A 72,089-nucleotide genomic window follows, 5' to 3' on the forward strand; every position below is an offset into this window, starting at 1 on the left:
AAAAAAGTACTACTTCTGAGTATTGTAAGTTTTTTGTAACAAGAAGTATTAATGAGAAATGCTCTTGTTCCATGTATTGTCTTTTTATTTTCGTCTGGGTTTACCCATACTAATGTTGAAAAAGTACAGTAGTAAATTTAACGTGTGAATAACTTGAGGCCAATGGCCAGATAAAAACTAAGTTTGATACTTAGTATATGAAATCAAAAGTCCATAGTGACAAGAGGCTAACAGCCGGATCCTAAAACTAAGCACAAAACCGTTTAGTAGCTATCAGCCGGTCTAACAGCTAGACCTGAGGCCAAGGGCCAGATGGTTGTCCATTTTCTTAAAATTCGTCTATTCCAACATGGCTATAGGCGTCCGGCGACACCCCTCCGGGTGCAATCGTCGCAGAGAACAGCCACCATGCTTGTTCTATAAGCCCATGCGGGTGGCAACAATTGAGTGGTTAAAACAGTCAACTCATAGCCATCTGTCCATATTGCTTCTCTTAAGTAATTTCTGGTTAAGAATTTTTCGGCTGTCTACAAGTATCAGCCGGAATAACATCGAAAGTCTTTTACTTAGAAAAATTTTCCTCAAGTTACGTACTTTTGGGACAAACCCCTTTTTTTTGCGTAATGGCTATAAAGCATACTCAGACGGTTTGATACCGACTGGGGCAGAGGTTGCATGCCCGTTATTTGGCCGGCTGTGTACTTGGTTTGGGGCAATCACCATTGTGATTGATTGCCTTACAAACATCCCATACTCTTTTAGGTATGAGAAGTTTCCAAGGCAATCAATCCTCTCTTTGTTTGGATTAAACCAACCACACAGCCGTCCAGGGGCAAGGACAGCCGGATATGTGCCTGCCGCATGCTTTTTATAAGATAGGCAAATTCACAATCACAAGTATATATTGAGTATATATGCAAAAGTGAAAAATTGAGAAAACCGAAAAATTGCAAGTATAAGAAAAACCGACTGAGTCGGTATATTTCATAAATAGAATTGGCTCAAAAGGCCAAAATAATTGTTACCCGGAAATACATCCGGAAGAGAAACCATTGTTACCCGACCCCGTGGTCGGTAAAGGATACATCAGTTACTCGGCACGCAGGCCGGAAATTCAAAAGAAAATTAAAGTTTGATTGGTTGGCATACTGCCGCTGAATCCAAGAGTTTGATTACTCTTGGGGAGTTTGCTGTTCTGGTTGCTGCGCTGGCTGCTGGGGTTCCGGCTGGTCCTGCGCCGGGGGAAGGTCTGCTTCAGCATTCACAGCCTCTTCAGGCTGGTTCTCTTCGATCTGACCTTCTGCCTGCTCCCCCGCTTGCTCCTCTTCCTCGTCGGAGACATCATATCCTTGCTCATCAGCCCAAACCTTGAAGCGAGGCGGTGCTTCCTCTCCCAGAATTTGAGCATCATACACAGCCGTGGCATAATCGTACCTCAGCTTGTAATATTCGAAGTCCACTTCTGGGTTGAGGAGTTTCCAGGCCAGCCGCAGGCGGGCTTCTGTGTCTTTCACATTCTCCTGGACCAGACGGGCCTGCTCCTTGGCAATCTCCTTGGCAAGCTCATCCTGGTGCTCAGTCTTCTGGTTAGCCAGCGCCACCACCAACCGGGAGTTATCAGCCCGGAGTCGAGTATTTTCAGTATCAACACCTTCCAACGCCTTGAGGCTAGATTCAGCAGTCTTCAATTTCTGCTCAAGGTCGTTGACCCGGTTGTTCGCAGCCTCGTTAGCAGTCGTCAGGGTCTGAATCAGCTCCTCCTGTTTCAACTCCACTGCTTTAATTGAAAGTTCAGACATATAATATGCATGTTCAGCAGAGTTGAGATTTTCGATTGCCCTTCTTTTGGCGTCATTTACCTCTTCTTGCTTCCGCCTGAAGGGCACTCGGAGCCCGTCTACTCTCAGCATTACCTGAGTAAGCCAGCCGGGAAAGTTAGCACTTAACACAATGAAACGAAAATATAAGCCTAAGAGTTAAGACAGTTTACCTCCGCCAGCTGGCCCATTATCCGGTCAAAGTCCACTACCTGTAAATCAGGTACTGAGGCTTTCTCTGTCCGGGTGAGGGTCCTCACCATCCGTTTGGCAAAGCCCGGAAAGTCAGGTGCCCTGGAGGTAGCATCTGCACCAAAAGAAGTACTTGGTGAGAGGGAAGCGGCATAGGCAGCATTCATCCGTCCCCAGCTGCTCACTGAGCCACCGGATGGGTCTACCTTAGTCTTGACCCTCATAAAGTCAAGTGGGTAAGGGATTTCAATGGTAGCCTTACCTTGAGTTCTGGGCTGTGGAGTGGAACCCTCCCCAGCCGCTGCAGTGCCGGCTGCAGCATTGAGTGGCACGCCACTCTTCGATGCCTCCTCTGAGGCATCCGGCATTTTCTCCTCCGTCTTCTTTGAGCTTTCGCTCAACGCTTGTACTTTGGAGGGAGACTTGCCACCAGTCGTAGGACGATCTGGTTTGGCAGTGGAGGTTGTCTGGGAAGGGGTCCGCCTGACCTTGGCAGCCGGGGTCTTGAGCTCCTCACCAGTCCTCTTTACGTGCTTGGTGAAGGAGCGTGGAATAACTTTGTTGATGCCCTGCAGCAAGGAAAACAAAATGTTAGTAGCCGGCAAAATACTTGAGCAAATTCATTAAAATGAACATTGGGGCAGGCGGTCTTACCCCGCCTTTCTTTGCATCCTTAGCCTCCAAGGACGCTTTCTTAGCCATCAGCTGCTCCTTGCGCAGCTGGGCAGCAGGCTTAGCCGGAGTCTTTGCCGGATCCACCATCCTTTTAGCTTCGGCTGCAAAGTCAGACGGAATATCAGGCACAGAAAAACATAAGAGGAAAATTATTATTGAAAGCAAGGAAAAGTTTTTCAAGTATAGGGATCTACCCTGGGGAAACATCGTGCTAAGCCCACAGGCAGATAGGAACCTCTCATCCTTGAAAAAATCCGGATGGGGGATCCAATTCTTAGGGACGATTATCTCCGTCCCGTCGTCCATGTGCGCCGTGGTGGTTTCAAAGAAACCAGGATCAATGATCTGCCGGCGGGCTCGTGCAGAAAGCTCCAGGAGAGCGCATTTCCTGCCTAGTAGTGCCGGCTCCTGATTGTACCGGCGCAGTGTCCGGTTGTGTTCAGGGGATGGAGAGGAAATCAAATAAAACCTTTCCCTCCATCCAGCCCATTTGGACACCTTGTCCAAAGTTATTTGATATTGGGGCAAGGTTGTGAGAGTATACCAAGCCCCATGACCGCCTGGGGCCCTGCTCAAATAGTGCATATGAGCAAAGGCCGAAAAGCTAGGCTCTATATTTTGAAATTCACAGGCGGCAATATACCCGAGTATATTCCCCCACGAATTCGGAGTTAACTGCCAGACCCCTAGATCATACCCCTTGAGGATCTTCCTGATCCCAGTATGGAGGGGGAATCGGAGGCCGGCTTCAATAACCGCCTCGTAGCAGACGAAGTAGTTGTCTGCATTTGGGATATCATCCTTCCAGGCCATAACGGCGTCCGCAGGCGGAACCGTCACATACCACCCGTTCCCAAATGGATGCTTTTCTTTAAAGACCTTGAAGCTGCTCTTTAGTAGGGCCCTGTCAGCCGGCAGCATTCTTATTTTTCTGGGGTCAGGCTTATCTGCAGTCCTCGCCGGCACTTGATAGTCAGCCGCGAAGTTCTCTTGTGCAGAGCCGGAAGCTTCCGACCCTGATCTCTCAGCAACCTCTTCGCCGCCTGACCCATTTCTTTCCTCTGGTTCAGAGGATGAGGCGGCCTCTTCGCCGCCTGACTCACTCACTTCTTGTGAGGAGGCGCCATTTTCATAAATCTCCGGCTCATCCGGACTCTCATAGCCCTCCTCCCTAGAAACCTCGTCAGCGCGCACTCTTCTAGCGCGCCGGTGTCTCGGCTTGATAGCCGTTTGTTTAACTCTGGCCATTGTGTACTGCACAGACACAGAGAGGGAGGGATTTGGTGATGAGCAAAGGAGATCTGATTGTCTGGAAAGGGCACCCCCGGTTCTAGACTCAGCCGTACCAGGAGACCGGCTGAGAGTCCTAGGCCGTGCCGTGTGTGTGGATGAAGAGTCCATCTATTTTGTTTTGAAAAAAGAATGTATACAAGTAAAAGAAAACTGAAGGAAGGAAACGGATAGTTACCTTACTTTGAAAAAAGCTCTGAAAAATCTAAAAGCAGCTACAGCCGGTGACCGGGTGTTCTTGAGTGAGCACGCGGGAATCTTGAAATGGCAAGTACACAGTCGGAGTTAGAGCACCTCTCTCTAAAAACTTCTCCTTCTCTCTCTAGAAAATGAAAATGATGAATGAAGTGAGAGAAGAGAAAAAGGGGGGGGGGGTAAACTCCTATTTATAGGCAGGGTAAACGGAAAAATGACCGTTAACCCTAGCCGTTTTTACTGTTCACCTCTCATAGGGTGACACGTGTCACAGGCACCACGTGGCCTGCCACGTGGCACCTGTGAGGGGCAAATGATTAGGGGATTTTTTACCATAGCTGCGTGGACCAATGAGGGGCTGCCACGTGTAAAGGGCTGGCAGGTCACCTCTGACCTATCCCTAGTTGACACGTGGCCTTCCCAGATACATTCTCAGAATGACGGCTTTCAGAGGCCCAATTTCCCAAACGCATTGATTGCGGCGCAGCCCATCTGTCCTAGGTCAGATGACCTAGGGGAGGGCACCTTTCCCAAGGACCCTATAAATAGGGAGATATTCCCCCAAAATGGGGGACAATTGAGAAATTCACCAAACATTTATTACATCCTATTTTCTCTCTCATCAGGGAACTCCTGAGCTTGGAACCCAAGCAGATCCCCACCTTAAATTCCGCACTTTTTACTCTCCTTCAAGTTACTAACTTGAGCGTTGGAGGCGGAGCACCACCCAAACGGTGTCTTCGTTGATTTTGCAGGTACAGAAGCCCTCCGGACCATTCTTCGAGTTGTAACTCTCCCAAGGGACAAAAACACCCAAAACAGCTGCAATAAAAATGTTAGCTTATGGTTAGCTCTGAATGTCATGGATGAATACATACACGTGAGTCAAACTTCCTATAGGAAGTCATTACAATATTTTACTCAAGGGATGATCAAACAATTTGAAGTTGAGTACTTAAGAAGTCTAACAGATGATGATTTAAAAAAAATCTTTCACCAAAATATAATGTGTGGATTTCTATGTATGATCAGTAGCATTACCTACATGCACAAGGAGTGGAAGAATTGTCTTATGGCTTAGAAAGTGCAATTTGTAGGTCGTAGAAGAACGCAACCCTAATTTAGGAAACCATTGCAGGTCAAGTTTTATGGATTTGACATGCATTCTTTGGAATTTCGTACCCTTGTAATGATCTTAACGTCCTTTACCTTTTTCAGATATTCGGTGATGTCCTGCAAGGTCGAGCATCTCTAATTAATTTTATGGTAAACGATCATGAGTACAACATAGGTGGATAATGAAAAATGGTCGTCGAGGTTTTTATAAGCTATTACGAATTACAATTTTACCCCAATATATAGCATAAAACGACAAATACAACCCCTTAATGCACAAATTTCGTCAATCAAATACGGAGTAGATCAACTTGTATTTTCTCCTAGATTCTTTCATATTTCATCATTTATTATCATTTCAAAATTAATTTTTTGTTTTATAAGATTCCCAAGAATTCGGACATCCCTATTTTAATAAACCATCCTCACATCGCTTCCCCTCCGACGTTTCCGTCCACCATTTTCCAGTTTCTGAACATCTTTGGAGCAAAAACAAAGAACCCAACTTCCCCAAAAAAAAAAAGAAAAAAAAAAAAATTCCTTAAAAATTTCACAAGAAATTCTAGGCATTTTCCCAATAATTTCTTGGTAATGGCGATTCATCTGCGTCTGAAGGGGACGTTGCTCCTCTTTGTTGTTGGGTTAGCCATCGCTTTTGCTGCCGATGATGCCGTTTCTTCCAAATGCAGCAACAAACCTCGAAAGGTCAGCTCATTTTTTTGTCAATGGTATCTCAATTGTTTGTTTTTGATCTCAATTTTGGTTTAAAATTTCAATTTGATCAGTTTATTGTTCAATTGGGTTTGGTAAATTTTTGATTTCATTGCATTTTTTTCCAATAATGGAAATGAAATTGTTATTGTTTGCCATTGAATTTGTGTTTAATCTAGTATGTTTGTAATGGGTTATTGTTAAATACGGGTCTGGGCCGCACCCGTCACGGGAGAGTGCAAGTCCACCATTTTACAAGACCAAGGAGGTTCCACCTCAAAACCATATGACAATGAGGGGAGTAGCCCCTTAGCCTTATATTGCGGTGGTAACTCTTGAATTCTTTCAATGTGGGATTCCATTACCACTGCACTCCCCCTTTAGTTTTTTAGTGTGGGACGAGAGAATGCTCACATGTGGGTTGTTCATGGGCTCAACAGTTATATATTATATTGTTGAGAATTATTGATTATTAATTTATTAGATTCTAATTCATATGCCAAAGGTGAAAAGGGTTATTTTTAAGCAGAGTTGTCTGTTTTTTTCGTGGCTTAAATAAATTTTCGATGTCAGGTTATAATTGTAGAGGTGTGCTCAGCTCAGTGGTTGAAATTCAGTTTTACGGCGGTCTTTACCTTTGTAGATATTAGCATACAGTATCCAGGCAGTATTATTTGAATCACTAGTTTGAGATTTGGGTTCACAATTGGGTACCTAATTTGTTAAATTGGACCAATAATTACCATGTCACTAGTATGAATTTTATGATTAGCTTTGATTTTCTGATTCGTGGTTCGTTTGAGGTTGGGGCGAATCAGGTAACACTCATCCAGGGTCTTCAAAATTTCTAGTGGTTTGTTTAGCATTCCTACATAGTTCTGTTTTTTGGTGCAATTTTGATTGACCTAGTGAATGTGCTTTAATTTTTATGCAATGAGGAGCTACACTTTTCAGCGAATTGAAGTCAATTTAATTAGGACCATATCCTTTTTGATAGCTTAAGATTTAGCTTAGAAAATATGGATTTGATTCCTTGTAAATTTTAAAATCTAGCTCATGAGTACTTAAAAGCTCATCTTGACACAAAAATCATTGTCAACTTAGCTTAGTTTGGCTCATGCTCCACTTTAAAAAGCTATGACACTAGAAGACATAGTAGTATTACTAATTTACTAGTATATGCATTTATTTTTGTTTGAGTACAACTTTAGGTATTAAGGGGGCATTAGGTATGGGCAATCAAATCAGGGAAAAAGATGAAAAAATAACAAAAGACAAAAAAAGAAAAGAAAAACTTTTTTTTTCCCCATAATTTTAAATTTATCTAAATTTATAAGGAGACACGAGGAAGACTTTTAGGATATTCTAATAAATATATTTTGCATTAATTCATTAGTTGTTAAAATTTGTTAGAAAATATTTCAAATAGTTTTCTTGCTATGTTATCAATCAATGTCAAAATTCTAGTGGAAGAAATATTTAAAAGAAAGATTTTGTTTGTCTTACCAATTCCAAATTTAATAAAATATTAGTATTTTTTTTAACTATCCTATTCTATTACTTGATAAATAGCCATGGATTACATTATTTTCATTATGGCTAAAATTATGGTAAGTAAGAGAAATCTAATTAACAATGTGTAAAAAAAAAAAAAACAAACAGTAATACTTACATTTAAGTGGTTATTTTATTTTATTTTATTTTATTTTTTTTAACTCATTAAAACTTTCTTTAACCGCGATTGCATCCCTCCCCCCCCTTTTTTTTTAATTTTTTTTTTTGAAGTGTTGCACTTACCAAATGTAGCCGTTTTTTTATACTCCGTATCTCTTTTTTCTCCATGGTCCCCATTAAAACCCACTACTACTTTTGTATCATTTTTTTCCCTCTCACATCTCTTAATTTTCAATAATATATAAACCCCACAATCTTTTCTTATAATTTTTTAATACCCCAACTACCCACTTACATCTTTTTATATTAAAATCAATTATTTTATCTAAAACTATTTGCCGGTCAAAGTGTAACACTTAAAGAAAACGGAGGGAGTATGCTTTAAGATACTTTTACTAGTAGGGTGTTTGCTAAAATTGTACTTTCTCCATCCTTGAATAGTCATAGGTCATGACTTATCATAACACATAATATTAGGAGATAAATTGTTCTTTTATTATCAATTGTTATTTTATTAAAAAGTAGTTGTGGTTTGAGATTATGAGTTGGTGGGGTGCTTTTTTCATTGTAGGAGCGAGCATATGTGTGCGAGTGTTTGACCCTAAATTGTTAGTAGTGGGAAGAGATAGGGATTCAAATATTGGTGGGGTTGTTCCCAAAGTAGATTTGAGGAGTTGGGATGAATTGAAAAGGAAAGGGTAAAGGTTATGAGGGAGTCCATAACATGTAATGTTATTGAATCCAGTATGGATTTTGTTTGGTCTAATTTTGCGTATCTACTATTGTAGTTTAACATCTCCTTGTCTGAATCATATGCATTGCCTCCAATATATATAAGCCTCTAAACTTTTATCAGTGCTTATACAATTTCCGTGCTGCTACTTTTTTAATGTGAGTCTTTATTAATCTATGTGTTTGGTGCATTTATCTCTCCAGGTTAAGGTGAAATACTGGATCAATAGTGTTGAAAAAGGTCTTTTGAAGGCATTAACTGCAGATTTTGGCCCTTACCCTCCTCGTGAGGAAAAAAGTCCTAGATTACCAGCTGTATTAACAAATCCCGTGAATGGTTGCTCTAATTTAACATCGAAGGTCAGTGCTGCATTAAGTTGAACATAACCTAAGCATATCTTCTTCTGAATATCTTTTTTTTTTCTTCCCGCATGAGGGGATGGGTAGAAATGAAGACAAGATTGGTTTTTGTAGAGTTTTCTTTTTTGTATTTTAGTAATGAAGTCCTTTGTACCATCAATTTTGATGTGTATGATCCTGTGGGGGGTTTTTTTTTTTGTTTCCTTTTTCCTGTTTATCATTTCCCTTTTACAAGTCTACTTTCAAGTTCTCTAGACTCATCAATGTTTGATTAAAGATAATTGATGTAATTTTTTTTGATTGGTTCTCTGAATATGATTACACTGGTGGTTGTGTACTTGTGTCAGCCCAATTATTAATGGGACTGTGAATTGGTCTAGAAGAAAATCAAAAGATCAGATTGATGAGAAGTCAAAATCTAGGGTAAAAGTAGCTTGAGTTACACTTTGGCTTGTGCAACCAGGAACTCACTGGCTGGTTGAAGTGTTTAGGTGCTTGAATTAACGAGTTCAATTCAAGATGATGTGCATGATGTATGTTGATGATATTGTGTTGATTGACGACTATGGCAAGAAAAAAGAAGGTGTAGAAAGTAAGTTGGAGTTGTGAAGACAAAAATTTGGAATTTCTAGGTTTTAGGTTGAGCATAATTATGATGAGATATATGGAATTTAAGTTTAGTGGAGTTAGATAAAAGGAAGCAGGGATGGGAGAATTGTCTAAGGTTCATTTTTTCCCAATATCTGGGATCTATTTAAACACATGTTAATATAAGTGGAAGAGTGCTATGGGGTTTTAATGTGCTATAAATTGAAGGGAAAAATATACCACACGACAATTAAGCTTGTATTATTATATGGTACAAAGCGTCAACAGTGAATAATTGTCACTTTTATACAATGAATGTAGCGGGTGTTGGATGTCTAACTATACAAGAAAAAATTGGTAGGAATTAAGCTACTTTAGAAGTAGGGGTTAAATCTATTGAGAACAAGATGGGAAGAATCTCCTAAGGTGATTTTGCCATGTAAGACTAAAATTGAGCGAGGCTCCAAAAAGTCAGATTTTGAAGTAGTAAAGTGCTAATATTGTGAGGGGTGGCGGAAGACCTAAGAGAACTTAGAGGAGGGTGATTTAGAATGATATGGGGCTATTGGGGATTGAGGAAATTTACCAATAGGTAGACTCACCTTTTGTAAATTACATTGACGTGACCTTATTATACAACCTTTGTTGAAATTGTTCTATCTTGCCATCAAAAAGTAAATCACTAAATGCCTCTATTGTTTGAAAATAAAAACCCAATTAAGAATTCTTTACTTCACTTTTTAATCATGATAAATCATATTAACCTAATACTACATCCGTTTTTTTTTACTCCCTTTCTACAAAGCCCTTTTATCTTTTTGTTCTACATTCCTTAGGGCCTGTAGTTCTCTTCAGCTCATTTTCAGTTTAGCTCACCTCCAATAAGTTAATTTCAGTTCAATTCTTATCTTAATTTTCTTCTCTCATAAAATATTTAGCTCAACTCAGCTCCAATAAGTTAAGTTCAACTCAATTCAATCTATCAATCAGAAGCCCTATACATTATTTCAGTTTTGGCAAGTCCCCTTTACTTATGGCTCTACTACTAGCATTATGCACATTTGTGTAGTTTAAAAGTTTATTTGTTGCTCAAGTAATATATTAAATATATATTAATCATTAATGCAAAGATGAAAAATAGGTCTAATGTTTACAATAGATGCATTAAATAAAGCCATTTAAGCTGTATATGCTCACTATAAATTATGAAAGTATGGACAATTTATAAACATGGTTAGTGAATGTGAATAAGTTATACTCCCTCCGTTCTTAAAAGCTCGACTAACAGACGGAAGACTCTTGTTTCTAGAATTGCTTAGGAAAAGTGAGTGTTTAAAAAACAAGTAAATAAAGTGAACAAGATCCCATATATGATTATGTTTTGAGGTATAGAAAAATTGTTAAATTATTCGATTCCATTTGCATCTAAATTTCTCCACATCCCAAATGAGACTAATTAAATAAAAAGAGTAAATAATGACACTCCCCTACCCTACCCCTATATACTTACCTCATTGCCATTTGCACATACTTATGCACAAGTGAAAAAGTAAAGGGAAATAAATAGCTTGGTGAGTATGGATTCAACTTAAGAGAAAATAATAGTGAGAGAGAGGGAACTTGGTAGGAAGAAAAAAAATGGAATATATGATCCCAATCAACCGATATTTTATCATTTTAAAACCCTATAACTTTATACCCAAAATAAGGGAAGCAAATACATGGTATATATAGCTCTTTAGAGGGTTTTTTTGGATCCCCCTTTCATGTCTATGAGTTAAATTTTTATCAATTAAAACATATTAGTACTTCACTTTTTCTAATTGCCAAAAAAAGTGATTATGAATAAGGTTGTGTAGTAGGACAACTGTACGTAAGTATCAAAAGGTGAGCTACCTCATTGTAATTTTTTTTAGTAAAACCTCATGCCATTAAAGGCCACAGATCATTGAAATGTGTTTTCCATTATGGGATTGGAGAGATTGGGGAACAATTGCTTTTGAATTGCATATGGTGTTTACTTTGGTAGGCATGAGAGTGGTGGACTGTTTGGTGGTTGGTTTGTGCAATAATTATGGTGGTTTAATGTTACGATAACTCTTCATTTCGCTTCCTGTACTCTTGTTGGAATTCGGACATTGATATAGCTATTAGACACTTCATTTTTGACCAAAGTCAGACAAAAATTTCAAAAAATGGCTATGTCCACAGCTGGTCATGTACCTATATTTGACACTATTAGCCGAGTCTGAGTTAGTTACATGAGGATCTAATCTGAAAGACATCAAGATGACTAAGAAAATGTGAGAACATTTATTGATGAATAAATACGAAGAATTGAACTTGATGGGGAATATGTGAAGCAGTTTCCCGGTGCTTTATTGTTTTTTCCCTCTTGTTTGTCTTTCTTAAAAATATTTTTGTATGTATAGTTTATTTGACTGAGACAAAATTTTATCTTCCAGGTGAGTCAATCAGTTGCACTCTCTAATCGGGGGGAATGTGAATACACAATCAAGGCAAAAGTTGCTCAATCCAGTGGTGCTGCAGCTTTGGTGCTCATAAATAACCAAGATGGTTGGATTTCCTTTTCACTTTCTTTCTTTTTTTATTTGCTTGCAGGGTGTCAATCAGTTATTGTCTGTCCATTTTTAATCTTTTGTTCATACTCTTTCTAGTCAGTGTTTGTTCTAGTTGAGCTATGCATAGACAGGAAAAAAAATATACAATCATTATGAAGATGAGCAAGTAAAATACACAATGAACGCAAAAGACTCTCTTTTTGTTTGCAATAGTGGCTGGAAGAAATCTATCTATGCTACATGTTTCCTTCTTTTTCTACGGCTTATTTTTACCTAGTTATTGGCTAAACTGTTTCTTCCAAAAGGGTAGCAGCATAAGATGTACTTGTAGTGATGTTGGTGAGGACAATTAATGTTTTGTTGATTTTTCCTTGAGTCCAATATGTTCAAGGTCATGTTGTTTTATTATTGCTGATGGGTATGGATTGTATTGGGAAGAGGAAGAAAGAGATGATGAGTTGTCAGGCTTCCTTTATTGAAACAAAGGAGGAAACTCTGGTGTGTAAAAATGTCATGTTTTAATAAGAAACCCATTACTAAGGTTTACACTATGCAAAAAATGTAATTTAACCTTAGGTCTAAAAGCAAAGCAATCTATAATTAAGGAATTGCCATGTATGTTGGTACGATTGTTGCGTGTCTGCTAAAATTACCTATCTTCCACATCCTAATCATGTATAGGGAAACCTAAGGTCGATTGCTTAGAGAATTGGATTGGATTCATCTGAACCCTATGATTTAAAAACATTAAGGACTAGCAATCCGAATCAATAAGAAGGAAATAATGTAGTAAATTAAGAATCTAAGTAACAAATAGTCAATAATAATATCTGTTCCAGAAACTTCAACTTATTCACTGACTGCAGACTGGCCAGACTCTTTTTTCTAGGAAAGGTGAAAGGTGGATAAAGTAAAAAAGAGTGAGTGGAAAGGTAGTAAAAGATATTTGCGAAAATGGAATAAAGTAAGAGTGAATCAAACTTCTGAAACACTGAAAATAAAGAAAGTGAGTTGAGCTTTGGGAACAGAGGGAGTAACTATTGTTACACCTTTTCATTTTCACAATTCGATAATTTATTGCTTCATATATCTACATACCATACTAAGAATCAAGAATTGAAAAAACAAAATTCTAATTCAAAGAATTCTCTAATTTAATAACATGTGAATATCGATGTAATGAAAACAAGTACTCTGTAAATATTATTCAATAACCAATTGGATTATCAATTGCATGAATAGTTTATAATACAATTGAAAGAAAATAGCAAAATACAATTCCATGAATGGTATAAAATACATTTAAAAGACAAATACCCTAAACTATTAGATTGTATCACCTTCCCTCAAAAAAAAAAAAAATTAGATTGTATCACCTAAGGAAAATACAAAGAAAAAGGAAGGTGGATTCTAAGACTAATGGAAAAAAAATCAAAGAGCAGTCACACTTAAAACCAAGTTGCGTCGACTTTTTGTTGGACTCCTGATTCTTATTATCAAATGATGACGACAATTGCATCCTTTAATTAAAAACTATTATATTCAGCCAACAAGAAAATTATTGAAAGTTGATCAAAGACAATTACAAGTTTAAAATAAAATTATCTTGTCAACTAGAATCTAACCATGCCACAAAAGATTGAAGGAAGGAACAACCGGTGACAGATTGCCAGCTTCCGAGACATTCATTTCTTGGGTATGGGTGTATACTTGCTGCTTAAGCTTTTCTCTCTCCTCATCTCAAGCTCGAGTTTTATAATTTTTAACCCCAACAAGACCCACATACATAAAATTTTAGCAAATTCAACCCGTTCCTAAAAGTCTAAAACTCCACCCGGGTCAACGTGCAATTCAGAAAAACGGAGGCAGTGTGTTGGAAGGTTTATACATTATGAGTCTGAGAAAAGCTGTTAGACTTCTTGATCGCGCTATTTCATATTAGGCTTTCAAAAACATCCAATTAGTTTTCTTTTATTTATATCTTCTTGATTCCATGCTATTATAAAAATCTGTACAAAAATATTGAAAACTGGTCTTTGGGTCTCTTTTTTGGTCTTCCAGTGAAAAACTCTTTGACATAGTATTTCAAATTGCTCCCATTCTATTTCATTTGGAGCATGGCTCAAAAATAGTGCATAGTTCGTATTTTTGTGGACTAATAATGAAAAATATAGCAACTCATATTTTGGGGTGGAGTATGTACTTATTAGCAATAGTGCATAGTTCGTATTTTTGTGGACTAATAATGAAAAATATAGCAACTCATAGTTCGTATTTTTGGTCTTCCAATATAACTCTTGGGCTTTTTGCTGTCATTATACCCATATTATACAATAAAATTTTCAATATAAATTTTTTTATTTAAAAAAACATTGTACTAAAAATTATATTCCCTCCGTCACATAATACCTTATCCGTTCATTTGTTTTATTTTGTCCCAAATACTACTATTTCCCTACACTTTCTCAGCAGTCAATTAATTGTATTTCTTTGTCCTTGTTGGGTGAAATTACCCAATACCCTTAATACTTCTCTTTTTTTCTAACTCCCATGTGAGTTACCCACCATCAATGATAATTTTGTAAATTATGGTATTATTGCACTTACCCTCCCTCCTTTTCCTTAAGTTTTAGTGCTCCCTACTTTTATTAAAGTTTCATACTTTACAAATACCCTATAAATGTTCTTCAATACATGTGTGCTGAAGATAACTGAGTAACCTATTTTGGGACAGAGGGAGTAAGTCTGTGACCTTATCATTTAAGCATTGAACAATTTGGTAAAACTCCATGGTAAGAAGATAGTGCTTTGGATATAGACTTATGGGAAAAGGAATTCTAGAATGAAATAAGTGCAACAATTTGAAGTTTACACTATTTAGATACTAACTTCGATGTTGGGGGAAAGAAGACATACATGTATAGTTTGTATCAAAACAGTTTAACGATAATACTTATCATCAACTTTAACTCCCCCACCCCCCACCCCCCTTTTCCCTGCCGGAAATTAAAAGAGTAAAAGAATAGTATACTTACAAGTCTGCTCCTTTCTCTCATTCTTTCTCCCCTTCTAAGTCTTACTGCCCCAACATACAAACAATTAAAAAATAAAGATAAAAAATTTGGGTGGATTATACATGCGAAGAACCTATATTGAAGCCTTTCTATCATTTTCCCTTTTCTTTTCCTCTCCCATGCATATTCAAGGTTGAAAATTTGCAGATTATTTGTCATCGCTATTTTCTTCCTCCATTTTATATTTAAGTGAATCTAAATGAGCAGTCAGTGAAATTTTATACACTTATATTTCTATATTACAAAATAGAAGAAATTTGAATGGTAAAATAACTAATAGCTTAAATTTGTATAGTGACATTATGAAACATAATATAAAGCTGTATGTCTTTTGTATGTTAATATGTAGTATTTTTCTTGCCTTGCAGAACTAGATGAAATGGCTTGTTCCAAGAATATAACTGATTTGAACATTACTATTCCTGTCGTCATGATTTTTAAATCCGGAGGAGAAATTCTTAGCAAAGCTATTGAAGCAAGGAATCGAGGTACTTGTAACCTTTTCATAAATGAAGTTTTGGAAATTTAATAGCAAAATAAGGGTAAATAGGTGTTAGGAGGGACAAAGAGTTAGCCTTTGCCAAATTTCAGTAGCAGTAAGGATAACTATGGTTAAAAGTTGGGTGATAGTCTTCTGCTGCTTAAGCACTTTAACCTATACTAATGTCCTTTTCCCTTATTTCTTTTTGGGGATTTATTTCCAGTGGAGCTGCAAATAGACTTGCTAAAACGTCCAGTTATTGATCTGCCTAGGACCTTATTATGGGTTATAGCTGTTGCAACACTTACAATTGCTTGCATCTGGCCGGATCTATGTGTACAGGAGCAGACTGATGAAAGCTATGATGAACTGTCACGAAAGGTTTACTACTTAAATCTCATTTAAATTTGAACTACTGTGCTTGTCTTGTCTGGAAGTATATTTTTTCGTGTGTAGTTTTACCTTTTACTCAAATGAAATGTTCTATGATGACAAAGTAGTCTATCTAATGTTTGGGTATAAGCTCTTTTTTGTTCTTGGAATTTTATGAAAGGCAGGTAGGGCAACCTTTTTCAAAAAAAAAAAAAAAAAAAAAAAACACTCTCTGATTTTAAATTATCTTTTCCCTCTCTATTACAATACAAACATAATTCTTACTTCAGTCTAGTAGGGTTATTCTTTGTACATTTCTTCTATGTTGCTTCTTTTTCTTTTCTTTGTCAATTTCAACAAGCCTATGGTGTAAATTTGGTATATGCTTGATTGAAAATAAACAAAATCTAAAGTTAAGGTTCTCTGTTATATGTTGATGATAGACAGATGGTTGATTTCAAATTGCTTTTCATGGGTTTTAATACAAATAATTACTCCCTCCGTCCTTTTTTGTTCTGCTCACTTTCCAATTTAGGCCGTTCTTTTATGTTCTACTTACTTTGCTTTATTCTATTATGGCATACCCTTTTTACCATCTTACCCCTTCAGCCTTTAATATTTACACATTTCATACTCTCTCACTTTATTCACCTTTTTTCTTACACAAACCCACATTTTTACACTCTCTCTTATTTTATCTTACACCTACTCACATTCTTCAACAGTTTTTTTTTTAATTGCACATCTATAGTAAGTGAGTAGAACATAAAAGAACGGAGGTATTATTTACCCCATGACAAATGTTAAATATTACTGAAAATCTCATATTATCTGTTTGAATGATAAATCTCTTGTTTTACAAATGCTAACTTTTTGGTTGGGAAAATAATTCATATTTTTGTACAACTTGGTTAGTTGTACTAGTGTTTTAGGGTTAAACTAAATATTGCCTTTTTTTTTTTTCATTTATTAATTTTATTTCTTTCTTTAATTTTTATTATATATGTTTGTGAAATTTGCTGTAATTTACTATGGCCACTCTTATGGCCAATGTGTTGATTGATGACATTTAGCAAAATGATTGGGACATTATGTTTTAGCCTTTTGATTTTTGAAGGCTTAAGCCTTAAGATAAGTTAAAGTCTCTAAAATAAGTTGTTACATTGTAAAGGTTTTGGGATTAGATAGAAAAATTGCTTCTGGGGTGGGCTTTCTTTTTCATAATACTTAACCAGCAGCCCAGAGGAGCTGGGCTGGATTTGTGAGGTATGCTTGGGTGCTAAGGTGTCTTCTTGTTATGGATAAGATTGCTAGTAGCCTAGTAGCATACACTCCGTACAGGGCCTTAAAGTAGGAAGGGATTCACTTGTGTTACTAATATGTCGTTTACACAAGCAACATTACTGGTTTCCTAACTTTTAGAGTTCGATCATGTCCTCGCTTCTTCGGGCATTTCGCTTGGTTTCAGTCTTTAAACTCGGGAAAGTATTCCACACCTTTCTTATCTTGCTTCATTCAATATCAACCACTTGGATGTCTACAGTTAACTTACCTTGGTGTCTCATAAAGTCATAAGGTGGGAACCTTACGATGATTTCATACTGATGGAAGATGGCACATTTTTCTTTGGGTTGAAGAATTATTCTTATGATGCTAGTAGTTTAAAATTTGGAAATACAAGGGAACTAAGCTGTTATGGTAGGTGTTTTGCTGCTGTCTCTTGGGTATTGTGATCTATAAGAAATAGTGAAATTTTGAGAACTGAACATCTGGTTAGGTAGCTTCAGGATAGAGTGGAGTATCAATTAGCTACCTTGCCCTTTCTTCTAACCAACTTATTTCATTATTTCTACCCCCTCCCCCCTTTTGTCATTATGAAGAAATAAGGTTTGGGCTGAATGGGGAGTTCCTGTAGTTGAAGGGCTTCACTCATTGTCATGATTTATCTCAAGTCAGTGATATTAGGATGACCAGCTATAAGTAAAACCTTGTAGTGCTCCAAGAGTTCAAATCTTGGTCGCTTTCGGATTTGAAGTTGTTTCACCTATGACTTTGTGTTTTCGTGTAAATTATGCTCTGAAGTTGGTTTCGTATCTTTAAGGTATATTATAAATATTACATATTTAAAAAAACTTGGATCCCAAATTTTTAAAATATTTAAAGAAGATTGGGAGGTCAAAATTCTAGACCTTTATCTAAGGTGACATATAATTTAAAAAATTAACTTGGAGTCTTCTAATTGTTAATCCTTTTATAACATGATATCTTGGAATGAATAGTCTATATTCATCAATTAAATTCCTTTGTAATCTTACAGGAATCTTCTGCAGCCAAGGATGATTCTGAGCTGGATACACTTGACATAAATGTGATGGGTGCTGTGGTGTTTCTCATTGTGGCTTCAGCGTTCCTGCTGCTATTATATTTTTTTATGTCATCATGGTTTGTCATTGTGCTGATTATTATGTTCCTCATCGGAGGTTCTGAGGTAATATCTGGTTTCTGACAATTCTTATCTGCTAGAATTTTTCTTTGGCTAGTGCTGGAATGTAGAATACTACTTGAGTTGAGAATTTCTTCTCTCCAACCTCTGGGCAATACATGATGAATATATTGTTTAACTCTAAGGATATATGTAACTATCTACTTTCTATGTAAATAGCAGAACTTGTGTGCACATGTATCTGCACTTGGCTTTCCTCTTGCATGCCAAATGTCTTGTTCTTAGCAAACTAAGAACAAAGTTATTACAAAGTATAAATTACAGAGAAAATTTATACTTATGCATAAATTACATGGATAAATTAAAATTAAAAATGATGGAAATGGAAAAATTTTGGATGCTATAATTTTAAATGCTTCTACTGTCCATAAATTGTCTTATGGTTAGGGTCAGGTGCACGTTTGAAGAGTTTTAGTAAGGGAGTGTAAGCTTTCATCTGGATTATTTAAGCTAATTATATGAAATTATGTGTTAATTTTATGAAAATTTAATATTCTTGTTAATCATTGCAAACTTACTTGTATTAAAGGTGATTTTCCCAATAAATGTCAAATATACTTACTTTGTTTCTTAAAGCTCTTTTTATGCCACATTCTGGATTTTCTCACCTAAATTTTTTACCAAACTTCAACTATTTTTGTTTTACGTAAATTACTTTTATTGATTTTTTTGCTGGACTTAAATTTACTAAATTTAAGTAATTTTATAATCTAAAACGTTTTTTTTATTGATTTGCTATTATATTGTTCTTTGAAGTTATTAAATTTTACTGATTTAAATTTATTTTTACTTCACTTAAATTATTTTCATTGAAAATTACTTTTAAAGGTGAAAAAAGTGAACCGAATAGGGGCTTACTTTCCTTAATATTATTTGAATATTATTTAGTTTTTTTCTCCTCGCTCTCTTCCTTACCCTACCAGGTGGAGCCTATATGGTCCAACAACAATGCCCATGTTTCTTGTTGATGGAGTACAATATAATACATGTATATAGTAAAATTTTATAAGGATATAACTTTTTGAAGTTTAGTTCACTTGTTTTGGGCTTTGCATCAAAGTTGTTTTTTAATCTGTTGTGTTCAAGACTCACTACTAACACTAATGGGATAGTGTGTGGAATAAGCTATGCAAGGAAGTGTGTAGAGTAAGCCAAGTGTTGACTTGGTTACTTTTGTGGTAGTGTGCTTTGTACACTTTGTAGTTGGCTTGTACAATAAGCCAAGCTTGGTTGTGTGTTATGTAAGTATTAGCATACTACTTGTATAAATAGCACAAGTAGAAGTGAAAGGATTATATTACTTACTCTAAGGTTTTGAGTGAAAACATAAGAGAGTGAGTAGTAGTTAGTAGCTTATGAGTGCAAATACTAGAGAGCTTGTGAGCTCACTAAGAGTGTTTGTAATTGTGGTTTTGTAGCTCAAATTCAATAGTGAGATTGTCTTTGAGAAGGGTAACAAAGTTACCCATAAATTGCTTGTGTTGTTTTATTGTTCTTTGGTATTGTTGTTTATTATTGCTTGTTTTCGGTCGCGTATTCCTCACATAATCTTCTTTTTTCTATTAACAAATTTGTCAAAGGTTATTCGCAATTTGTATAGTAGAGCCTGTTGTACCTTGCTAGACCCATTTACCATCTAAAAATCCGGCCTGTTTACCACCATCTCTTGTTCGCTTTCATTTTGTTACCACTGAAAAATACAAATATTTAAAATTTATTACTCTCTCCTTATTGTTTTTTGGAAAAATTGACATGAATATTATGACATTTGCGACCTTTGATAGTCCCCCAATAAAGCGACCTTTGCACATAATCTTACATAAATGGGGCAAAATGGGTTGGTAACCTGTTTAATGGGTTAATGATAGGGGTGACCAAGACACCCGGTCAAAAACAATGGAACTGGTATTGATACCAGTTAGATTGGGTCCGAGATTTTGGAACTGGTTTTAACTGGGTCCGACAATTATGGAATTGGTCCCGGAACTATTGGGAACCAGTTCCAAAACTGGGTACCCGCTTTCTCAACAACTTGTAATATTCAACAACTAAATTGGCTAAAATTCCTTGAAAGATTTCACCGTCATATATAAAATTAGCAAGCAATTACAAATTCAATAAGTAAATCAAGAATACACAAAGTGTATACGATTACTTTCCCTTCCATATCTAATTGTGCTAAAAAAAAAAAAAATCACTAGTCACAATTTCATATTATCAAAATTGAAATATAAAGAAAAAGATGCAATGATGAAAAATTGTAAAAGTAATAAAATTAAAGAGGGAGAAAGTATAGTTTTAGAGTACTAGAATATTGAAAAAACAGGAAGGAAGATGAATAGAGGATGGCGTGAGAATTGAAAACGAGGGAAACCAAGAGGGGGAGTGCGTGAGAATGGAACGGCTGATAGAGATTGAGAGTTTTTTACGGTTGTTTATAGGATATGTCCTTAAATTACATGGGCTGCGAAAATTTATTACATTTTTTTAATAAAAAAACCCAATCCTAATACATGCACCTGATTTAACCGAGAACCTGGTACTGGGTTCAAAAATCCAGGACTTGGAACTGGAACCAGTTCTAACCGGGTCCATATTTTTGGAATTGGACTTGTATCCAGTTGAACTAGTTCCGGGTCTGGACCCACCAGGTCCAAACCAGTTCCAGTTTTGGAACCGGGTACTTGAAATTTTTGTTCAACTCTAGTTAGTATGACACGTGTCACTTTGTAATTGGTTAGCTGTTTTTTATTACAATTTTCTTATTTAAAAAAATTTGATTTTAATTTACAAAAAAAAAAAAAATATATATTTAAAAAAATAAATAAATCCCCCAGCCCCCCACCTATCCCCACACCGTCACGAAAGGGTGTGGCCTGGTGGTCGGGTTTAGGCCAAGAAGAAGAGAGAGAGGTGGGCAAGTCTAGCTGTGAAGGAGAGAAGGAGAGAGAGGTGGGCGGGTTTTGGGCTGAAAAGGAGAGAGGTGGCCGGTATGGGCGGAGATGGTCGGGGGCAGCCAGAATTGGAAGGGGAAGCAGGTTGGGCTGCTGGATTTGGGAGGGCAAGGAGGTGGGGTGGTCGGATTTTGGAGAGGAAGGGGGTGGGGTGGTCGGATTTTGGAGGGGAAGGGGGTGGGGCTGTCGAATTTTGGAGGGGAAGGGGGTGCGGTGGTCGGAGTTTGGAGGGGAAGCTAAGGGGGTGCAGTGGTCGGATTTGGGACGGGAACATGGTGGGGCTGCTGGATTTGGGAGGGGAAGGTGGGGCTATCGAATTTGAGAGGGGAAGGGGGTGCTGTGGTCAGAATTTGGAGGGGAAGGGGGTGAGCTGCCGAAATTAGGGGGTTGGAGGGTGGTGGTAGGGTAGATAGTAGGGGGAGGGTAGTGGTAGGCTGTACAAAAGGGAGGAGGGAAGGTGGTTGGAGGGGAACGAGTGTTTTTTAATTAAATTTTTGTAAAAGAAATATGTTAAAATTGAAATAAAAAATTTAACTTATCATAATGTGACACGTGTCCTTTAACTTATTAAATAGGTTATAGCCTTTTTATCCTGTTTTTGAAAGATCATGTGAAAAGGTCATATTATTGCGGGGTTATCCAAAGGTGGTTTTATTAATGGCAGACCGGGTAAAGGTCATAATACTCCTGTCAATTTTTCCTATTTTTTTTTTTAAGTGAGACGTTTTGACTTTTTGCATTATTTACCTAATCCACTTTGACAGTTTGACTAATACTTCCTCCGTTTTCTTTTACTTGCAACACACCTTTTAAGCACGCATTTTTAGGAGATGATTAGTGAGGGTAAACGAGCGATTTTATCAATATAATTTTTACACGAAAATTAGAATAGGGTTAAGTATCATTTGTAAATATTATAATAAAAAATTTGTTCGTTTACATTACATAAACCCGACCTCAAAACACGTGCCATAAGGCTGTGTTGCAAGTAAAAGAAAACGGAGGAAGTATGATTTATACATATGAAAATAAATTGTCTTGTGAGTACTTGTTCGAATCGTCTCAATGAATGGATAATCAATATTCAATTGTTATAATATTTATTTATTTATAATTAAAGGTATTATTAATCAAAGTTTTACACGAGCATACGTGAACAGAAGAAACGTTTCAAAAAAATTTACAGAGGGAGTGTAGAGTTAGATTTTTCTCTCGTTCTTCGTCACAGCGCACATTTTTCTCTCATTCAAGTAGGATTCTAGGAAACGGTGTGTTTGGGACTGTTTACAAAGCTTATATCTTGCCTTCTGAAATTATTGCAGAAGTGAAGAGATTAAAGCATACCCATGATTATTGCTCGTTTAATAAATAAGCAAATTATAAACTATATGAAAATTAACTTTCATGTAGTTTGCTCATTCTAATGAAATGGGCAATCTGACTTACCTAAATTTTGCTCATTTTGATAAAATGAGGAAATTTTTTAAAGCGAGTTTCTTTCATATATTTTGCTCATATAAATGAGCAAATTTAAAAAACTGTCAGCTTATACTGACTTCCATTAATCATGCTCATTTTAAGTGGCCAATTTTTTGAAAATCAGTGTAAACTGACATCCATATAATTTGCTATAGGAATGAGCAAATTTGTATAAAGTCGGTTTATATTGACATCCATAATTTTGCTCATTTCATTAAAATGAGCGAATTTATGAAAGTCGGTTTATGCTGACTTCCACAAATTTTGCTCATTACTTCAATGAGCAAATTTAGTTAAACAGTTCATTGTAAGTTGTAAAACAATTACAATGTCAATAGCAACATACATTAAAATTGATGAATCAATTGGATTGCTTCCTTCATTATTCATTGAAGATGATGACAAATTTGATTATGCAAATAATCGTGATGCTTTGAGGTTTTTAGGATGAATTTTCTACACTTTCGCAATTTTTAGATGTTTAAGGATGTTAGGAACAATTCCGGGGATTGATTTGCAGGAGGAATAAGTAGTTGGGTTTTGTGATGTTAGATTATTAATTGAGGTTGGTGCTAATTGAGGTGCTTTAACTGATTTAAGCCTATTTTCCACTTATTTACGAAAATGCCACTGGGTGGTATGGTGCATGCTTTTGAGGTTATTATAGTTTGGGAACTATGCAAAATATGGAAATACACTCTCTCTCTTTAGTCTTTTTTACATAGACTCACCTTCTTCTATATTTTCTTAAGTTACGTATCTACAAAGTAGAACATAATTTTGCCAAAAAAAAGTACAACATATAGTGACAAATTTACAATTACTCACTTTAGTAATGAGTTATCAGCAGTTTATGCTTTAGCATAAGGGCATAGTGTGTTTAAAACCCATGTTACTGTATAATCATTTGTATGACAAGTTTCAAAGCATTTCTCTAATTCTATTGGCGCGTGTATGCTCTTTATAACATTGTCTTGGCAGCTTTGTACTCTGTGAATTTTACCATTAATTAGAAAAGAGAAAACTAGCTAAGTTACCTTCATAGCCATCATAGGATTGCATTCTGTTACATTTTTTTATGTTGAAGCTTACAAGAGTTAGGATGGCTATTAGTGTGGACTGTGGAGACTGAAATTCACATTTACATTTTGTATGTTGAAGCTTACATGAGTTAGGATGCTTATTAGTTTAGAGATTGAAAATCACAATTCAAAATGGAGGCTAAATTTGATTAATATGATTTGTCTTCTGTGCCCAGAAAAGCCTTTTTTAATTTTTTTTTTTATCAATTGAGTTAAAATTCGGAATTTCTAGTTTGTACCTTCCATATTTATTTATGTTTGCTTTAGTTTGTGGCTTCTCTTATAGGGTTAATTGCTTAAAAATTCACTATCACAATTATGTTTTCTTTCTACAGGGAATGTATTATTGCTTCACAAGTCTTTTGCTAAGGTAGGTCTTACATATCCTTTTCTTTGTGGACATTACACAAACTTCATGTACAAGTTCTGTAAATTTTTTAACAATATATTGATTTATTCTTAATGCTTGTTTCTGTTTGATGTTGCTAAGCAGACGATGTGGAAATGCTAGACAAATACATATTAAATTACCTCTGGTTGGGGAATTTTATATTATCCGTTGTTTGTTCTGGTTGGCTTGTTTTGGCTTTGGAATTTTTTGGGTGGTGACTCGACACAGATCATACTCGTGGATTGGTCAAGATATTCTTGTAAGCCCATAATAACTGTTTTTGTATCAATTTCATATTGATAGTCTTGTGTATGGGACTTCAATGCTTTGTGAGTTCTGGAAGTCCAAGTTTACAGAATTTAATGCATGCATAAATTGTGAAATGTGAATAACTTTCATTTAATATGCCTGTAGTGTATATGTTTGATTATAATTTATCATTTAGTATGTGGAGCATATCTTTTGAAACATGGCTACATGTCAGATAAATGCTAGGTGTTGGGTTTAATTAGACTTATACTTTTCATCCACATTTGAGGGGAAGTGTTCTTGGCTTATCAAAAACCAAAGTCCAGCTTTTCTGCCCACATCAAAACTAATCCAACCCATTTACAATTATGTTTTTTGTGCACTAAACAAAGAAACCAGAAGCTCTTTTCTTCCTATTTGATATATAAGCTCTCTCTCTCTCTCTTTTTTTTTTTTTTTTTTTTAAAAAAATTTAAATTTTGTCTGAAGAGAGCATAGCTTTCCATTCATGCTATTTGCATGAAGTACACACTTATTGATGGTGCTAGGTGCCAAAATAAATACAGAGTAGATCTTATCTTATTTTTATGAAATCATATCTACTTTTCATGCATAATCTTTAGGATTGAGCTTAATGATATTAAATCCTGATCCATTTCTGATTTGATTTGTTGGATACCCGATCTGATTTTATATAATTCAATTATGATTCGTAATGGTTATAAAAAAATCAAGTTATTTTTGAATTTCAAACTTGTTAAAATTCCCCCACTTACCTTCTAAATGAAATCCAACATTAATTCTACATTTCCTAGCCTCTCCTCATTTTAGTCTACGATCTTCCTTTCCTCATCCTCCATAACTCTCACCCATTTTTCTCCTTTTTTTTTTTTTTTTTTTTTTAATTTTTTTTAATTTTTATTATTATTGTTATTGTTATTGTTATTGTTATTGTTGTTATTATTACTACTACTTCTTTTTCTTCTTCTTTGTTGAGCTTTCTTATTTTTCCAAGACTCCCTAGCCAATTGGAGCCTCATCTTGGAGACATGAAGTAAATATTTTACTAATTTAGATGAGGGATATTATAGTTAACTTTTATTTTAAATTAGTTAGGAATTATGTGTTTTGGTAATGATTTAAAATTTATTGTAGACAGTTAATGGCTAAAAATAATATTGGTGAGAATGTTTGATAAAAAAAATTGAAAAACAAATAGCAAAGAAAGCTTGAAAAATCATATATTTCTAAAAATTAACCAAAAGTAAAAAAATAAAGCAGTTCTTAACCCATTGGATTGACCTGAACCCAAAACTTTGGGTTAGGGTTGAGCATTTCTTAACCTTACTTGAAATGACCCATGACCCAAACCCGACCTGACCGAACCAATTGATAGGTCTAACTGTATATATTAAACGCGCACTCTCACTCCGTGAGAATCAAATCGTTGGTTTGACTGACGAAATACGTGGGAAATTATCTCTCTCTCTCTCTCTCTCTTTTTAGCATATATTCAATTATCACCCTTATGTATCTTTGGATCCATTCAATTGAGTGTAGTAAAGATTATTTAGATCAATTGCATTTCTTTTGGCTTGAAATTAGATTTTTGTATTGAGATTTACTACCTGATCATTGATTAATCAACATGGTAGTTATTATAACTTCTGGGTCACAATACTAGGTCTTTATTCATTAATAGCATTAGATATTGAATATGCGGTAATTTTCAATCTGAAATTTTTTGGATATTTAATATCTTAAGTTTTGGGATTGGATTCAGGTATCAATGAATATAATTATTGGATATCCGAATTATGCTCTACCTAAAGTGACCTTCTTCACTTTGACCGCGTGATGCTACTTGTTTAATTCCTTATGGAGGATTATAGTTGCCCATAAAATGCTGAGATATCACTGTAGCTGGGAAATCTCTGTTTGCTTTGTTTTGCTGCTTTCTTTTTTGACAAAATTAAATTATCTTAAAATATTGGAAAATTTTCACCTAGTGGATACTTACTTTTTGAACTGTTCGGATCTTTCTTACTACTTCCGTTACATATTATTTGCAATGATTTGACATAAAGTAGAGAGGGAAAATGTCTAATCGTTGCAAATAATATGTAACGGAGGTATTATAAAATTTATGTTGAAATAAAATGTAGTGATTTTATCAATTTAACTTACATCAATGTAATTTATTTTGTCAGGGAGTTTGTTTTATGATCAGAGTTCTGCAGATGATCCGGTTGCCCAATATAAAGGTGCAAATAATTCTCTCTATTACATTTAATCTACGTATGGAAGCATACTAGCCTGACCAAATTTCTATCCACAGGTTGCAACAGCGCTATTGTGTTGCGCTTTCTTATATGATATCTTTTGGGTCTTCATATCAAAAAGTATATTCGAGCAAAGCGTCATGGTTGTGGTGAGATTTTTTGTTACTTGCTTAAGACTTCTGTGCTATTTTTTTTTGCTTGATTATGCATCTGACTTCTCTTGATCAATGGTATCTTGTATTGCCTATCATACTTAGTTTACTTCTAGTGTCCAAAACTAATCTTTGATAGTTTCATCCTATATATATAGAAAAGAGAAATGTAGAATCTTGTCATGGTAATAATCTCAATTTGTTTGACTCGTAAATTAGTCTCTTGATTGTTGTAGATTGGAGTAACCCCTAATTATATAAGTCTCCCTTCTAACATTGTTGCATCTTGCATGGTATTTATTTATATTCAATATATGGTATGGGAAGGGAATCATGGGACATTTTACACTATGAATTTGGTACTCTTGGTTAGTATTTGTTGTAAGCTCTCTATTGAGCATAAAAAAATAGTTAGAGATAGGCGCCTAACACCTAGCCCACAAAATAACAATGACTATTGGAGATGATGAGGTTTCCAGAAGGGAAAGAAAAATATTTACTGGTTTCTAGGTTCCATCCAAGTCTCATTTGCCTGAAAGACACTGTTGAAGAGCAATATTATCGTCTTATGGTTGCTGGCAAGGCCAATGGAAGTTTTATCTACTTTGGGCAGCATAATGGATTATGACCTTATGATTAGGAGTCTTTTTTTTTTTTTGAAGGGATGATTAGGAGTCTTGATATGTGTAACTTAAGTTTGGTAATCTTAGATTCATGAAAAGAATTTTATTTTTGTTAGTTACTTTTAGAGGGTATTTAGCCTTGATTATTACAATTACAAATAAGAATGCAGTGTTTTGGTATCATGACATTAGTTTGTTAATATTATATGTTTTGCTTATCAGTAAATAAAGAATGACGCAGTTATATCGTGATTTCAGTTTTAATTTTAATTTCATCATATATTGTATTCTTCATCATTTTGGTAAAATAACAGTCTTAAGTATTATCTGGGATTGGTCATGATACGCTGATGATTTAGTCACTTTTCCAGGCTATTACAGATCTTTTTTCCACAATACATGCACTGACCTCAAATAGAAAATTCAAGCCTTCATTACCCATGTGAAGAAGGCTTTATTATTTCTTACTATCTAAAGTGCCCTAATAGCCTCCCCTCCTCTCTCTCACACACAGAAAATGGAACAAAAAAGTATTGGCTTGTACAAACTGTTTTCTTTTTATGAGTAATGGAAACAAATGTCTCTATTCATCTTCCACTAGTTAGAGGTAAGCTGGTAAGGTCATGATCATATTAATCAACGCTTATAATTACAATTGCAACCCCCAAATCGTACCTTATTTCACTTCTAAAAGGAAGTTCTAGCTTGCATGTTTGTGGTAGCTCACCTTCTCGGACTTGTTTTCTTGTTTAGGTCTGGAAATATGTAAACTCTTAATTTCTCTTTTTCGAGTTTCTCATCTGCGTGAAAAATTGTTGGTTAATATTATACATTGCTAATTACCTCATTTCGCTATCACAGTATCACCCCTGGCCTATTACATAATCTTCAAAAGAGTTACAATGGTAGATACACCTACAAATTAAGCTAATAACAAGAGAGTGCTTTTGACTTCATTTCATACCTCAATCCTTCTAATAGTTATATGTATTTTATATATATTTACTATTGTTGATTCAAATTTTAAGGTTTTGTTATATTTATTAATTTCATGCAATCACTCATTTACATTAACTTTTTTCTACTATAAATTATGAAATATAATAACCTGTGCAATTGCTGGCTCTTTCTGATTAAAACTAAATAAAACTTCAACCGATTGATTTTCCTGATTAAAACTTTTGTATGTTGATTTGTTGAATCTTATTATTTTCAAGGTGAATTGAACGAGTGCATTGTTTGACATCCCTTCTCTTGTAATTTAATATCAACATGCCAGAATTTAAGACAGCTTAAATAATATTAGCTCCTTAAATAATATATAGCTCCTTATAAAATTCAAGCTACTGAAATACTCGTTCATTATGCACCTTATAGATTTCAACTATTACCATTTCAATTTCAATTAACTTTGTCTTTGTTCTATTTCAATTAGTGTTGTCAAACATAGTCTTAGTGTATATGCCATCAGCTACTGTCCACACCATTTGATCACTGCCACCACATAGCATTTTTGTCCTTATATGACCACTTCCCTTTCCTTTTAAACTTACCACATTTTGTTTACCCTAGACACTAACTTCTACTCTGAACGATTCACTGGGAAGAGTAAAGATGATACAAGCCTCGTTGGAGTTAGATGTGTACTTCGTATAATTTAATTGAAAAAAGTTGCACATCTATCCTTCTCAAGTTCTCATTACAGAAATTTCTCATCGGATCTCTTCCTTATGTCAAGTGAGAATACCTCCCTTTGAGTAAAAATTACTTATGTGAGAACAATTCTGAACTCTTGATATTTAAGATCTGACAGTCCAATTTTTACAACTTGTGGTATAAATTGCTCACATGGTTTAACTCACTATTCGTGCCTCCCATTCTCTCTTCAAATTAAGTACTCAAGATATATGTGGCAGCCAAACTGCCAAAGGGATGATTGCTGAATTTAGAGGCTGGAGATCCCAACAGACAACCAACTTCTCTCTCTCATCTTTCTACTGCTAGAAAATGCAAATGCCCCTGCTGCTCTAAATGAGCATGACTCGATGTTGTACTGGTATATTGGTGGATGGATTATGTCGTTATGTGTTACCATGTCTGCTCTTTCTTTTTGCACACACATTCGAAAAGAAATAAATGTCCGTAATTTTGTAACTGAATATGAAAATGTTTTGTACTGAACGTGCATGTATCTCAAATTACTCTCATGCACTTCCTTTCTCATATACGGTGGTACTCTCACTGCAACCCAACCAATTTTTCTATCTTGATTTCTTTCTTCATTTTTTTTTTGTCTTTTTCATTTGAGCTGAAGACTCCCTTGTGTGCATTTTTAATTTGTCTCCAGGTTGCCAGTGGTCAAAATAGCGGCGGCGAAAATCTACCTATGCTTTTGAGAATCCCCCGCTTTGATGATCCATTTAGTGGGTATAATTTGCTCGGCTTTGGGGACATTCTCGTTCCTGGTTTACTTGTCTCATTTTGCTACAGGTATTATTAATTACATTATTTTATCAGGTTAACTTTCATGTACTCTTTCCCTCATCTCTCAGTGTTTTATACTTAATATACTTCCTCCGTTTTCTTTTACTTGCAACACTTCCATAAAAAGGAAATGTCACAATACTTGCAACACACTATAAAAGGAAAGTTACTTTAGGGAAAAACTATACTATATCCCTAATTAAAAGCTAATGGTCCACTAAATTACACTCCTAACAACCACTCATCCTGTTTTAAAGTTTATTATATCATGTAAACCCCACTTTTCTTAATTACCGCACTAAAGGGTGTGTTGCATCTAAAAAAAAAAACGGAGGAAGTAGTTCTGTAGTTTAGGTGTCGTATATTTAACATCTGGATATAGCAATATTTCAAAACTTAAAAGGGTAAAGGTTTTCTCTGCATAAAGTTAAACGTACCCATGTACCATAGCTGTAAAAGTTTTTGAATCCTCTGGGATTATTGAAATATTGTTCTTTATGTTCAAAAATTGCTATTGATAGAAGGGATTACATTAGGATGAGCAATTTCTACTATTGGTTTGGCCAACCTGATAAAACCTATATCCTATAAATTTTAAAGTTTTAAGTGAGCCCCAAGGGTTAAGGACTTAGGAGTGTATGGTATGCCCTTCAACCGAGAGGTTTAGGTTTCAATTCTTATAACCTTGTTCATCCCTTCATACCAAGGAAATTTACAAATCCTATCAACAAAACCAGAATCTTCTAGCAATACTAGAATTGACATAGCTTTAATAAATAATATATTCCTAAGATCAGAACATGCTACTTGATATGAGGATATTTTATCTAACTTATTCAAACTAAGTTGAATTGGTTGGTTTAGTGCTTCTTAAACTTGATAGAATGCTAGAGATAGAGAGACAATTGCTTTTGTGAAGTTGTGAAGATTAACTGTTTACATTTTTTTGTTTAAGTGTAGTAATTAATCTAAGATACATATGTTTCTTCCTTCTAGATTAATTCAGCTATTTTTCTTTGCTGAAAATAGATACGACAAGGCACATAAGAAGGGCTTAATCAATGGATATTTTTTCTGGTTGGTGATTGGTTATGGCATTGGTAAGTAGCAATTAAATGTTCTTATTCAGGCTTCTGTTTAACTTAACTCTTAATTGGTATTCCTTCAAACTACTTCTATTAATATGCCTGTAACTATGCTTATAAAAATAATTAGCGCATTGAAACCTGAAAAATTATGTTGCCCACCCTTCTAAAAAAATTCTAACATGCCTGTAAGGCTGTAACTATGCTTATAAAAACAATTAACGCATTGAAACCTTGATGTTCTTGTTGCCCACCTCCCTGAAAAAGAAGGAAAATTTCAAACAGAAATGAAAATAATTAGAAGCAACAAGAAACAAATTATGAGCTTGAAAGTGCAGCCTCTTGGGTGGCTTCTCTTACCATTGGGGTTTAAGGCCTTTAGGCCCCTTCCCCCACCCCTGAAGATAGAATGCTTGGAGACTACAATTGTGGGGCCGCTGTATCTTGTCAAATGGATTGTTATGCCATGAATTTCTTGATTCCTGCAGTTTTTATAAATTCATTTTTTGTTAAATCCTTTGCAGGGCTCATCTTCACATACATAGCTTTGTCCCTGATGGATCAGGGTCAACCTGCGCTGTTGTATCTCGTACCTTGTACATTAGGTAAAAATATGTCAATAATAGTAAACTGCCTACCCTTTTGTGCCTCTTGTTAAGCATAATCATCCTAATGTCCATGAGTAATCTGTTGTACAGGTCCGGCAGTTATATTGGGTTTCTTCAGAGGTGAGCTGAAAGATCTTTGGAATCGTGAATCTGAATCAGAATCAGATGGACAACAATCTGCCGAAGCGTGAAAGGCCAGTACTTAGCCAAAATTGTATTTCAACACTGGTCGATATATGTAGGCTACTCATGATTGATTATGTGCATAATCTTTTTTGCTTTATTATGTTTAATTTTGGAAGGGCTACCATACAGTTGGTGTATTAATTTGTTGTACAAAATGTATAATTCACGGTATAGGACTAAAAAAAAAAGTATAGGGAAAAAAAAACTGTTAGGCAGCGCTTCAGATAGCGCAGAATTACTTCATTCTATATTTGTTCGCTCTGTTCTAGGATTATGATCAATACTGCAGCACTAGTATTGTCCATTTTTGTTCCTATTACATGACTCCTTCCCAACCCTTCCCTCCCCCCCACCCCACCCCACAAAACCCCCCAACAATCACGCCAGCCATACTTGCGTCAGTTACTACACACTGCACCCGAGACTAGCTAGCAGATTATCCACCTTTGCAAAACGAAGCACATCACTAAAATTAAACAAAACAGTTGCCACACTGCACCTGAGACTAGCTAGCAATTTACCCACCTTTGCAAAAACGAAGCTCATCCTGAATTTGAATATAACAGTTACTACATGCCGCACCAGACACTAGCTAGCAATTTATCCACCTTTGCAAAAAGAAGTAACAAATTGACAATATTATTTACTAATATCTGGCCATCAATTGCCTTTTTCCTTTGCTAGATCTACTAACGGTTTGGTATAAACATTGAAAATGGAATGAAACGAAATAAATAAAAGGATTTCACCAAAAAAAAAAAAGAAAAAAGGAAGGTAAGGAATTATTTTTGTTTGGTTTAACCGTGGACAGGAATAACTTATTCCTACCTTCCTTTCTATTGAGCTTGGCTCAGCCCAGCAAAGTGCTGGACCAGCACAAGGGTATCACCGACATTTCACACTTAATGATGGTATAAAATACAACATGCAAATACAATATAGGTATAACTATACGCATATAAAAACCTTTACTCCCGTTTCCCGTTACTCATTCCCCTTTAGTTTTCCATTTTCGCGGCTTCCTCCAACTGTGTGTTCTTCTTGGTCTTCTTCCTTCGCTAACCCGCTCTTCTCTAAGCTAAGCCCCCTCTTGAATTCGATTCTCCGGCCAAAGTGGATAACTCTTTCTATAATGAAGCGGCGTGAAGGTTAGTTCTTCACTTTCAATTCAGAATTTGGGCAGTTTTGTACTATTTTTGTGCGAATTTTGGTGTTTATTTCTAGGGTAAACTGTAGAGTGAATGTTCTTCGTGTTTTTTGACTTGCGAATTTGTTGATTATTTGTTGATTAGGGTTGATAAATTTTGAATTTTGTTAAAGTTATGCGGATTGATTTAGGGATTTTGCGGTTTAGGGTTTTTGGGGGTTAAGGGTTTAGTCGAATTTTAGTTTTAATTAGTTGAATTATACTCCGAATTAGTTGAATTATACTCTGAATTAGTTGAATTATACTCTGAAGTTTATATTCTCGAATTTTGGCTGCTTGCATTTTGGGAAGGTGATGGGTGGTGCATGGGTGTGTATTTGCTCTGTTTTTTAGGGTGCGGGGGTGGTTTAAACTACATGCTTATTTTATATAAATTGTTCTTATATATTGAACTATACAAATTATATGCTTGTAGTATATGAACTGAATGTTTGTAATCTATGAATTAAATTCACAGAATCATAATTTTACCTAGTGTTTATGAAATGCTTTGATTATTAATCTAAGACACACTATCTTGCTGCTCCACTAATAAAAGATTTCTAGTGTGGACTGGTTAGAAAAAGAGGGAAAACACTCAAAAAATTGTGATGTACACTATATCACTGTATAACTTGTACAGTACAGTCATTAACTTGAATTGCAACTCAAAATGATGAAAATCTGGAAGAAACAAGCAGTGTTAGTGTGTTTGGTAACACTAATAACAACAGTGATGATTTCAAAAGGTGGAGAAGCTGCAATAGGAGTGAACTGGGGAACATATGATAAATAATTTAATGTGAAATACGTATTTAAGTGAAATCAAAGTGGGAACATATGATAAATAATTTAATGTGAAATATATGGTTATAAATGCTTTGGAGATCATATGAGGCCCAGAATAATTTTTATGAATGTCTTGTCCTTGCACCCATTAAACTTAGCACCCATACAGCTGAGCCAATTGCTGAAAAGCTTGGCATCAATTATCCATTTCCTCCTCATTTAGAGTATGTCATCTGTTTCTTGCTACATGTATTGATTGTTTATGCTTTTTATTCTATGTGACAAGAATGAATTTGAGGGGCCTCATCCAATTTGTTGGCTGTGGTATAATTGTATTTACAATGTAACTGTAGACTATTTTAGTTGAGGTTATTTTTTGAGAAATTATGGAGATAATAATGTTGGATTAAATCAGGGAAAGTACCAAAGTATAATAATATTAGAGTAACTGACAAGACACTAAACATATACTCCCTCCAAATTTTATATATTTATGGGACAGTCAGTGAGTTACACTTTAAGTTTGAGAAAGAGCCCTGCTACTCTTTATCTTGCACCTTATTAACCCTTTGAGGAATAAACAAAGTAGCCTCCCATGGAATTACATAAAACATAAAATATAGTTAGGCAATTACTGCAGCATGGAAAACTATGATTTTCAATTTTAAGACTTCTTCTTTTGTTTGATATGATCATTGTTGGCCATTATCTTTGCTAATTTTAAGTTTGTTGACAGATTTATGAAAAAGAAAGATCTTTTGACATTTCATGAACAAGTGCAAAGCAATTAAGCAACCTAATTTTCAAGCTCCTTCAAATTTTCTAAACTTTTTATAAATTCTTTGGTTCTCTCCACACCTCCTCAATAGAATAAAGATAAGATATTGATATTTGGTGATAAATTGACCAAGTTTTCTACTTTTATATTTTTAAAATGAAAGCTTACTACTATCCTTGAGATATGAAAAATGATTTTGGCTTATAGAATTTGGCTTCTTCATCCTATTGTTCCAAAGTGTCCTCATCTTAAGTAGAAAAACAATAGTTTATTTTGAATGATGGAGGAGCCAATTACTGACCCTCAGTCTGAACCAACATCAGGTGAAGAGGTTGCAGAAAATGAGGACTTAGCGACCGAGATTTTTAGTCATCGTCTTCAACTTTTCATTGTTTAAGGCATTACTTTAAGTGTAGGAGAGTAGATTTGTCTTTTGTATTCCTAAATCCTATTCTCATGGAATACTAAGTGCTTTTTGCCTCTTATTTTAGATTTACTTAGGGAGGAAACCAAAGTTTATGTGTGTTTCTAGATCATTGTGTGTAGGTTATGTGTGTTTCTAGATCATTGTGTGTACAAGTCTTAGGTTCCTAAATTGTGGCTTGTACTTATGTTATTGTGCTATGATTATGCATGCAGGTAGTAGAAAATCAAAAAAGCCACCAGAACCTTCTACGCAAGACAAGGAACCTTCGACATCAGAATCTGATGCTGACTTCATTCCCAATTCAGGTTCAGAATCGGTGTCTAGTTGGAGTGCAGATTCAGAAAGCATGATGACTGAAGTTGTTGCCCTTCACAAAAAGGAAAAGGAAAAGGCAAAGGCAAAGGCAAAGGCAAAAGAAAAGGAGTTAAAGCAGAAGGCGAAGGAAAAGGAAAAAGGCATGGAGAAGCAAAAGTTAAAGGGAATAGTGGCCGACAACGACGATGAAAGTGTATGGATAATTTGTACTTTAATATTGCTTGTTGTACTTTATAATGCAACATTATACAAAGCAACATTACATGGTTGATATGTGTAGGAAGCAAGCCTGAATTCCAATCGTCGGATAGCTGGAAAGAAATCCAAGAAATCCTATCTTGGTACAACGGCACTTGATCCTTCTGTGTATGTGGTGAGTGGTAGTTTTAGTTGGTAGGTTTTTTTTATAGGCATATATTCTCATGGACGCTAACTATTTCTTAAACTTTTGTTTATTCTAATAGGATAATTCAAAAAGTGTTGGAGGACAAATAAAAGAGGCCGGCAAAGTAATAGCAACCTTTTACGAGCACAAGAAGGTGAATTGAAGTTAATTTACTATATTAAAGTTTAATTTGCTTTTTAGAAGGTTCTGAGCAGTGATCCTTTTTTTTCTTGTTTTTTTTTTTTTTTTTTTTTTTTTTTTTTTTTTTTTTTTTTAATTTGTAGTAATCTGTATCATATCACACACACAAATTGATATACAGATACAATATTTTGATTTTCGGAGCACATACCATTTGTTGAATGCATTCTTTAATCTGAAGATTATGCTTGTGCAATAATATTTAGATCTACTTGGAGTAATTAACTGAGAAAAATTGGCAATACCTGTGATGTGGAGTTCCTGCTCTTCAGAACTCCCCATGTCAGAATGAAAATTCTCTCTTGATTGTTTGAGCTTTTGTTGTGGCAACTGATTTAGTGGAGAAGAAAATACTTTTCACGTGTTTTTTTACAGTTAGAATTAGCAAGTGCAGTTAAGATAGTCATGATACATGCATCCTAGTTTCCTAGTTATAATTAGTTGTAATTAAATAAAAATATAATAGTCATGATACATGCATCCTAGTTTCCTAGGTATACATAAACTTTGTTGACATTATATGCTTAGATGCTCTCTCCAAATAGTAAATTTATGTCTTGCTTCTCATTTCAATCGTTGAAGTTGCTGATTTTGTCGTGTTTTTCCATTTTGAAGGCTATGTCGAATGTGAATTGTGCTATGGAGACTTTAGGGAGGGTTTTTGCTACCTTTGACCATAAGAAGAGGCGCATTGTGACTAAGATGGGGTTTGGGAAGCTGTTGTATTGTGCTGGGAAAATTCTCCCTCGACACTTGTCATATTGGATTGCCACCAGAATAGATGTCAAGAATCAAACTTTGGTGACCGTCGATGGAAAAGAAATTCGGTTGAACCCAGTTCAAGTGCGGTGGGTTCTTGGCCTTCCGATGGGGAAAAAGACTCTGCCAAGGAAATGTGTTGATAAGGCTTTAGAAGCCTATTTGTATGACAAGTACGGCACAGCTATGGGGCAAGGCACTTCTGGAATTTATAGGTCAACTCTACTTAAAGCAGTTGAAGCCCCTTTAGTAGATGATGATGTGGAAGAGTTCAAGCAACTTTTTGTGGTGTTGTTGCTTAACATTCTCTGTGCAACATCCTGCCATAGAGTGAGCAAGAAGCATATGCACCCAGTAGCCGTAGCTACTCTGAAAACGAAGAACTATGACTGGTGTTCAATAGTGTTGGATGAGTTGGTCCACGCTCTACGTGGTTTCAGTAAGAGGTTCTACGCAGAAGGATGGGCTCCTTGTCTTGGTGGATGTACATATTTTTTGGCGGTATGTTTAAGCTTTGTAAATTTTTTTTTTTTTTTAAACCCAAAAATTAATCAACTCAAATTAGACATTATTTTTAGACAATTATACATGGTGATTTTGATGCATGTTTTTCAAATGCAGATCTTGTACTTGGATCGACTCCAAAGGGTTCCAGTACAATGGGATGTGTTCCCACGCATTAAAGTGTGGACCACCGATGAGCTGAAGAAAGCAGAAAAGGAAGACCGGTTGCCAAGTCATGATTATGGCAAACTTGGGGTAAGTAATCTTGTCTGTCAAGCTACCTATTAAGTAATCTCTCTTTAAAAAAAAAGTGCAAAAGGCAATTAGAAAATTGGTTATTCAAAACAAGTTTGGAACTTTTTTTTGCATTTGGAAAGTAATTAGCCATATGGTTGAAAATTGAAGAGGTGTTAAGAGGATCAAATTAACCTCTCTTAAGTATGATCTGATGGCAGAATTGTATACTGTGTCAGATTTGTGAGAATATAGGGTTTAAATCAGAGGAAAAAGTCTTGCAGAAACAAAAGGCTCATAGGCTGAAAGGAAGTGGGCATGTAAGTTAACTTAGAGATGGAAGATTAGTTAAATCAAACATAAAAGCAATCTCAAGTCCTTGCTATAGACTAAGTAAGCTTGCTGTAAACTGGAATAATAATAATGGAATAGAAGAGTGAAGAGAGGAAAGCTTGAGATTGTTTGATTACTGATGATGGAAAATAACGGCTACAAGTCTATAGCTAAAGGTTAAGCCTTGGAGAATACTACTACTAAGATTACTCTAAGTATGAATAACACACATGACATGCCATCCAATTACATTGCTATTCTATTTATACTCAGCTTCCCCTCTCACAAAGGACCCTTACAATTAATTACATTTGTCTTCTACTGCTGCCACTAACAGAACAGCTATCACAGCACTCATACCACACTCCATAGTGGCTGCCTTGTGTCCTGTTCCCTCAGAACACACACATAGTCACCAATTGGCCACGGCGCGTTCTACCAATGCCACGACAACAAGATATGTAAGTTCGGGTTGGCTCGATTGTTATTCTCACTTCATGGTTCTTCTTAATTGTGTACTAATTATCTTATAAATTATAATTTATATGCATGCAGCCATAGCTGTGGAATACATATGTTGATGGCTATTAAGAGAAATGCGCAGACCTTTTTGACCGAAATGCCAGAGGTCAGCATATGATGTACTAATTGCTTATTGATTTAGATACCAAATACCAGCTCTGATTCTTAATAGTATAACCAGGTTAGGGACATGGCACATGAGAGAGCATGGCTGTTGTGTGAAGATGTGATGTCAGAATTCAATGAAGCTAGGCCGAATGTGCAAGAGTTGATTAAGGACTACTGCCTATAGTTGTAGGGAAGATGGGAACACTATTATGCTTTCACATTTGTAGTTGATGGAGTACTATTTTGTTGCTGCAACATTGATCCTTCACATGCTCTTAGTATGAGCATATTTGTAGTTCAAGGAGAATACATAGAGTACTATTTTGTGACACGGAACTAATATTTTGGACAATTATCGGTGTATTAATTATATTCCCTTACCATTTTAGGAAGTGACATTGCATTACTATTTTAGGAAGTAACATTCCCTTGCTATTTTAGGAAGTGCAGATACGGAACTAATATTTTGGGGGTTTGGACAATTATCGCTGTATTAATTATATTCCCTTACTATTTTAGGAAGTGACATTGCATTACTATTTTAGGAAGTAACATTCCCTTACTATTTTAGGAAGTGCAGATACGGAGCTAAAATTAACCAAATTGCATTGATCTGTAATATCAAAAATTAGGTAACAGTTGGGGTTGTTGAATTGGAGGAGGCAAACAACCCTAACTAATATCCCACAATGTTGTTCACAAAATGACAGTATAGAACTAAAAATGACAGTATAGAACTAATATCTGACATAACAACCCCAACAAATGATAGATCAGGAGGAAGACCCATTTATGTAAAATCAAATTCTATGTCACAAACCCATTTATTTTGTAACTTGAATTATTTAAATAAGTCAAAACCCATTATTTAACTTCAATTATTAAACTTCAATTATTACAACTGACTAAAACTCAACAAACTTGTAAGACAAATCATATAAACAATTGCCCACGTCATCAATCCCATACCTCATTCGAATTTGAGGTCATCAATTCCTAATCCGCGTCCATGTCACCAATCCGAATGATCCAAAATTGACCAATAACAATCACTCAGCCACAAAAGGAACCAAGTAAATGTACCCACAGTAGATAAATCCGATAAATCCAATGACAGTACGTCATTACAAACTGACAACAAATAAATCACTTATGAAAATAACTTATACTTCCTCTATAAATGGTGCTTTAAAACAAGGATATTAATTGTGAGATATATTCCTAATAAATAAATTAATATAAGTATTTTTTTATTTATTTATTTAAATAACAGTACTTGATAAACTAATAAGAGTAGATTAATGGCAAATTCTCTCAGTTGCACTAGTAAAACAGTTTCTAATCCTATAATAACAGTATTGTCTTCCTTAATAACAGATTTTTCTTGGGCAATAACTATATGCAAATAAAAGTACTACTGAAAAGAGCCAAAAGAACCCTTTGATAATGTTATGGATTTTATATTGTTTTACCTAATGTAATACTTATCAATCAAAATATTTCAATAGAATTGGGTTAAGTTAAATCAAATCTAATTGTTTTGGAATCTAATTCATAGTTATAAGTTGATTGGACCTGAATTGAACTTAACTTAAGGTAAATTAATAATCGTTTAAAGAAGAAATCCTTAAATCTAATTGTATCTCTTACAGAATTATGTATTCGTAATTGAATCCAAATTATGAATTCTTATCGGATCCCTTATAATTCAATATTATTAACCATAGTTTTAAGATCTTTACAAACTACCAAGTAAGGGCCTGTTCTCATTGACTGAATTCAGCTGAGCTGAATTGAACTGAACTGAACTGAATTTCAACGTAAGAGTAATAAAATTATAACGTTGATAATAATTGCCAATAATGGAAGTATCATAAATACAAAATGATAATACTTGCCCAATAATGAAAGTTTGATAATTAATGAAAGTATGAAAATTATAGAACTAAACCCTCTATTAACCCTAATCCCTAAATTGTAGAACTAAGTATATATATGACAGTGTATATGGCAATATAACAGTATCCTTGACCTAATAGGTACAACTGACAATAATGGCATTGGATTTGTAGTCATTGTCATTATGTAGACTAATGTGAAAATATGGTTAAGTTACACTAAGGGTCTGTTCTCATTGACTGAACTGAACTGAACTGAACTCAGCTGAGCTGAACTGAACTGAACTGAACTAAACTGAACTAAACTGAACTGAGCTGAACTCAGCTGAACTGAACTGAACTCAACTGAAATGAATATTTTATAAGAGAAGGAAATTAGGAGCTGAACTGAATTGAAGTGAACTGAACTGAACTGAACTGAACTGAATTGAGCTGAATTGAGCTGAACTGAACTGAACTGAACTTAGCTGAACTGAACTGAACTGAACTGAACTGAATTGAGCTGAATTGAGCTGAACTGAACTGAACTGAACTTAGCTGAACTGAACTGAATTTCAACGTAAGAGGACAGACCCTAAGTATGTAATTATAACGTTGATAATAATTGCCAATAATGGAAATATCATAAATACTAAAATTATAACGTTGATAATAATTGCCAATAATGGAAGTATCATAAATACAAAATGATAATACTTGCCCAATAATGAAAGTTTGACAATTAATGAAAGTATGAAAATTATAGAACTAAACCCTCTATTAACCCTAATCCCTAAATTGTAGAACTAAGTTTATATATGATAGTGTATATGGCAATATAACAGTATCCTTGACCTAATAGGTACAACTGACAATAATGGCATTGGATTTGTACTCATTGTCATTATGTAGACTAATGTGAAAATATGGTTAAGGTACACTAAGGGCCTGTTCTCATGGACTGAACTAAACTGCACTGAACTGAACTGAACTCAGTTGAACTGAACTGAACTGAACTCAGCTGAACTGAACTGAACTAAACTCAACTGGAACTCAGCTGAACTGAACTGAATTGAATATTTTATAAGAGAAGGAAATTAGGAGATGAACTGAACTGAACTGAATTGAACTGAACTGAACTCAGCTGAACTATTAAATCTTTATTGAATCTTTATTGAATCCCTTGTAATAAATCAATACTTATTCAGGTATAGTTTAAGATCAAAATAATCTAATAATCTAAACATAGTTTCAAACTATTAACAATGTCATTCAAACTCAAATTAAGTCCTTTGATAATAATTGCCAATAATGATAGTGGATTAAATGATTGCCAATAATACTTTATGTCCTTGATGGTTACGTCTGGCATTAAGAAATAAAAATACGACATCAATACAATAATAAATGACAATACATATATAGCCCTCTAACCCGTCTATTAACCATAAACCCTAAATTGTAAAACTCAATTGAATTATGACAGTGTATTTGTCATAATAACAATATCTATCCCCTTGAAATTCGTATTAGCCCGAAACACAACACAATACCCCAAACCCCTAAACCCTGTGTTAGCTTAAACCCTGAATTGTAAAACTCGAATAAATTTTGACAATGTAAATGTCATCATAACAGTATCCTATGATAAGGATGTACTGAATTATAAGGATGTTGAATTAGTAGTAATTGTCACTGTGGAACAGTGACACAATATTGCTCAAAATATTTAATTTTGAGCAATTTTTTGGGTAATTAGATCCATTTAAGGTTTAGATTATGTTGATCTTGATGGCCATTTGCATTGTGGGTAGGGATGACCAGTATATAGTAATTGTTGGTTTGGTCCATATTCTCTCATTTACTTTGAAATTGACAAATCAATCCAAGAATTTCCTTTATGTCTTAATTATATAACATATTGTCATAATGTTTTAAAAAATTATCTAAATTTTAAGATATATTGTCAAAATCATAATGAAAATTTGCAATGACCCTAATGAAAATTTGCAATAGTGATCCTTAAAATTGTCCTTTGCAATCACCCTGGACCCTGCACTACAATGATCTGATGCAATTAATTCTTACAGTATTGTTAATTCACAATTAAAATTCAACACAGCTAAAACCTCTACACTGACTACAAATACCATTAACATTCAAATGGGGACAACTACAGATAACATACACAATACTAGGCTGTTTGTGGTTTTCTAAGTTCAGCCCCACTACACACCATTTCTCTGTATGAACTCGTCTTCTGCAGACATAATGTCCTCGTTATTTAAATAATTTCTTTCAACAAACTCTTCATGTACAACCAACATGTCTGCAGCTACATGTTGTTACAGAGAAGCCTGCAACAGTTAAATGAAAGCCTAAGAAAAACTTATCTGTAACAATCCCAACAACTTATAAAGAGATAGCTTACCATATGCATTTCACCCATCCTTAAGTAGGATTCATTCCCAACAGTGTCTTCACTAACCTGGTCAAATAAAGTGTACATCAGAATATTGTAATTGACATAACTAACAGCAATGGGAAGTTAATTGTAGAATTATTAACTACTAAAGTGTACCTGTATACGACTATTTTCAATTGAAGTAACAATCAGACACTCATCGCTCTTCTGTTTGTCAATGGCCCTTTGTTTTGCTCTTTCTTCACGAGCCTTTTTTTCTTCATATTTTTTCTTGCGCAACTCCTTCTGCCTTGTCACCTCCTCAAATGTTGTCATATATCTAGTACACCGAATGGTACCTGCACCCCTTTTGCTAGGAGGATCCTTGATTGACCCAACAGTATCTTGACATCCAAGTTGCTGAATCGGTCCACCAGGAACAACAACACCTTGAACCCCACTCTTACCAACTGATGCAGGAGTTTCAAATGTTAAAGCCCTCCTCGTCACACTAGGAGGAGTGGATGTAAACCCGGTCTCCCCAACACTACTTATAGGAAGGGCGGGAGTAGTTTTCTCCTTCACTTTCATCTCCAGTTCTTTGAGACCCTCAATAACCATCATCATTGTTTCATCATTGTCACTTGCTAGATTGGAAATAGGTTCAAAGACAACCATCATCTTGTCATAGCGAACCAAGTCAGCGGTTTTTGTTGGATCATGAAACGCAACTTTCACCCTAGTATGCTTTCGATAAATATCTTTCCTCCACCTATCCAATATATACATACTAGGCACATCAAAAATTTGTTGCATTTCTAACACCTTGATGCAATGTCTACATAAAATCCCACTACATTCAAATAACTTGCATTCACATTCAACACTTTTGTTTTCAATAAAAAATAGGACACGATAAGTACGGAACTTGGCAATCGGTTTTTCCTTCTTATCAAATTCACTCCACACATAAACTCTGGCAACTATCAAGTGTTCAAAGTAACCATGTGATATCTCTCTCATGCTGCTGCTGTTGTAATACATCATCCGCTTACACTCCCTTTGCACCTCCATAAACTTTGCATCTGTGTATAAATTCCTGAAGATCTCCTCAATCCTAAAATCAGTAACTAATCCACGAAGGTAAACAGCCGAATTAGCATCTGACAACCTTTCTGATTGGATACGTTGTTCCATTGCAGCAATATACTTCTCCGCAAAATCACAGAGTCCTGTGCTTTTATCAAAAAATTCATCAAAAAAATTGTGAATGCTTTCAGACCTCTGGGTCGTCCTCATTCCAGCCCAAAATAAATGTTTCATCGCAGCTGGAATCCACATTTCTCTCTCTAAATACAAACCAGCTAGCCAAGGGTTGCTCTCCAGTTTATATTTGACAATAAACTCCTTCCACCTCAGTTCAAACTCCTCTAAAAATAGACTATTGTAAATAATACTTTTCAACTCATCCTTGAAATCGTGATACCCTGGACACTTGCCTAGTTTGGTCCCAAATTTCTCTGTGATGTGCCACAAACACCACCTATGCCTTGTTTGAGGCATAACTGCTTTCAAAGCTTTGCGCATAGCAGGATCTTGATCTGTCAAGATAGCAACGGGAGGTTTACCACCAACAACATCTAACCAAGTGTTGAAAAACCACCTGTTCAGATATAAACCATAAATAATAAAATGCTAAATGTTGACATATATGCATATATAAGAGATGGAAAAAAAAAACAGTTACAAAATCATATAAATAAAATTTACCATATATTCCAACCAACAAACTTAGTGTCACTCTCAATGTGTCGAATTATTTTTTTAATAATATACATTCATATGGCATCGGTGTAATATTATTACTTATCATAAACAAGCAACTAAATGGTTAGATAGATAGGATAAAATATTGACATGGTTACCTCATTTCATAAATTACAAATGGTTCAATTAATTTAAAGATAATGAGAACAACAAACAAGCTACACAAGCTGCATAAGATTAACATCGTCTCAATTTTAGTCAGGGTATAAGTTAGTTCAGACGAATGTTAAAAATATACTAAAATGCCAAATTTACAACATAACAAAATAATACATACGTGAAGGTTTCAATGTCCTCGTGGGATATAAGAGCGCATCCAAGTAATATTGTTTGTCCATGGTGGTTTACTCCAACAATATTTGCAAAGGGTAAGTCGTATTTATTCATCAAAAAAGTAGTATCAAAACACACTACATCCCCGAAATCCTCATATGCAGCTCTGCTACGCGCATCAACCCAAAACACATCTTGCAATACCCCATTGACATCCAACCAATGAATGTGGTAGAAGTTCTTATTAAACTTTTGCATCATTAGGAAATAATTCATCATGGCATTGCTGTCCCCATCCTTCACTTTCAGCATCTTTTCCTTTGACATCAAATTATTCACATCCTTCTTAGTAAAGGGCATATTCTCAACCCCATTCCTCTCACTGGCCAACCACTTGTGCATAGTAGCAGCGGGGAGCCCCACATCGTCTCCAAAATGAAGTTTACACCTCACATACCGCATCTTTTCTAACTCCTTCAACCTATACTTTGTCAGTAACATTGATTTTGAAGGTGATACCTGATGGGCTTTATGCTTCAACTCCACTCTTACTATCTCCCACTTACCATGATCCCTTAAACTAGCATACATCCCAGCTTCGCAACCACATTTTTTAGACTTCTTTGTTGCAACCGGCTCCCCTTCTAACTCCTTAGGCAATCTTTTCCCACCAACCCTCCTTCTGGTGTCTGGCAAACCTGAACACTCACATTTCCATGTAACAGCACGTTTAACCTTCCGACCATCTTTAAAAGTCTTGTATGCACTTTGGCCAAGTACCACACCAAACCCTTCCTGCTGGCCAAAAGCATTATAGTACATATCAATTTCTTCCCATGTATCAAAAACCATTCCCACTTCGGGAGGGTCTATTTTAATTATGTTCATATCCACCATATTACCTCCATCACCTCCATGACTATCCATCCCCACTCCACCTTTATATGGAGTTAATTGACCAATATCACCAGCCCCTTCCCCTTCCTCAAAGTTTATCAAATCCATAACACCTCCTTCCTCACTATGAGAAAATGATACACAAATATCTTCTGAGCTTAACATCACTGCCACAAAAGTAAACAACATGTATATGTTAAAAATTTCATCCTAACAATCCATGCATCATAACAACCCAAGTATGTTTATAAAGTCCTCCTACAAAGAGAATTTCCAACATATTTTAATGGCATTTGTTCAATTAATGCCAATTCGAATAGGTTTGATTCTAGCTAACTCATATTGTCAGTGGTCATGTTTAATATTGTCATTTTTTAACACAATTCTATAGCCAAACAAATAAACACCAGTTACAAAGACAACAAATACTCCATATACACACTTGTTGAACTCCATATAACCAACATTCGAAGAATCAAATGTAATCTAATCCAACAATAGAGTCAGTGAACATACCTAATTTTCGCGAATTTTGTTCTAGCCTCAATTACTCTCATCCTCTTGTCTTCTTCAATCTGCTCACAATTGCTCTGTTCTTCAATTTCTTCATGATGCTCACTTGCTCCACATTTACAAAGACAACAAATTGCCCCAATTTTTCTTCAATCAATCGGCCCACACTTGCTCCACCAATTACAAGGACAACAAAATAGAGCCCCCTAAAGAAGATGGGGATTGAATGACAAAGAAGATGGGGAATGAAAGGGTGAAGCTTAACAATGCTCAAGAATGAAGATATGGGGATTGAAAGAGAAAGAAGATGGAGAATGAAGAACCCTAAATCCTAAATCATCTATGTCTCTGATGACTAAAATCTAGCTCAATTACATAATGGAACGGGGAGAAATGGTTGTAACGGTCTTGGAATTCGCGCCACACTTGTATACATACAAGAACACAAATTTATACGTACAAATTACAAACCAATACAAGATAGGGACCGACACTTTAATTTAATATTGTTAAAATAGTTGTGCTGGTCCAGCACGTTGCTGGGCTAAGCGGCACCCCCTTTCTATTTGAGGAGGATAAGGGTAATTTGTAATTGTTACCATAGATTTTTGAGAGGTAACAAATCGGTGAAAATTATTACCCTTAGGTAATGGTAATTGTTATCTAAACCTTCTAACCAAACACTTGGTAACAATAATAGTTAAATTGAATCCGTTTCTTACCCAAAAAGAGCTCATACCAAACATGCTTCAAGTTTGTTTTTCACTAAGCTCGTTTTCCCTCTTTGGAAACAAAAGAAAACGAAATTGAAATGAAAATTTTCAAAAGTTTATGAATTGTATTTTTATTTAAAATTAACACATTCATGACGTCTTATTTAATCAGTTGATAAATTTAGCAACATGAGCCAATTTCATAATTATTCTAATTTCATAATTCAACTATTTTGAAATCTCGAAAACTGAAAAAGTGTTTTCATTGATAGGAACCAATCTCAATCTTCAACGATCAGTTTAATGTTTTGATTGAGTTTGTCCTCTAATGTGTATCAAGAGCTAGGAAGTACGAGGGTTCACATGAGTGGTCGGACATACTGGGTGATAGCTTGTGTGCTCAATTTTCTATGACACTTAGGGCTTGTTAAGTTCACCTTATTTTTTATTTGCTTATATGCTGATCTGGTCTGACTAATCTGATATGATATGATCAGATTTGGTCCAATATGATCTGGTCCGATTTGATCTTGTTTGATCTGATTTGGTCTAATCTGATTTGATCTGATTTGATTTGATCAAACTTTGATCTTAAATGTACGATAATCCATACAGAAAAAATATATCAAGTGGGGTCTTGTTAGAATCGTAATAATGTGCATTTTAGTGATGACATATTCATTTTTTTTATTACGAAATTAAAAATACTTAATGATAAAACATTGCATATAAAATGATGATCTGATCATTTGAACCTAAATTTTCTGATCTGAACTTTTTTTTCCTAATCTGATTTGAACTAATTTTTTCTGAAATAATTAAAAATAAGTTGAACTAAACAAAGTCTTAATTGTAAATTCGGAGTAAGGCACAAAGAGAGAGTGCTTAGTTGAACCAAGGAACGTTGCTTGCTAAGGGGACGTTACAGCGATGAAGATACTTGTATATATTTTTATTTCACGTCCCACAGTCATATTTATGAGTATTTGAGCTCTACGGAATCATTTTTATTACTGATATACGTTTTTAGTGTTTTTGTAGAGATGGTTTATTTTGTAGGAATTTTTTATCAAGATAATGGATTACATATCGTGAGCTAAACTCTCTTCTTGTTTATCTTGTAATCTCGAGTTTGTTGGGAATCAGCCTACTTTTCTGTCCGTGGTATAAAAAAAAAATAATTAAATAAATAAATAAAATTTTTTAAAAAAAAATAAACAAGCAAATTTTGGGCGAAATTTTACAAGGAGAGATCATAATAATCATCACCATCATGAATGATCATATTTGAGCCCCCTCAGCAGAAAAGTTTTGGTAAATCCTGTTTTTACAAGAGATTATGTAAATGGAGATTATCATATACGTATTCTTGTTATTTATGGGAATTGCAGTATTAGTAATAATTCAAATTGTTTTCAAAAAAAAAAAAAAAAAAAATAATAATAATAATTCAAATTTGTATTGTGGCATAGCATTTAGCAGAGGTTTTGGGGCTGAGGGTGTCCATATTATTAAGGGCACAGGCATGACTCTTCAAGACCTTAAGAAAATGGCATGTTTCGAGTACAGCAAACATTCTGTTGCAGAAAAAGGGACTCCTGCTGCTGCTACTGATACTGCAATTCTTGATTGTGCTGTTTGTTTCGACAGTTTCAAGCTTGGTGATTACTGCAGAAGTCTGCCTAATTGTCACCACTACTTTCATGTTCAGTGTGTTGATGTTTGGCTCACCAAATCACCATTCTGCCCGGTTTGTCGACCCAGCACTGTCATCAAGCTTTCACCTAGAGTTGTCTCGATTGTAGGCAGAGCAGGAAGCAATGCAATGCTCCATCAACCAATGTCGCAGTTGATTTGTGTTAGGTACAATAGTACAAGTGTGAGTATTTTTTCCCACATTGAAAGTTGCAGATGAAAGCCCTTTCAGTTCGGTTTTGTATGTTGGCTTAACTTTCAATTCATAAACAATTGCTGTGATAAAAGTATATAGTAATAATTTTCATGCTCTGTTCTTACTTCTCTTATATTATGTCTAGTTCTAAATTACAGGCTTGTAAATTTTTTGGTTGGGATGAGGACTATTAAGTATTAACCTGATGATACTTTGTACATATAAGATGTCTCTGTATGGCAACTGTACGCAATTGTGCAAGCTCTACAACTAATAATTCCTTGTATAAATCCCATTTGAGGCAGACTATATAGACGTTCCGATGTACTCGGCTAGAGGCATGAGCAGCTTTTTCTTTTAGGCCCCGTTTGGTTTGATGTTAAATATTTTCATGGAAAATGATACACGGTTCTCCCTAGTCTTTAAATATAGAAAGTCCAGTATATAAACTAATTAGCATGCAAATTAGCAGGATTATTTTGCTTAAAGTATTCACACTAAACATCATTGCACTATTACTAATCTAGTTTGATTATAAAACTTAACAATGAGATGACCCAACAGTATTTGAAGTGCAGTAACTATGTATTTTGATTTATATATATATTTATGAGAATTTGAGGTCAAAATTTAACAGTTTGACCATGAAAATAAAACAAACACTTTGCTGTAAAATTAAAAAATAGAATTTCATATTTGGAAAGCATAAGTTTAAAGATGGTTAAAAGGAATGTGTGAATAGTTGTTGCCAAAAAACAAGTGTTACTAGTGAAAGTCCAAAATAGTGCAATTAAAAAAACGAAGTCAATATTATTGGAAACATATGGTCAAGGACCAATATTGAAAAGCAAAAGCAAGCTAATCGCCTAGCCAAACATTGCCGAAAAATATGTGAAGAAAACAGAGGTTCAACTAATCACAAGGTCCATAGATGTTTACATGCTTATGTTCCTAAACTACAAGATTATCATGATCAACTATCTTCTGCCACTCCAATTTCATTAACAGAATTCCACATTGCCCGTAATAAAAGTTTAAGGTATTTTGAAAACTACCACAGGGATAAAAGGCACCTCAACTTGAATTTTGAAAGAGATGGTACATGGATTGAAATAACCAACAGCCATCATCAACTGATTCATTTCTTTTCAGCAACATTACTCTCAAGCTCCCTCCTAAGTTGCAGAGAGAAGTCATCGTTGACATCATCATCATCCCAGTCGTCTTCCCACTGCTGTGTCACCTCCTTGCCTTCTTCCTTGCTGTCCCACTCTGCAGTAATACATAAAAATATAAGGTAATATTTGTGAAAGAAAAGTATGTATAAATCCACAGGTCAAATGCAAAGCTCACTCTTCTACTTGCTGAAATGTCTAACTGCAGCTGCAGCAGTACTAATTACTCTTAATAACACCAATAACAAATTACCAATTCTGTGTGTGTGGCCTCAGCACCAGCATATAAACATTTACTCCAAAGATAACGGTAAAAAGAATGCATGTTATACATATAAAATATAAATGACGAATATTAGTGAATCCATCATTGCATTGCAAAATCAAGTTCTATAAGGTCCTAAAAGAGTAAAAGCTTCAAAGCATGTAAAATAGACTCGGGCGTTTTGGTGATGGATGCACACCTAGCTTCCTGAGTTCCTGGCACTACCTTAACTTTATAATCATCCAACATACTTATTCCCACTCACTCAATTATCGAACCATTTTAGTAATATGTATACTTTCTTAAATTTCTCTACAAGGTCCATAAACTACAACGAAATTCTCTGAGTGGATGATAAAATTTTGATTGGAGATTCTTAAAAACCGAAGCCATGTTAAAACTTCTTCAGGATATGAGTCTGAAACAGGTCCAGTTCTGACTATTGGATCATAATCTTGGAAAACATTAAATATATACTAAGAAGGTATGATATGCTGTGATAAAGAAAAGCTACTAATAATTCTTAGTGACATACTCCTTAAAAAAAGTTCCTTTATGAAAGGTACTCACATATATTTACTGCATCCGTAAAAAAATAGAAAGGGCTAAAGTTTTGAGGATATGAGTTGCACCCCAATAGTATCAAGAGCTCAGCTTATGAAGCAAGGAGGAGAGATGTGCATACAAATTAAGTTTTAAATAAACAAAAAAAAATGAAGGAATTGAGAAAAGAGGAAACAGAACAGTCTTATAAAAATAATTCAAAACGTAAGGATGGGGGAACATTAAATCATCCAAACAGCAAAGCAAGAAAGTAAAGAAGACGAACTGAAGGGTGCGAGAAAACACACAGAATGCAAGGCCAGAGGAGGTAATTCTTTGAATCACAAGGCCAACGACTCCCGGTCTCAAGTCAAATTTGGTAATGCACCTTTAATAATAATACTTTTCTTATATTTCTTTCTGTCTTTAGGTTGACAGAAGACCTCAACATAACAACCTATCCTAATGGGCTCCCTAAAAAAGGTTTTAAAATATTTAAATAAATAATCTTTTTAAATGGAAGGCTGCTCAAAAATACTTTCTATGGCAAGGTCAGCAGGGACACATTTCTCAATTCCCAGTAGCCACAAAGCTATGTTAATCGGACACGGCTAATATTGCAAAGTGTCCGTGTCGACACAACACTTCACGGACACGGACACATGACACGTGTCCGACCCTTCACTGTTCACTCGGACACTTACATTAAGAGAGGAGAGGAAAAAAGAGAAGAAACATGAAAGAAAAATATATCTTGTTTGAAAACCACCATTGATATAGAGAAGATGGAGATAAGAAGATTGCCATTTATTAGGAGAATTTATTGAGGAAAAATTAAGATAAAAAAAAAGGGTAGACATAATGAAAAATTTATAGCTTTTGTAATATATAATTTATTTATAGAAATTTAAGTGACGTATTGACATGTCCCCGTACCCTTGTCCAAAGATCGGACAAAGTCCCCGTGTCCTAAAATTTTGGAACTTGCCAGATTGGGCACTTGGACACGAGTCCGTGTCCGACACCCGTTCCCGAGTCCATGTAACATAGGCCACAAGGTGTAAACAACATCATCATTAATTATTGAAGAGAGAGCTCATGACATTTTAACAATTAACCACTGCAACTGTCTACAAAAAATTAGGATATTATGGTAAAAAAACAAAGAGAAAAGGGCAAAAGGGGCTATTACTACTTACTGTATTTTCACCCTGCAGAACTTCTAGCTACATCTTTAGATGTAAAGAGAGGTCCCCAGCTGATTATATCTTAATTCCACCAGTGGTAGAAAGTCAAAATTAGCTGGAATACTAATACACTCTATAGACAACCAACACAAAACCCTTATATTCCAACTTCCCAACTAAGCCTGGCGATTCCGCGATTGACTCGCACTTCTCATAGATAATGGTTTCTCGGACAGGTCTACAAGTGATCATACAATGGCTAGAGTAGAGTGTCTTAGTTTCAAAACCCTAAGTATGCTTTTAGGTTTGCATCCTATTTAAGGGGTCAACATATAATCTCTCCCAAAGAAAAGAGCATGAGAGGGGGTCGCCAACCTACCACAACATATCCAAGGCCGTTTGTTGTGGTAATAGCTAATATACTATGTGGTATACTCTCCTTATACAAGCCAGAGAAATCCCAACTCTTAATTTTGCCAATTTCACCTACAATTGTCAAATCTAATGCTTCCCCATTTGATCTAAAACCATTCAATTAACTTGCACTGCTCTAGAAAATTGGTCTATCAAACATGTCTAGTATAGTATTTCTAAACATCTTATTCCTCGATGCTTCTTCTAAGCTGCACCTTGTTTGGACTGGATCAGCACAAAATGATCCTATATTTGGATAACTTGGAGAATCAAATCCCAGACAATTCACTATTACTAACAAACACGACAAGCCATAATCCACAATTTAAGGCCATTAGTTTCTCAATCAGATCATTACACAAAATACGTCTGTATAAGTACATGTCACATGTGCACAAGGTATTGAGTTCTAAGAATTACGCTTTCAATTTCCTACTTAGCGCAACCATCTTCTTGCAAAATAGAAGGAAATCCTCATATATTTTGGCAACTTCTCTCCTTTCAACAGTTGCCTTTTCAACTATCAGCCAAATCATCTTTTCAAAATGATGCATCCGTCCTCCAATAACGGGAATGGAGTTTGTGATCAATCCAAAAAAGGTGATCACCACTCATTAAATCTCCAAGGTATCAACAAGTTGAATCATACATAATAAAGGGTGGTGCACAATTCAAACTGAATGCAATGTTTTAAAAATCACAATAATTAGCGAAATAGAGGGTATTAACAATATTCCACTTCGAACAAATTGAGCATCTTGAATCGAGTACTGTAAGTTAAAAATTGAACATTTCAATTATAAATGGGCAGAGTCAACAGAGATTTTCCATCTAATTGAAATTAAGAAACATGCATATACTGAGCCAGGAACAAAGAAACAGCCATAAACCCTAAAATTCAATAACTTACAAAAATCAACATAAATCAAAATCTAGTAAATTAATAATTGGCTAGATTGTATCAAAAAGTCCACAATTCGTAGCATTAAAATACAGCAAAATTATAATTTATTAAAAATAAATAAAGAACACAATTGTTTCGAAATTGTTACCAAGATCGATTTCGAACTCCTCGAATTCATCATCATCTTCAAACAGATCCATCTTAGCTTCTTCAGTAGCTGGTTTAGCTTCGTTAGTCGCCATTACCTAAAATATTCAATTTCAATTACACTGTATAAAACCCTAATTTTCCGAAAATTGGGCTGAATACTCAATCAATAAGAGAAATTGAGGATGAAAAAGAAATTAAGCGGCTAAATTACTCACCAGAAACAAATTAGGGATTAGGTGAAGATTTGGGGAGAGGAGAGAGAAAAATATTTGTAGAGTATGATGGAGTAGAGTCGTAGAGAGGCAAAATGTAATTTCTACAGGGAACTAGAAACAAGTAGTAGTCGTAGAGAGGCAAAATGTAATTTCCGAAAATTGGTAGAGAGGAATAATAGGAGCTTGGAAAACAAGAAACTCACTCCTTCTGTTTCACTATTACGAAACCCGGCCCGATTCGGCCCGAAAAAGTGCGGGTTTGGGTAAGGCTAAAAATGCATTTTTTTAGTTCAAAACCCAAGTTTGACCCAAAAAAATGAAAGCCCGTTTTGGCCCGATAAGCCCATTTTGGCCCCGTAAGCCCGTTACTATTTTACGGGTTTGGGCACAAGATTTATGCATGGCCCCGGTTCAGTTTTTTAATCACCTCTAATAATCGTTGGGCGTGTTCGACACTAGCTTTTGATTAGCTTTTAGATAGCTTTTAGTGGTTTGATTTATTCAAACCACTACTTAGAAAAAATTATAAGTGTTTGGTAATGTAGTGGTGGGGATAGAGTTTAGTGGTTATGCAACTTTTGTGAAAAGCTAGGTAGCTTTTGAATTTAGTGTTTAGTGTTTAGTGTTTGGTAATTCAAAAATTCAACAGCTACCTAGAGTTTTGTAAAAAGCTAGGTAGCTGTTGAATGTAGCTGCATTACCAAAAATTATGAGTATTAACTTTTGTGAAAAGTTAGGTAGCTGTTGAATTTTTCTTCTATTTTTTTTAGAATTTTACAGCTAACAGCTAGTTTACCAAACACTCATACTTAATTATTTATTTTCACAGCTAACAGCTACACATACAGCTAACAACCCCCATCACAGCTAACAACTACGTCTATAGCTACATTTTTCCGAACACGCCCGTTATACTTTCCTTTTACCTTAGTCTCTTTTCATAATCTATCTATACATGTTACATAAACTACCCTTGAGAGAGTGAGGGATAGCTCAAGTGGTTAGCTTCCTTTCCGGCTACAGGAGATCTGAGATCGATTCTCACCCCCGCACTTATGGCTCTCTAAAAACCAAAATAAAATTTACGCATTGTGTGCAACTTTTGCTATTTTGTACACTATACATTATGTGCAACATCTTTCATCAAACTTAACCAAATTTCATTAATTTAATCATTCCCACCAATATTAAATTATCCGCAACAACTTTTTTTAATTCACCTAACATCTATCATCAAAAAATCTAATTCCCATCAGATCTTTAACCTCTAAGCCTAGTTCTTGAACATTCATCTTCCTTCCTCATTCTCTATGTGATGCGAATCAAGCATCAAATTTCTAGTCTAGATGATAATAGTTATAAATTCACTATTATAACATAATATTTTTCTATTTTGTAGTCGTATGATTTACTTAGGATAATATTTATCTTTTATAAGATATTATTAGAGTGTTAGAATTTATTTTATCTTTTAGGTTTGTTTATCCAATCAGGCATAAGATTGTATGCCTTTAAATATTTGTTTTAGTTATTGAGAATAGAGAGATTGATTAAGTTTATGAAAATATGATTTTGTGAGTTAGAATTGATTTCAAAACGCTGTTTTTCTGTGAAAAGATAATCAAAATTTACGTTGCTTTTCTTCTCTTTTTAGTCGAAAATTAAAACTTTGTTGAATTAGGTTTAGCTCTAAATGCTAGTATCCCTTATTGTGGTTTAATACACATCAAATTGGTATCGAAGCCAGGTTTTTGAAGAACTTTTCAATCCATCAAGATCTTGGTAGCCCTTTTTTTTTGTCAGCTTTGTACCGTTTTGAGAGTCATATTCAAGTGGCTATATCTCATTCATTACAAAAGTTTTTTCAACGATTCGTTTTTTGAGTATGGGTGTTTTTTTGTCTAGTTTTCACACAAACTTTCAGAATTTTTTGTCAACGTCTCCTATCAAACTGGAAGCGTTTTTTCAAACGGGTTAGTTTTGAGTCTATTATGTGATTGCTTGCTATTGGACGTGTTCTTTGTTATTTCAATTTGTTTTTCAATATGGGTGGTGCAAAATTGAGCTTATAACTCATATGGAGAGAATGTTGGGAGTGAATCAACATTTGCAACAAGTAACACAAACATTATTAGAAATTTTGGTTGAGATGCAAGCGTACGAAGAACAAAAGCACATAAGATGGAGGTGGTTGACTCTAATTCAATGAACAAGGTTGATGATATTTCAAATTTAGTTGTGCAAGATAAAGAAGAAATCGAGGTGTTAGACGATGAACTAGATTTAACCTTGTCTTTTCCATTAATTGATGCAACCCAAGCAATTAATAGAGATGATTGATGAGTCTATTATATATATATTTTATTCCCCGTCCCACGGTCATATTTGTGCTTATTTGAGCTCTACGGAGCTATTTTTATTACTAATATACGTTTTCTAGTGTTTTTGTAGAGTTGGTATTATTTTGTAGGAATTTGTAGAATTATGATAATTCCCGAGCTTATTGAGCCACAACAAAGGCATTGGAGTCAGACCGTATTTTATGACCAAATATTTTAAGCCCAAGGCCGTGCTAATTAATTTGGCTCGGTGATTAAGGGCTCAATTAAATATGAAGGCCCAAGTTACTACCATGAGCTCAAACAAGTATGACGGACCAAAATATTATAATGGACGAATTCAGTTATAAGCCCAAGTGAGGAAAGGCCCATTATCAGATTTGCTGGCGTGAAGCAAGCGGGCCCGATCGGGCGAGTTTCTTGAAGTTTTGTAGTTAAGTCGGTGGGTTTTGTTATAAATAGGAGTAGTAGTATTACGTAAGGGGGAGGTCAGCTTTTAATTAATTTTCTCTTTGTCTTTAGTTTTAGTTGGTTCTTCCGTAGTTAGTTTCCAACTTTTATTAGTTTAGATTAATAATTTAGTTGATGTTTAACTTTGGATTCTTTGGTTTTTATTAGTTGCTTTAGCTTTTGATAATTACTGTTGGTTCTACTTTTCTTTAATAAATCCTTCGTATTGTTTTACTTTAATTTTGCTATTCTTAATTTTAATACTTGCTTTATTAATATTGCTTTTAATCATGTTTTCTTTAATCGCTTTATTTAGTTTAGATTTAATTATGTCTGAGTAGTTTAATTCTAGGGTTTATGGGGATCCATAATTAATATGAAGGGATAATTTGTTATTATTGATTATTGATATTGCTTAATAATTTCTTATTGAATTGTTTTAATTCTTTGCAATTAGATTATGAATCGAGCAGATGTAATTTGATTGTGAATGTTTAGCAATATTGAATTGATAAATCGAGCAGATGTTAATTCGATATTAAAGGCTATTTTCAATAGGAACTTAGATCTAGTAAATTGCGAGAGCCTGGTAGATCTATGTTGGTTAATAAATTGCGAGAGCCTGTTAATCATGTTATTTGTGCAATGTTAATTGTTGATTGTTATGTTTTATCCCGGAATATTAATTATTGGTGAACCTGTGACCCTAGGCCTTCTTATTATTGATTTTCTCCCTAAACTTAATCTCCGCAGTATAATTTCATATTAAACACAACAAATTGGTTACCTTAATAATTTAGATTATATTAATTAATTAATTAGGAGTAGAAAGACCAGTTTCCCTGTGGATTCGACCCTACTTCCCTATCTACTTTAGTTAGAGGACTTAGGTATTACTTTTGATTAATAGAGATGATCGAACGGAAGATTCGAGCTATAAAACATATTTTTGTGCGAAAATTAAACTTGGTTGTTCATGATATATCTTTTCCTACTTGTTTGAATTGTTTGCATATGGAAGCAGCCACACTGAAAATTGGGATAGCTTTTGATGAAAAGAATGGTCTTCAAGAGAATATATTTTCATGTTAAATTCATTTAATTTGGATGATTCTTTGGTCCTTAACTATACTAGTTGTGGACCCACGCGTTGCGCGCGGTTCCCCAAGTTATCGTAATTAGTTATATAGTAATTAAGAAAATATTATGGAAGGATTAGTTGGTGTATTTGTCAATATTTATATGAGTGATAAGTAGTTACATGTATTTTAAAATTCCAGTACCCATGGTGAAAATCATCTTGGCAAAAATGGCAAAGGGGTTGCTTACATGTAATCGTTTTTTTTTTGGCTATTGTTCTATCGTTGTTTGTATGTTCATTGTATGTTTTTTAAATAACGGGTTTAATCATAAGAAATTTTCAAGATTGAGGATAAAACATATGTACACTTTAATTAAGATAAGATGTGTGGTGGAGTTGAAAATGTTATTGGTGTATAAAAGGGAAAATATATTATTGTGTAAAATTTCCTAGCAATAATGGTGGTTAAAAAGATGTTATATATTGTCTTAAATTGCCTAGCAATAATTGTGTAAAATATATTATTTGATACGAATGCTATGACTTTATGGGATACATTTTAATATTGTGATTTTTTCCTTTTCTTATTTTTTTTTAATAAAACCGTGGTGTATGGTCTGAATTCTAATTGTGGTCATATAAGTTTTAAATTTACTTAATTTTATGTTGGTAATATATTTCATACCATAATAAATTGTAGATTTATTTAAGTTGATTTTTATTGGAAAGTAGTTTCATCCTAGTAAAGTCAAACATTAATGTGAAAGTTATTATTATTAAGGGCCTATTCTCATTGACTGAACTTAGCTGAACTGAACTGAACTAAACTGAATATTTTATAAGAGAAGGAAATTAGGAGTTGAACTGAGCTGAACTGAACTGAACTGAACTGAGCTGAACTAAACTGAACTGAATTTCAACGTAAGAGAACAGACCCTAAGTGTTTTTTTTACTTAGGTGTAAAATTGGTAACTTGAGTTGAATTTTGCTTATAAATTCATTGTTGTTATGATCTTTTCTCCTTGTGTTAATTAGTTGCATAAAGATGGCAAATATAGGTGGTAATGGTGCTAATATAGGTGGTAATGGTTTTAAGAAGCGTGGTCGTAAGCCTTTGATTCAAAGTTGTTCAACAATGATGATTGAGGCAAAAACTTGGGCGAATGCTATGTCTGCTAGGTTGAAAGGGCATAATTTTCAATACGTATTTTCTGAAACATATCATCCACAAGAAATTATAGTATGTGTTATTGTACTGTTTTATTTAGATGTAGGCTGTTTACAACTTTACATTTGTGAATTATATTATATTAGTATGCTAATATCTATATATTGTGTTTTTTTTGTTTTTTTGGATGTAGAATGTTCCTATAGATTTTGCTCGAGAACATTTCTAGAACCTTAGAGAAATAACCAAGATTCTGCTGTGCCTTTATGATTCTGAATTTGAAGCTGAATTGAACATACAAACTTCTGAAAATAAGATTTTGAAGTGTTTTTATTAGAAAAGGAGTTGATAAATTGATTGATGAATATGAAGTGCTCATTGATGAAGGTGATGTGCTTAGGCTTAGTCAGGGCAAGCATATTGTTTTTTACGTTTATTTGCAATTAAATGCTGATTGTTGATGTTGTTATTTTAATTGAATAAGAAATTAATTTTAGAAGTTTATTTGGTCTGATGGCCATTGCATAATGGTTTAGTATTTGTAATTTTAAATATTAATGTTGATGTGTAAAGTCTTTGATTGTTTTTTATATTATCAATTTGGTCTTGAATTTTGGAAAATTTACATATACAATTTTATGAAGAATATGTATAAAGTATAATCTTAATAAAGTATATAATCTGAATTTATTATTAATACAATCTTTGTACGGTAATATAATCTTGATAAAGCTTCATCCAAATCGTGTCACTAAAGCTTGGATTATGTGTATGCACGCGGGTATTCTATATTCTGATTTTCTAATGCATGAATTTAGGTAGTTATGATTATAAGTTTGGTTATATAATAACTTTTTAGTTGGTTGTGTAAGGCTTTTGAAAAGTAGTAACATGAATAAATATAAAAAATAATATACGTTGCCTTGAGGAACAAGTATATAGTCTTTATTTATTCTTTGCAAGCAACCTAGTGATATTATATTTGAGTTTGCTTGTAATTCTTGTAAATGAAGAACAAATTAGCTCTATCATCTTCTTATTCATTTGTTCCGAAAATCTGGATTCCTAATCTTACTTCTGCATATAGAGTGTTATATAAAAATGTTTTCCCAGTTCCTCTAGAACCATCAACACAGAAGTAGCCAGGCTTTCCTGATTGAATCTGAGAAATAATTCTGTCAAATGAAATTTGCTGGGCTGAGTAAAGTTTGCCTCTACAGTCAATACACTCTTGAGGAATAGGTGCATCTAAAGCATCAATGATGTCTTTACTTCTGTTTAGCTCTTTTAGCACCACTTCATATAAGTGGTGAAGTTGGAAATGAGCTAAAGATTTCCCCATAGACTCTAAATGGCATTCAACTGACTGTGTAGTCAGCAACCTAACACGACTTTCATTTTGTGGAAAGGCATGTCTGTAATCATCGAATAAATCATCGTAGAATCGCTGCCAAAGTCTTTGGGGTCACTGGGGGTGCATAAAACACAAACAACTGCAAATAGGCGGCGTAATGCTGCTCGTAATTGGATTCCTGCTGCTTCAGCCAAACATGCGTATACTACATTGTCTTCCTCACATAGACCTCTTGTAATAGCTGCTTGCTGAAAAGTGGTACAAAGTACTCCATTATCAGTTCGAAGGTCTGTGCATGATTTAGGACTGCGTGCATTAATCAATAGTAGATGCAAGAAGAATCGTTCTCCTTCTGCTGGTGTAACACTTGCCAGCCGACCAACCACAAGCTTCTTATTCCGCCTTTGAAACCATGCTTTCTTACTAGCATCCCAGCTGTTATGCTCCATAAATTTGCTGTAAAGGTGTAGACACCCATTTGTGTCTCCCCAAAACCAAACCCAGTGATGAATACCTTTCGCGTCGAACCATAATCGAATGAAGTGAAAGTGTGAAGAGTCAAGTGTTGCGGATAGTTTTTATTAAAATTCTCTTCTCTTTGTTTTTGAAAACAACCTTATTTTATTAAACATAGACATGGTTTGGTCTGTGACAAGGGTCCAATAATAGTGTAGTTGGATGCTTTCCAACGATATATTATAAGCCCAATTCTGATGAATATTGAGGAAGTTATGGCTAGAATACTAAACTGGGCTCGGTTTGTTCTTTACATGCGGCCCAATGATCTAGAGGAGGGCCTATTATTAATTGTTATCCCTAAAGTTATTAGGGTTAATTATAATTTTCTAGAATTCTCTAGAAAGTTCTTTTAAATCCTAATAGAGTTAGGACTAGTAATTATATTATGATTAATTTTTATTTGGAATAAAATATTATAATTATATTATTTTAATGATACGATTTTAGCTTCTGTACGGATTCCATAGATCAAATTTGGTTAAAGATTGGATTCCGTGTGAAAAGCGCGTGAAAACAGGTTGTCGCCAAACGACAGGCCTGTCGCCACGCGACAGACCCTGTCGCCAAGCGACAGAGTAGTTTTGCGGCGATAGTGTGTAGTTTTATTTCTTATCAAATTCTATGCTTTTCCGGACTATTTTTCTTATAAATAGGGTCCTGGACCTTCGTTTTTCAATCATCAACTCTCATCAAGGCTTACTTGATATTCTCTTTCTCTTTCTAAACCAACCCTTTTGCAAACACAATACCGCATACACAAGATCTAGAAACATCTAGCCAAGTTCGAAGTTGCCTTCGCCGTAGACGTGCAAGGTTGATAATTTCTAAGGGTTTGGTCCCAAATCCACTCTAAACTTTTTAACTCTTTCTTTCAATTCTTTAATTTAATTCTTTGATTTATTATTTCCATTGAATTTTACTAATGCGTGTATTTTGTTATTAGAAAGAGGTACGAGGCTTTGAAGTAAGTAATTAGCTTACTCTCTTTTTAATTTCAATGTAGAAAGCATGTTTAGATTTGCTTAATTCCTAGCTAGTATCATGTTAGGATATTATTTAATGCTTTCTAGTATCATGATTAGGGTGCCTTTATGCTTTCTAATTGCATGTTAGTACCATGTTAGGTTTAAAGCTTTGATCTTTATTGTTTAGTGACATGCTAGGATTTGTTATTAATCTTGTTAGTATCATGCCTAGGATCTTGCTATTATTTAAGCTTTATTATTAACATGATTTGGGCTATTATAATGCTTGTTATGATTATTATTATTATTATTATTATGTTGCTTGATTTTTTATTGTTATTGCTTGATCACACCTTTTATGCATGTTTAAAGGGAATTTGTACTTGAAATCGCGTTTAATAAGATAATTAATAATTTTGTTTAGGCTAATATAATTTTAATTCAAGTGATCGCCAATAATAGTTTTATTTGTGCATTAATATTCAACCAACATAGATAAACAGGTTTAGGGTTAACCTAATTAATGTTTGCATGTTAGTCAAAAAGCGCACATGAATACGAGTAGAATAAAGTAGAGGCCTATTTTATAGGGCGGGTCCTTTCTTTTGTAGATTGGATTCGTACCCTCATCCCCGAACCCTATTTGTTTCAAGACCTTTTGGATTTGACGATCTCATGGATCGTTAAGGGGTGTAACCTTCACCCTGTGAATGGTTTACAAGTTCCTAAAACTTGTTGGCGACTCTTTTCTGCTCTCTTTTCTTTCCCTTTGGATGCCACCATACTTTAGTGTATGATCACAGTGGGGTTCAAGCTTGGGGTTATGGTGCTTGAAATATTCCCTACAAAAGGTATCATGGACCTTGATGAGAGGCTGCATTTGCCTTAAAAAATTATGTCCAGTGAGTTTTGGATCTGCGTTCATTCAACACAGCAGAATATAGCTGTTCATGAGCCCGTAACTAAACTGTTTGCATGTTTTCCAAGTGCACTGGCAATTGTTGCACAAGAGGGTGCATCTCCAAGAGATCAAAGGAAAAAAATCCTCCAAGCTGCCTTACACGGCAAAACCCATCGACCATATTGGAACCTTTCAATTTCATCTTCATGATTTTTATCTCCTCCAACAATATTGAAAGAAACCCTGCCATGGCCTTTGTAAACATACTAGTATAGATACTTTACAGCCTTAATAGATGAGCATAATTCTACATTTAAATGGCAATCAAATAACATAGAAAGGTATGGATTGTATGGAATGACCCAATGGTTATTAAGGTTTGCACCCCAAATTCAGACACTCTCTCCCGTATCCCTTCTTTTGTACATGGGATATCCATCTTCATGGTTTGTTGTTACTTGTAAAATTTTTTTGGGGTAGCCATATTTACAAGACACAGAACTGTTGTCCTTTATAATCATACATGCACAATCTGGATTAGCTTCTCCACAGGGCCCATGCATCATATGCTGAACCACAATTTTCGAAGTTTAGGGAAGTTGTGGGGCGGTAATTCTGTAGAGACAAATTGATCAAAATCCGCAAGTGTTTTGTTTTTGCAGGCTGGTTTTAGGATGATAAGGAAATGTGCATGAGGTAGGCCCCTTTTTCGGAATTCAACCACATAAATCATAGCTGCTACTTTTCCAAAGATATATTTCTTCATTATTTGTTGTTTCAAGCAAATCAGTTTAGATCGGAAAATACGAGCAACAAGATCTGGCCGGTTTTGAGCTGCTTCCCCGGGAGCCAACTCTGCTTTAATCTCTAGCCAGTTTGCATTGCAAGTCATTGTGACAAACAAATTAGGCTTACCAAATCGCTGGACTAAAGCCATTGCATTTAAGTAGCGGCGCTTCATGTCTCGTGGACCACCAATAAAAGTTGGTGGTAATATAACTCGACGACCTACATTTATGGGATTTGTTTCACCACTCTCAATTGAATCTAGGATCCCCTGATACAAATCAGCTTTGATTTCCTGTTGATTGTGTTGGAAGTAGTCTAGCCAAGTATTTTCGATTTTCACATACATATCAACTATGTATTGCTGAAAACACCGGCCTGCCTGCAATAGCATGTTGTTTAGCCGAGACTGCAGCTTATAAGTATAATATTCACGAGCCGAAACATGCCTAGCCGAACAACCACTTGCATCTGCTAAGCCTGGAATCATTGTTATTGTAATGTATGTCAATTAAAGCATAAAATGAAAGTGTAAAGGTTATGGTCAAAATAGGCAACTTTGTTGATGAGTTTAGGACATAGCAGGGTTTGTTTGCTCCTGAGATGCACAGTTGTTTTTTGTCAAACCTTGACTCCAACCATAATCACCATAAGGAAATAAAAGTGGGTACTGCGTGCAGAGGATCATAACATCCATAATTATGGTATATACGATGAGAGTCCTGTGACCTTCCTCTTACAACAATGTATGGGCTGCTGGACTCACTTGATGTATCATCAGGCCACATTGCAGCTACTTCATCTGTTGTAGGAGCATTATAAACTCGTTGGTCTACAACACTGTTTTTGTTGATAAGAATTTGTGTGTCTTCCTGGATGTCAAGTTCTTTCAAGTATATGAAAAAGCGAGTATAAGGATTATGCTCAGTTACCTCCATAAGTATGTTTATAATATGTTTAGGGCTGGCAAAAATCGACCCGACCAGAAAACCCGACCTGAAAATAGCGGGTTTGGGTTGAGATTCTTGACCCGAAAACTTAAATGGGTCGACACAAACCCGACCTGATAATTAAATGGGTCAGGTTAAGGTTGGAATTTTCAACCCAAAAACGACCCATCTAACCCGAAATAAGTTAATAGCAAAAAAAAATAATAAAAAATAAACCACAATACTGAAGGAAACAGCCCAAGCCCATATTTAACTCCTAATAAAAACTAAAACCCTAAAATCCTCTCACACTTTCACTCCTCTCAATATTCTCAACCTCACGAATCAGTTCTCATAGCCGCAAGAGGCTCTTCTCTCTCATTCTCTCATATTTCCATTTTCCTCTCTATTTTTCTCTCTCTTCAATAGTGGAGAATGGAGATCCATATTGCAGTTCAAGAATAAGGAAGGACAAACAATTCCCACGCATATAAATTATAAAAATATGAGAGGCGGCGGCGACACTACTGATGATATCTAGTAGCAAAGGCTAAGTTATAATTAGTGAAAGGACGTAAGGGTGTGATGAAGCTGATGATGTTTACTATTCTCATCTTTTTCTTATATACATCCTATAATGTATGATTTGTAAGGTTTGATTTTTAATAAAAATATTTTTGGTTTGTAATTTCTAATTAAGGAATTTAGGATATTTGTTACTTTGTTGTTTATTTTGTTTTGAAATGAAGACTTGTGAATTTTCTGAAATTTGATTTAGCCCAAAAAAAAAAAAGAAAAAAGAAAAAATAAAAAAATAAATAAAAATCAGGTCATCAGGTCAAATTCGGGTTGACCCGAACCTGAAATTATACGGTTCGGGTTAGGAATGCCAACCCGAAAAAGTTAAATGGATCAGGTCGGGTTGGGGGTTTGCTGACCCGAAACTAGGTGACCCGAACACGAACCCGACCCGACCTGGTTAGTTTGCCAGCCCTAAATATGTTGTCTAATTTGTTTAAAGTAGTCTGTCCTAGTAGCTGCTTCAAATTAGCCATCATAAAAATAGAGTTGCAAACATTTAGGGCCTTCATCAGCAGGGATTAAATCAGGTAAGTTATGGTAAATCTGACCATGCAATTTAAAGACATAAATTTCTTTTTGTGTCTCTGCATTATATTATCCACCCAATGAGCTAAATGCAAACAAGTTATTATATAAACGGATATATTGTCTAAAGTGTAGTGCATCATCATCTTCATATGTTAAAAGTCTATATAATGCAGGAGGATATTCATTAGTGGCTAAGTCAATCGATCCATTTCCACAACAGAAATGAAGTGATCGTGCTGGAATTTTTTTTGCATTACAGTGCTCACAATACTAAGGAGCTTTTAGCTTCAAAGGGGAGGCACGTAATTTTAGACCAACCATAGCAGCTGGGGTTCTGCTATCCATCCAGTGAATGCCACGCTATTTATTAGTATGTTACAATGCAAAACCAAAGTTTAAGCAGATATGGTCAGCAAAGCTTACTTGTCTTCTTAGCAGTAGGTTGTTTCACCACTCGCTTTTGTGAAGCAACATTACCTGTTTATGTGATATGAGACTTTCACAATCAAGCTTTAAGAGATTAGGTATAAATAACTAACTAATTCGGCAGTATATCATTAAACACAAATGTTGATTCATATCTGGATAGATAAGCTTATCAGAGGTAAGAAAATTTTCAACTATGTCAAGGTTCCTTTTTATGCTTCTTTAAAGTTTTGTTAAGCTTAGTTGGTAAGTTGGCATTAATTAGTGCTCACTGCTTATGTGTAACAAGCTTTTGTCTCATGGACAATGAGCATTGAAGTATTTTTTGTGTCAAAGTAAGGCTTTTGTCTCATGGACAATGAGCATGGACAATGACTTCAATATTGTATGTTAAGTTTTGCCTAGCCCTTCTTTTTTCCTGTTTCCTTTTTAGCAAGAGAGTTGACCTTTCAGAGAGCAAGAAACCTATTTAGTATTAAAGTGAAGAGGCCATTGTGAATTGTATTTTTGTAGGATTTCATGTTAAAAGTAATCTTGTAAATTAGCTTAGTTTACTCTGACTGAGTTAGCTGTGATGTAGCCTCACAATAATCTAAATTTGTTTATTTCATAGGATTGTTTTTTTTTAAAGCTAAGAATTGAATATGGGAGGAAATGGATATATATTTTCAGCAGTGCAGAAGCGCAATATTGAAGCTAGACTTCGAGTGCTAGAGCTAGGGGAAGCTAATTTACAAGGCAAATTATCTGATGCAATGTCTATTCATTCTGATGTAGGAAAAAGGATACCAAGCTAAAGAGGAAATTAGATGAGCTATCAAATGAGATTTTGGAAATCAGGAGTTTTGGTAAAGGAAAAAGAGTTCGAAAGAATGTTGCAAGCCATGCTGGTGAGTTTGTGCCTGTTGTGCAGTTTGGGAAAACCAAAATGATGAACACAGAACGTGATGAAGATGCTGTGATTGCTGTCAATGGTGAAGGTGCTGGAATAGCTCTTAAAGGCGAGAAAGTGGAGAGTGGTGTAGTAATTCGTCACTTGTGGTGGGGATAATACACATAAGAAGAGTCTAATGGGGATGCTCATGTAAATGCCTTGATTATGAAATTTGGTTGTAATGATTCGATGTTGCTAGGAAATTGTGTGGTCTGAATTTTAGTTTTTGATTGTTATGTTGAAAACCTTTTCAGATGTTGCTACTTTATAAACATATGAATATGTTTTTATTTTAGTTCTTGATGGTATTGGCTTATAGGACTGTGAAGATACAAATCCTTCAATCTTTTATAAGAGTAGAAATGCAAAAATGATCTGGTTATTATTCAGTCAGGATGATATGTGATTCTAATTTATACCATGCATACTTACTAGTTTTCTTACCTTGTGGTTTCTCAAGTTTTGGTTTCTTGTTCTGCATTGCTCACTCGTTTCACCTATTTCCCTATATGTGGAACAGGAAAAATTGTAAGAAAACTATTGCTTTTAACCATTTTATAGAAATAAATATGTGTTCTGGTAACGTAGGAAATTTGAAACACCTTATAGCAACAGGTGGTTCACACATAGAGGAAATTGCTCGCTTGCGCTTGCTAGTTCGTGGGTGGTTAGTAGTCTTCTGATACAACGTGCACCTGTCTAAAAGTATCCTTACAATATCTTGACCATCAGCCTGTGTATTGTTAACTTCATCAACTGCATCAATAGGCAAGATATGTGGACCTGTAACCAAAATACCATTTTATTTAAATGCAGCACTAAAGATATGTAGAATTCAAGACTGCAAACAATATTTAGGCTTGTGAATTTAGAGTGCAATAAAAGTATTAGCTTAATATCTTTAGAGTATTTCAGGCATATAACTTATTCAAGATACATATAATCATGCTTACTATTAATTTTGCCCACTGACTCAGTAGGCTGTTGATTGCCAGCATTCCCTCTACTGATAAGGCTTGGCTGAATGTTTACAGGATCCTGCTGTTCATTTCTAGCCGAATATGTCTCATTAGCTCTCTGTATGATGAACGTGAATAGCCAAATGAAAAAAAAATGAGAATAAAAATAATTTGAATGCATAAGAACTGTACATGTGTGAGCATAAACACAAATAAGCACCTTACTGAAGCAGGTGTTTGAGAAAAAGCTTGTAGGCCTTGTAAACGTTTGCTAGTTCGTTCTAGTTTTTGGAGGAACTTTCTTAGCAGTTAAACAGAGATCTAGAATACAATGTAAAAACCTTCTAATTTATCAAAAAAAGGTTTGGTTCTTGGTGGTGTTGTTTAATTTATCAGTTGCTGTAGGTATATAACAAACACTTAGAAACAGAAAGAGAAATCGAATTTACTTATGGTTACAGTATAAGTCCAGTGTAACACCAACAAATGAAATATGCAGTTTAGCTGGCATGTAAGCTGAATCTTATGGCAGAGATGCACCTAATTAAACCTGTGATTGTGAAAAAAATGCACTCTGATCAAATTAGCCATTTTTTTTGGCCAAACCAGTGGCTGCGTAAAGCAGCTTAGTAAAGTGTAGAAGCTACTGGCAGGAAAGCATTAAATTTAAACATTTTGGTTATCCCACTACAAGAAATTCGACTTTGGGCAACGACTAAACTCGAAGCCCAAAACAACTAATTCGTCGCCCAAAGTCTTGGGAGACAAATTGGGCCTAGACATGGGTTCGACGCCCAAAGGTCGAAGCCCATTACATATTGTGCGACGACTTTTTATTTCGTTGCACAATGGTTTTTTGTGCGACGAACTAGCTGGTTGCCTATGTGCTGCCTATTTCGTCGCCCATAATATTTTGGGCGACGAACAAGTTCGTTGCCCTATCTTTGATTCTTTGGGCGACAAAGTGTTTTTCGTTGCCCATAATAGTTTGGGCAACGAACCTATTCGACGCCCATCTTTGTGCCCATACGTGCTATCTTGTTGCCCATAGTACTTTGTGCAACGAAGTTACTCGTTGCCCATATTTGTCGGCATCATACAATGCTTTCTTGTAGTGTATCCCCGAAATCAACAATCTGGTGATGTAAAACATGGCAAGAGAAGTGTATTTCATTGATCAAGTACAAAAAGATGGAATACACCATACTCTAGAAAAACAGTACAACAGTTCTTGCCAATTACATGTACACATAGAGCAGTTTCAGCTAACTTGGAACCACTACTAGAAAACAGGCAAATAGTGACGGACTGGTTCCGACGGACACATTTTTCCGTCGGAAAAGTCAAAATTTCCGACGGATTTTTGATCCGTCGGATATTTCCGACGAATTCAACAATTCCGTCGGAAATTTCCGACGGAATTTTAATCCGTCGGAAAATATGTGTGTTCCGACGGAAAAATCCGTCGGATAAGACATTTTCCGACGGATTTATAGTCCGTCGGAAATTTCCATCGGAATATATTTTTACTATATAAAAAAAAAAAACCAAACCTCTTAAAACCCTAGACTTATTTCCGCCTCCTTCTTTCCTCTTCTCTCTCCTCTCCTTATCCTCTTTCCTCTTCATTCTCCCTCTATCTCCTCTCACCTCCTCCTCTCATTCTCGATCTTCTCCTCTCTCCTCTCCTCTCTCCTCTCATTCTCGATCTTCTCCTCTCTCTCTTCGTTGTTTTCCTCTCCTCTTTCACCCCCCTACCACCATCAACAACAACACCATAAAACACCAAGCAAGCAACAAAACGGCGACTACAACAACAACAACACCGTAAACACCAAACAACAACAACACGAGCGACTACAACAACACCGGCGACTACAACAACACCGGCGACCAAACCAACAACGGCGACCAAAACAAGAACGACGACCATAGATCTAGTTAATTTTTTATGAAATTGTAATGTTAATTTATAAATTTTATTAGATGATTGTATAATTATATATTTCCTTTTTAATTTTTGTGGTTTAATTATCGTTTTTTTTTTAATTTTCTTTATGAAATTCTTGCTAAATTTGTAGATCTATTGGTTTTGATTTATTTGTGTGGTGTTTTTCGATTTTATTGTCTCAATTTTCGTATTTTTGGGTTGATTTTCGATTATGGGTTATTTTCAGTTTTTTTTTGCTAAATTTTGTGTTTTTTGGGGTTTATTTTTGGAGTGGTGGTGTTTGAAGGTGGGTGGTGGTTGTAGATGGGTAGATCTGATTAGGTAGGTGGCTTTGGCGGTGGTGATTTAAGTGGGTGGTGGGGTGGTAGATCTGGTTAGGTGGCTGGTGGGTAGGGGTTGTGGTGTGGGCTGGTGATACGGTGGATGGGGTTGGGTGTGGGTCTGGTGAGGGTTTGGCTGGTTGTGTGAGGTAGGGGTAGGTGGTGTGGGGTGACGCTTGCGGCGGTGGTACGGGGTGGCGGTGTGTGTCTTTTTTTTTGTTTTTTTAAAAGCATTTTCCGACGGAAATTCCGTCGGAAATTCACGACGGAATTCAGTCCGTCGGAAATTTCCGACGGATTTTTCCGGCACCGGAATTACCTCCTTCGACGGAAAATTCCGTCGGAAAAGTGTTTCCGACGGAAAAGGTGCTTTTTCCTACAAAGCCTTTTCCGACAACCAGTTCCGACCGAATTTCCGTCGGAAACGTGTTTTCCGACGGATTTCAGGGTTTTTCGGACGGAATTTTTCCGTCGGAAATGGCCTGTTTTCTAGTAGTGAACATTTGTACAGCAAAATGGCAAAACACCATAACATTAGAACCTTAAACAAATAAAGCAAATATAACACTTAAAACTGCAAAGCTAGGGCTCTATGTAAACTGTGGTTGCACACTAATCAAACTTCCTATGCTGAAAAAGTTGTCCAACTCAGCTGGCACTGGTGAGGGCTGGCCACTATAGCGAACTGAAAGATGGCCTAGCTCTTGGCTTATGAGGTGGAGGTGGAGGAAGAGTAGGTGTGGGGATCCTATGGATAGTAGACTTAGGCGTAACACAACCTTCCTCGCCTAAAAAAGGAGTTAAGTGAAGAGCGCCCTGAATCCCTAGCACACGTTCCTTAGCTGCTAAGTAACTCTCTCAGCTAAGGAACACTTTATGCCAGCATAAATCCCATTCCCATAGTTCAGATTAACTATGTCAAGATTATATGCAGTGCGTAGGAAATCAACAACCTTCCTAGCTGCATCTTTTAGAGTCAGCACGCACAGTACTAAAAAAACACTCTACTCCAGTAGCAACTGAAGATCCGTAAATTGTCACCCATGATACAAATTTCCCAGGATCAACATTAAAGGTGTCAACTTCTGAAATATACACTTTGGTCTCCAAAGATAGAGTGTGCAACACATCCATGTAATCAATGCAGGCATATTTTTTGCGACGCTTGTGATCAGGCACAGTTGGCCACTTTACTGGAACTTGGCCTGCTTCTCTTTCCATTGCTTCTAGCTCAATACACTTCATCTGATACAGAAACTCAGAGCGCTCAAGTCTGTTGATTTTCTTAGAAGCCAGGTCCTCAACCTGAATGCTGAATTCCATCCGAAGGGAACGAACAGTATTTTCAGCAGCTTTTTCATGAGATTCCCTAACCGTTGTAGCCGGACCACCCACATAGACAGAAGGACCCAAGCCTGGATTAGTCTCCATGACAACCTTCACAACATTCTTTCTTACATCCACCAAATAGTAAGTTAGCACAGGAAGTTTCAGGTATTCAACTACCTGCTAGAGGAGGCGGGAAAAAGAAATAGAAACTTTCCGAGTTTCATGCCCACCCACCTGTGTGCACACCCATGACATGAGAAAGGTATGTATGCAGCCAATTTTAGCCTAGACATTTAATAACCTTAGCTACATGTAGGAAGAAGCCTAACATATAACACAAGGAGAGAATAATTCTAAAACACAAACCATAATCACATAAGCAAATAAGTGATTGATAAAGTTATCTAAGAACATGATATTATATTCATGTAGTAGAAGGTATCTCATTTTAAAAACCAAATCAGCTATCTTATATATATTAACCTAATAAGCAATTAAAACATGCAACATAGTCCAACAAAGAAAAATAGTAAACAATATTGGCAGAACAGAGAATGAATCTACCTAGCTAGTTAAGACGTGTGGCATACAATGTAAAATATGACGACAGATGTAACAAACAGCCACTGCAACAACCAAATCAAAACAAGAAATTTAGCTAGCTAATTTAAGCAGGGTAAACATTGTAAAATGAAATTGGCAAATTCAGCAAATAGTAACAAAAATCAAGTAAACCAACACAAGAGCCAAACCAAATTAACATAGCTAGCCTTCAGAAACAACTTACATTAGGAACTTCATCTGCAGCCATTGTAAGGTCATAACTCTGCACAAAAGAAGCC

At 35.3% G+C, this 72,089-nt stretch overlaps 4 protein-coding genes across 5 annotated transcripts; 2 read left to right on the forward strand and 2 right to left on the reverse strand.

The window, feature by feature from the left end:
- Window positions 1-5,650: 5,650 nt before the first annotated feature.
- Window positions 5,651-32,185, forward strand: LOC145596656 (signal peptide peptidase-like 3). The gene is made up of 14 exons (XM_081652875.1): window positions 5,651-5,990; window positions 8,607-8,762; window positions 11,816-11,927; window positions 15,375-15,494; window positions 15,711-15,868; window positions 18,177-18,347; window positions 24,213-24,247; window positions 24,371-24,527; window positions 26,728-26,781; window positions 26,856-26,948; window positions 29,922-30,064; window positions 31,088-31,158; window positions 31,668-31,748; window positions 31,842-32,185. The coding sequence occupies exons 1-14, from the start codon at window positions 5,877-5,879 to the stop codon at window positions 31,940-31,942; spliced, it is 1,566 nt and encodes a 521-aa protein (XP_081509001.1). The 5' UTR covers window positions 5,651-5,876; the 3' UTR covers window positions 31,943-32,185.
- Window positions 32,186-32,921: 736 nt separating this feature from the next.
- Window positions 32,922-38,830, forward strand: LOC145598660 (uncharacterized). Of its 2 annotated transcripts, none has more exons than XM_081655042.1 (9): window positions 32,922-33,085; window positions 35,330-35,625; window positions 35,713-35,805; window positions 35,897-35,971; window positions 36,634-37,278; window positions 37,399-37,536; window positions 38,200-38,309; window positions 38,404-38,476; window positions 38,552-38,830. In XM_081655042.1, the coding sequence occupies exons 1-7, from the start codon at window positions 33,070-33,072 to the stop codon at window positions 38,218-38,220; spliced, it is 1,284 nt and encodes a 427-aa protein (XP_081511168.1). In that variant the 5' UTR covers window positions 32,922-33,069; the 3' UTR covers window positions 38,221-38,309; window positions 38,404-38,476; window positions 38,552-38,830. The 2 variants fall into 2 exon arrangements, with proteins under 2 accessions (XP_081511168.1, XP_081511166.1); XM_081655040.1 differs by having other exon boundaries at window positions 32,924-33,085; window positions 38,186-38,309.
- Window positions 38,831-42,700: 3,870 nt separating this feature from the next.
- On the reverse strand, window positions 42,701-45,945 carry LOC145596856 (protein FAR1-RELATED SEQUENCE 6-like). The gene is made up of 4 exons (XM_081653048.1): window positions 44,864-45,945; window positions 42,937-44,422; window positions 42,787-42,843; window positions 42,701-42,712 (listed from the first exon to the last, which is right to left on the reverse strand). The coding sequence occupies exons 1-4, from the start codon at window positions 45,943-45,945 to the stop codon at window positions 42,701-42,703; spliced, it is 2,637 nt and encodes an 878-aa protein (XP_081509174.1).
- A 3,818-nt stretch (window positions 45,946-49,763) lies between these two features.
- Window positions 49,764-53,882, reverse strand: LOC145598213 (protein DELETION OF SUV3 SUPPRESSOR 1(I)-like). The gene is made up of 3 exons (XM_081654535.1): window positions 53,727-53,882; window positions 53,510-53,606; window positions 49,764-50,145 (listed from the first exon to the last, which is right to left on the reverse strand). Exons 2-3 carry the CDS (start codon window positions 53,601-53,603, stop codon window positions 50,012-50,014), a joined length of 228 nt encoding a protein of 75 aa, XP_081510661.1. The 5' UTR covers window positions 53,604-53,606; window positions 53,727-53,882; the 3' UTR covers window positions 49,764-50,011.
- Window positions 53,883-72,089: the final 18,207 nt, after the last annotated feature.

The sequence above is a fragment of the Chenopodium album genome, chromosome 20 (genome assembly GCF_948465745.1).
Source record: "Chenopodium album chromosome 20, dcCheAlbu1.1, whole genome shotgun sequence".
Taxonomy (NCBI): domain Eukaryota; kingdom Viridiplantae; phylum Streptophyta; class Magnoliopsida; order Caryophyllales; family Amaranthaceae; genus Chenopodium; species Chenopodium album.

Coding starts and splice junctions, on each gene's coding strand:
- LOC145596656 (XM_081652875.1), top strand. CDS start 5,877: ATGGCGATTCATCTGCGTCTGAAGGGGACGTTGCTCCTCTTTGTTGTT. Junction 11,928..15,374: donor GCTCATAAATAACCAAGATG/GTTGGATTTCCT, acceptor CTTGCCTTGCAG/AACTAGATGAAATGGCTTGT. Junction 30,065..31,087: donor CTTGTCTCATTTTGCTACAG/GTATTATTAATT, acceptor TGCTGAAAATAG/ATACGACAAGGCACATAAGA.
- LOC145598660 (XM_081655040.1), top strand. Junction 35,626..35,712: donor CCGACAACGACGATGAAAGT/GTATGGATAATT, acceptor TGATATGTGTAG/GAAGCAAGCCTGAATTCCAA. Junction 37,537..38,185: donor ATGATTATGGCAAACTTGGG/GTAAGTAATCTT, acceptor TGCCACTAACAG/AACAGCTATCACAGCACTCA.
- LOC145596856 (XM_081653048.1), bottom strand. CDS start 45,945: ATGTTGTTTACTTTTGTGGCAGTGATGTTAAGCTCAGAAGATATTTGT. Junction 44,423..44,863: donor GAGGACATTGAAACCTTCAC/GTATGTATTATT, acceptor ATATCTGAACAG/GTGGTTTTTCAACACTTGGT. Junction 42,844..42,936: donor TTGAAAATAGTCGTATACAG/GTACACTTTAGT, acceptor TTATTTGACCAG/GTTAGTGAAGACACTGTTGG.
- LOC145598213 (XM_081654535.1), bottom strand. CDS start 53,603: ATGGCGACTAACGAAGCTAAACCAGCTACTGAAGAAGCTAAGATGGAT. Junction 50,146..53,509: donor GGAGTTCGAAATCGATCTTG/GTAACAATTTCG, acceptor GTATTACTGCAG/AGTGGGACAGCAAGGAAGAA.